This window comes from Narcine bancroftii, chromosome 2 (assembly GCF_036971445.1).
Source record: "Narcine bancroftii isolate sNarBan1 chromosome 2, sNarBan1.hap1, whole genome shotgun sequence".
Lineage (NCBI taxonomy): Eukaryota > Metazoa > Chordata > Chondrichthyes > Torpediniformes > Narcinidae > Narcine > Narcine bancroftii.
The window spans coordinates 101,828,239-101,900,327 of NC_091470.1; the positions used below are offsets into that span (position 1 = coordinate 101,828,239).

Below are 72,089 nucleotides of genomic sequence, written 5' to 3' on the forward strand. Positions count from 1 at the left end.
GTACTCCATCCTCGCTTTCTCTCTGTACCCCCTAATTCCCTTATACTGAAGAAATATATCTAATTCCTTCTTAAATATATTCAATGAACCTGCCTCTACTGCTCTCTGTGGCAATGAATTCCACAGATTCACCACCCTCTGGGTAAAGAAATTCCTCCTCATCTCGGTTCTAAATGGTTTGCCTATTATCCTCGAACCATGGCCCCGGGTTCTGGACTCCCCCACCATTGGAAACATCCCTTCTGCATCCATTCTGTCCAGTCCTGCCAGAATTTTATATATCTCTATGAGATCCCCTCTCAATCTTCTAAACTCCAGCGAGTACAATCACAAATTGCGCAATCTTTCCTCATAAGTCATTCCTGCCATTCCAGGTATCAGCCTGGTGAATCGCCTCTGCACTCCCTCCATTGCAAGAACATCCTTCCTTAGATAAGGTGACTAAAACTGCACACAATACTCCAGGTGTGGTCTCACCAAGGCCCTGTACAGCTGAAGTAAGATATCCTTATTCCTATACTCAAACCCTCTTGGTGTGAAGGCCAACATACCATTTGCCTTTTTAACCACCTGCTGTACCTGCATGCTCACCTTCAGTGACTGGTGTACAAGAACCCCTAAGTCTCTCTGAACTTCCCCATCTCCCAATCTATTGTCATTCAAATAGTAATCTGCCCTCCGGTTTGTATTACCAAAGTGGATAACCTCACATTTATCCACATTGTAGTGCATTTCCATGTATCTGCCCAGTCCCCCAATTTATCCAAATCACACTGGAGCTTCCTGACCCCCTCTTCAGTGCACACAACCCCTCCTAGCTTAGTGTCGTCTGCAAATTTGGAAATATTACATCCAATCCCCTCATCTAGATCATTAAGGTAAATTGTGAACAGCTGGGATCCCAGTACAGATCCCTGTGACACCCCATTGGTCACCGCCTGCCACTCAGAAAATGAGCCGTGTATCCCAACTCTCTGTCTTCTATCTGCCAGCCAGTTCTCAATCCACATCAATACTTTGCCCCCAATCCCATGAGCCTTGATTTTGTAAGCCAGTCGTTTATGTGAGACCTTATCGAAGGCCTTTTGGAAATCCAGGTACACCACATTCACTGGCTCTCCCCCATCTATTTTACCTGTCACCATCTAAAAGAATTCCAATAGATTTGTCAAGCACGATTTACCTTTTTTAAATCCATGTTGACTCTGTCCGATCCCTTCTCTACTAGTCATATGCTCTGCTATAACATCCTTAATAATGGATTCATTCATTTTGCATGCTACTGATGTAAGGCTCATCGGCCTATAATTCCCCGCTTTTTCTCTACCCCCCTTTTTAAATAGTGGGGTAACATTAGCTACGCTAATGGGTACTGATCCTGAGCCTATCGAGTCCTGGAAAATAATTCTTAAAGCATCTGCTATCTGAATGTCCACTTCTTTAAGTACCCTAGGTTGTAGATTATCAGGCCCTTGTGATTTATCGGCCCAATCCCTTCAATTTCCCCAAGACCATGTCCTTAGAGATACTGATTTCTTTCAGCTCCTCCCTTGCATTAGTCTCTATGTTTCCCAACATCCTTGGGAGGTTATTTGTATCCTCTCTTGTGAAAACAGAATTAAAGTAAGAATTTAATTGGTCTGCCATTTCCTTATTCCACATTATTTATTCCCATGATTCTGACTGCAAGGGACCTACTCTGGATTTCACCAATCTTTTACTCTTGACATATCTATAAAAGCTTTTGCAGTTGGTTCTTATATTTGCCGCAAGTTTACTTTCGTAATTTATTTTTGCCCTCTTGATTAATCCCTTTGTCCTCCTTTGCTGCATCTTGAACTGTTCCCAGTCTTTGGATTTGGTATTTTTTTTGGCCAATTGATATGCTCTCTCTTTGGACCTAATGCTGTCTCTAATTTCCCTTGTTATCCATGGTTGAGTCACCTTTTTTGGTTTATTTTTATGTCAAACCGGTATAAACGATTTCTGCAAATCTTCCATTAGATCTTTGAATGCTTTCCATTGTCTATCCACCGTCAATCCCCCCCATAAGCACCACCCAATCAATCTTACTCAACTCCCATCTCATACCATCATAATTCCCTTAATTTAAATTCAGGACCTTAGTCTCGGTTTTAATTTCTTCACTCTCCATGTCGAGTGAGAATTCGATCATATTGTGATCACTCCTACCCAAAGGGCCTGGTACAACAAGATTGCTGATTAGCCCTTTTTCATTACATAATACCCAGTCTAAAATGGGCTGCTCCCGAGTTGGTTCCTCGACATATTGGTCTAGATAACCGTCCCGTAAACATTCAAGGAATTCCTCCTCCTCAGTAGTTTTACTAATTTGGCTAGTCCAATCTATATGTAAATTAAAGTCTCCCATGATGACAGCTGTTCCCTTATTGCACGCTTCTCTAATTTCTCTTTTTATGCCTTCCCTCACCTCTACATTACTATTTGGAGGCCTATATACCAACTCCACTAACGTTTTCTGCCCCTTGCTATTCCTCAGTTCTACCCATATAGATTCTGCATCTTCCAAGATAATATCATTCCTGTCAATCGTGTCGGTCCCTTCTCTCATCATCAAAGCTACCCCACCCCCTTTTCTTTCTTGTCGATCCCCCCTAAATATTGTATACCCCAGAATGTTAAGTTCCCAGGCTTGCCCACCTTGCAGCCATGTTTCTGTAATCCTAATCAAATCGTATTTGTTTGTCTCAATTTCCACAGCCAATTCATCTACCTTGTTCCGAATGCTTCTTGCATTAAGATATAAAGCCTTCAGATTTGCTTTTTTCACCCTCCTTGCTCTTTCTGATTTTTTACTTTCGCTGCCTAACCTAACTTTTCCTGTTTTATCTTTCCTGTCCTTTGCCCTATCATACAGGTTCCCATCCCCCTGCCAAATTAGTTTAAACCGCATCCGACGGCTGCACCAAAACTAGCTGCCAATATATTGACCCCTTTTGGGTTTAGGTGTAACCCATCCTTCTTGTAAAGATCATACCTTCCCCAAAAGAGATCCCAATGGTCCAAGAAGCCAAAACCCTGTACTTTACACCAGCCTCTCAGCCACTCATTCATTTGTCTTAACCTTCCATTTTTGTCCTCAGTTGCACTTGCCACAGGTAGCAATCCAGAGATCACCACCCTGGCGGTCCTGGTTCTTAGCTTCTGTCCTAGCTCACTGTAATCCTTTTTTAGTACCTCCTCCCTCCTTTTATCTATGTCATTGGTACCCACATGTACCAAGACATCAGGCTGCTTACCCTCTCCTTTCAGAATACTCTGGTCCCGATTTGAGATATCCCGTACCCTTGCACCAGGGAGGCAGCACACCATGCGGATATACCTATCTTGCTCACAGAATCTCTTGTCTGTACCTCTGACAATGGAGTCCCCAATGACCACTGCATTCCCTCTTACCTTTTGTACCATCATACCAGGCTCAGTGCCATCGACCTGATCACTACGGCCAGCTTCTGTCAGGTCATCTCCCTCAACAGCATCCAACACAATATACCTGTTACTGAGAGGAGTCGTCACAGGTGTGCTCTCCATTTTCCAGGCATTTTTCTTCCCTCCCCTGACAGTTCCCCACTTACCTGACACATCTGGTCTCGAGGTAACTATCTCCCTGAAAGTTGAATCTATTAACTCCTCACTCTCCTTTACCAGCCACAGGTCCTCAAGCTGCAGCTCCAGATCCCCAACTCGGTCCTTATGGAACTGCATCTCGGTGCACCTGACGCAGATATGGCTATCTGGGAGGGTGGAACTCACACATGGTTCCCACATCTGACACCCAGTACAAAGCACTAAGCCCATAGGTATGACTGAGTTAAAATAATGCCGCTTACCTTTCTCCTGCCTGTTTTCGCCTAAGCCTGTTGAGCCAAAGTCTGGAAGACCCACTCCTTCGCTGCATCGCTCGCTCGCCGGGCCGCTCACTTCACCGTCTCGTCACCATCACCAAGCTCCTCCACCTCCTACTCTCAGCCGAACCAAGTAGCCCCAAGCCCCAGTCAGCCCCTGACTTTTATAGCTTACCTTCTTGTCACTTTCCGCAAGTTCCTCCTCCTCTGACTCACAGCCTAACTCTCTCCGAACTCCTCCTCCGATTCACAGCCGATTCAAGTAGGCCCAAGCCCCGGTAAGCACCCGACTTTTATAGCTTACCTTCTCGTCTCTTTCTCCAAGCTCTTCCTCCTACGACTCACAGCCCGACTCTCTCCGAACTCCTCCTCCGACTCCCAGCCGAACCAAGTAGACAATAATAGATGCTTGTCAATACTGATTTTGCTTTCTATCAGGATCACTGAGCTCCAGATCCAGATGGAGCTGTGGTCCACACGTGGATCATGGAGCAGAACTCCAAAGGTGAAAATGACTTCTTTTGATGTCCACTGCCCACCTGACCAAACGTGAAATCACGGAATCCTTGTAAATCAGGACAAAAGGTTTTTATAATGGGACATTTAGATAAACAAAGATAGTGCGACGGATAATGTTATATTTTATATTGTATACAGCTATGTTTTAAAAGGAGATAAATTGTGGCACTTTTTTAAAATTGAAGGTCACATACAAACACTTCAATACAGATCTCATTTAAAATGCCAGAGCTCTGCTCAACCCAGACAGTTCAGGACCTTTGCAAAACCTTTGAAGAATGGTGATAAGGAGATTCAATAAAGATTGGATCCGGTTCCGCAGTCTGAGTGCAGTTTGCTGTTCTAAGAGGGTCATGTCATTTTCTCTGAGAGAGAGAGAGAGAGAGAGAGAGAGAGAGAGAGAGAGAGATAGAGAGTTCAGTTCTACAGTTCAGCAGCAGTCGGGACTGGAACAGGACAAGCTGGCAAGCATGTGGAAAACCCCACTTTGAAGACAGGTTGTGATTTCTAAGTTCAGCCTGGTCAAACACTTGTGGTTAATACAGCAGGAGATGGCTAGCTGTATAATGTTTCACTTGAAATAACGGAAACAGAAAAAGAAATCCATGGTGACTTGAAAGAAAGGTTATCATCTGGAAAGCCCTGATGGGCTGATTCCCTGATTGGAAGGAATCAGTTTGTGTCCAATGAGAAACAAATCACTCTGTGATAACCATTTAAGCACCAAAGCCTGGTGAAATTTATATTAAATTCTGTGCACAGTATAAGAATTGCCTGCAACCAGGGAACTTGGAAGAGTGAGAAGTGAGATTGGACTGTGAATTAACGAACTTTTATGAACTTACACTCACATTACATACACTTAGAATTAGAAGGGGTTAAGCTAGATTAAGTTAAGTTAATAGTAATAAGTTAAAGTTTGGTCCTGTTTTCATGTTTAAAGATAATTAAAAGCAACTTTTGTATAAGTAATCATCTGTCCTGGTGAATTTCTATTGCTGCTGGGTTTTGGGGTCCTCTGGGTCCATAAAAATAGTATGAGGTTCATTTCCACACAGAACCAATTCCGGGGGCATGAATTTCAGGACCTTACTGTGTGGAGATGTGGAGCTCACCCAGTTTATTTTACTTCACTGAGTTAATATAATGCAGCACCTTAGACCTGCAGAATGCAGATGCTAATAGGATGTGAAGAAAACTTTGTGTTCACATAAGGTGCAAGCAGCAAAAACAAGGTGAATTCACTATTTTGGGTGAAGATTATAAATTCTCTTATGGCTATTCATGATGAAACTGGCAATAGTTATGTGACAAACAAAGCAATTGGTGGATAAAGTGTTTGTGAAATTGTCAACGTTCATCTCACAACTAATGATGCTCAGTTGGTTTCCACAGGATTTACTGATACAAAGGAACTTTGTACATTTGTGGTAAATTCTACAAACTCAGATTCTGAATCGTCTTCCAAAAGTTTATTACATTTCTTCAGATAACCAACAGCTGTGTGGAGCTGGTTGAGGGAAAAATTTGCAAATAGGCATAAAATTCTCATGGTGTTTAATGAGGGAACCTTGTGGGGATTTATTTTGAAAATCTGTATTTTGTGAAGAAAATATGAAACAATTTTAAAAATAGCCATTGAAACACATTCTGGATGTGGTTGATTAAGTTACGCTGTTTAATTGGATATAACAAAGTGCACTCTAGCTGAGTGTCCCCGCGGACCATTCCTTTCTACTTAAAGGGCTGGCATAACTAAACTGGCACATTTCAGACAGTGGCGGTGGACAACTTTCCTTGAAGCATGACATGGACTATCCAGTGATCTTAGTGTTTGAGCGCATCTACTATCCCATTCTTGCAGCCGTTGGCATTACAGGTAAGTTAATGGAACCAGTCAAAGCGCAATGTTTAGTGAATGCCGTATAAACATTGCTTTCTCCCCTTACACTGCAACATGCAAATAATCATTTTTATATATTAGAGGCAGAGACTGTGTGTATCTGGGAGATAGAGCAATGCAAACAGAGATGTTTAACAAGGTTCCACAATGAAGGTTTTCACCCTAAAGTCCTGAAAGAAGAAGCGAGAGAAATTGTGGAGACTCTAGAAATGATCTCTCTGGCTCAGGCCCGGAGGATGAGAAAATTGCATATGTCACCCGACGATTCAAGAAGGATGGGAGGCATCAGAAAGGAAATTATAGGCTGGTTAGCCTGATGTCTGTGTTTGAGAATTTGTTTGACAAATCTATTGGAATTCTTTGAGGAATTGACAAACAGGTTGGATAAGGAGGGTGAAGTGGATGTTGTGCATATGGATTTTCAGAAGCATTTTACAACGTGCAACACATGAGGCGAGTTAACAGGAGCCCATGATATAACAGGAACCATTCAGGCACAGACAGAGCATCAGCTGGTTGACAGGATGCAGAGTCTTGGAGTACAAGGATCAGATTCCGATTGGCTGCCAGTTTTATTACAGGGGTTAGTGTTGGGGCCATTTCTTTTTATATTAATGAATTGGATTATGGAATGAATAGCTTTATGGGCAAATTTGCAGATGATACAAAGGTAAGTGGAGGTGCTGGTAATGTGGAGGAAATATGGAGAAAACAAGGAATTAGACAGATTGGAAGAATACGCAGAGAAGTGGCAAATTAAATTTAATGTAGGAAAGTGTATGGTCATGCATTTTGGTTCAAACTAAAAATACCTAGATGCAAAGAACTTGTTGTTCCTCGTGTAGGATGGCCTGAAGGTATACCTGCAAGTTGAGTCAGTGGTGAAGAAGTCAAATACAATGCTGGAGTTCATTTCAATAGGAATATAATATAAGAGCAGGGATATGATGTTGAGCCTGTTGAGACCTCACTTGGAGCATTTGTGTGCAGTTTTGGGGTTCTCATTTCAGAAATGATGAGCTGACATTGGAGAGGGTTTAAAGGGGATTCACTGGGAAAATTGCGGGAATGAAAGGGCAATCATATGAGGAGCATTTGACAGCTCTTGACCTGAACTTGTTGGAATTTAGGACAATGGAGGGGGATCTCATTGAAAGAGTTTGAATGTTGAAGGGCGTAGACACAGTAGATTTAGAAAGGTTTTCTCCCATGGTAGGAGAGTCCAGGACATGTGGGCACAACCTCAGGATCGAAGGGCATCCACTTAGAACACAGAGGGATAGAAATTTCTTCAGCCAGAAGGTGGGAATCACAGGGATTTGTGGCCCCACGCGGTTCTGGAGGGCAGGTCATTTGATTAGCCAGGGCATCAAATGTTCTGTGGAGAATGCCGGGCAATGATGCTGAGTGGGAAAGTGAATCAAATCAAGATAAAATAGCTGGGAAGACTCGATGGGCTGAATGGCCCATTTATGCTCCTATGTGTTCTGGACTTGTTTCTTTTCGTGAACTATTTTTAAGTCTCAATGATCTGAAATTCTTCATATTGGATAAAACAAATTTAAACTGAATTAAAGAATGGTGCAGTTAGTAGAGTTTCTTCTTCAGTGCTCCATCTACCTGCTTTCATTTAAATAATGGTGTAACAGGTCAACTCAAGCCTGATGGGCCAAAAGGCCTTTTATCACTTCAATATTTTAGATTATACTATTGGGTGATTAATATGCATAATTTACTTTTATGTGGATAAATCAGTGAATCGCCCTTCCTGGGTAGAAATGGAGTTACATTTACTGAAAAACCTCTATGTTCGCCTTTTAAGATCCTTTTTACCAGTTTCCTTTTCCTAAATAATAAATAGTTTGAGAATTTGGACTCAGTTTAGGAAATTCTTTGGAATTAAAGTTTTTTTCACTGGCTAGTCCAATTATAGATAACTATCGTATTAAACCATCTTTGTTGGATGCATGTTTCAAGGAATGGCATAGTAAAGGGATTCAAAGTTTCAAGGATCTTTTTATTCAAAACAACTAATCCACTAAACTAAACTAATCCATCCCCTCCCTCTCATCAAGGTTCCCTTTTTTATAATAGGAGAAAAAAAATCAATAATAATGTGGAATCGCTGGAGAACAGACGAAGAATAATTGGAATATACAGTAATTATTAATTCTTCCAACTATAAAAATATTTGAAGAATTAGCCCCACAATTTCATAAATTGAAACTTTCTATCTTTAATATTATATCCGATTTTCTCTAAACTTAAATAGGACATTGCATCATATAACCATTGTGTACGAGTAGGGGATGAATCTCCACTCCATTTCAATAAAATAGCTCATCTGGCTATCAATGGGATAAAAGCTAAGACTTTTTGCTGAGATGCCAATTGAGGTTCATCTGAGTCACGAGAAAACCCAAACAGAGCAATTAACAAACAGGGTTCCAAGTTAATCTTGAAAGTTGTTGATAGAGTTTGAAAAATCTCTTTCCAGAATCCCTCTAAATTTGGGCATTCCCAGAGAATATGAATCAGACTGTCTTCAAAATTTGACATTTCTCATAAAAGGGATCAATATTTGCATATAAACAGGATAATTTAAGTTTAGACATGAGTTCCGTGCACCACCTTAAATTGTAATAAACAATGTCTTGCACAAAATGATGAATCATTAATCAAACTGAGTGTTGAGTACAATCTACATCTGAAAATGTTATGTTCCAGTCTTGTTCCCAATCTCTTTTGATCCCAGCCATTGGGACTGAATTTAATCCAGTAAATTATTATAAATACCCGATAGTAATCCACCATGAAAATAACATTGTATATTAAAAGGCAGATCTGGAGTCTTAGTGTTAAAAATCTGTAGAAAATCAGATTTGTTGGGCTGAACAAAATGCCTCATTTGTAAATATCTAAAAAAAAACCTATTGGAAAGATTAAATTTGGCTGATATATGCTCGAAAGAGACAAATTTATTTTGATAACAAGATCCTTGAAACTTTGAATCCCTTTACTATGCCATTCCTTGAAACTACACAAAAGAGTCTGGAAAAACAACCACCTGAAGAAACTCACAAAGATCAGTGTGTACAGAGCCGTTGTCATACCTGTTCGGCTCCGAATCATGGGTCCTCTACCGGCATCACCTACGGCTCCTAGAACGCTTCCATCAGTGGTGTCTCCGCTCCATCCTCAACATTCATTGGAGTGACTTCATCACCAACATCGAATTACTTGAGCTGGCAGAGTCCGCAAGCATCGAATCCACGCTGCTGAAGACCCAACTGCGCTGGGTGGGTCACGTCTCCAGAATGGAGGACCATCACCTTCCCAAGATCGCGTTCTATGGCGAGCTCTCCACTGGCTACCAAGACAGAGGTGCACCAAAGAAGAGGTACAAGGACTGTTTAAAGAAATATCTTGGTGCCTGCCACACTGACCACCGCCAGTGGGCTGATATCGCCTCCAACCGTGCATGTTGCGCCTCACAGTTCGGCGGGCAGCAACCTCCTTTGAAGAAGACCGCAGAGCCCACCTCACTGACAAAAGACAAAGGAGGAAAACCCCAACACCCAACCCCAACCCATCAATTTTCCCTTGCAACCACTGCAACCGTGCCTGCCTGTCCCGCATCGGACTTGTCAGTCACCAACGAGCCTGCAGCAGACGTGGACATACCCCTCCATAAATCTTCGTCTGCGAAGCCAAGCTAAAGAAGAAATATAATCTAAAATATGGAAGTGAGAATCCTCCATTTAGTGTGGTCTTTTGAAGATGGGCTTTGTTTATGTGTTTTTTTCCACATTGTCAAATAGTGTTTTCTTTGCCCTTTCCTATGTTGAAATAACCAAATCCAGTGAGCTGAAAAAAGATTTGGAGATAAAAATTTGTAATGCTTGAAAAAGATACAAAAATTTAGGTAAAATATTCATTTTAATCAAATTAATATGACCCATCATTGTAACAGATGAGGAGACCAACCCAATAATGATTGTTTAATCATATCAAACATGACCCAGAAATGCTCTGTCAGTAAGTTTTTATAATTATTCATAATTGTAATTCTTCAATATTGGAAATGTTTTTCGTTATTTTAAATGCAAAATTGGAATAGTCCTTAAAACCACCTTTTGAGAGTAAAAGTTCACTCTTATGTAAATTTAACTTACTATCTGAGAAATGATTGAATTTATCAAAAATGATTAACATGCTTGGTATAGAAATTTCAGGATTTGAAATAAAAATCAAAAAATCATCTGCATAATGTGAAACTTTATGTTCAATCCCTCCTCTAATTATACCATTAAATTCTCTACACTGTTAAAGTGCAACAGAAAATGGTTCCAATACTATATCAAAAAGCAAAGGAATTAAAAGACAACCCTGCCACGTTCCCCTATTGAGATTAAACATAATCGATTGTTGTAAATTAGAATGGACCAAAGCTTTGGGGCTTGAATATAAAAATTTCATCCATTTAATAACATCTGGACTAAAATTAAATTTTAAGAATCAACGATTAATAGATATTTAAAGATCTGGTATTCTCAGGGTAGAGAAGTGATACAGGATTGTTTTGAAGAGGGAAAGTTTCTTTCTTTTAATCAACTGAGGGAGAAATTTGGTATACCAGTAAATTCTTTATTTGTGTATTACCAACTTAGACCTATGATAAGGGATAATTAGGGTAAAGAGATGAGTTTACTTAAGTTAACGAAATTTGAATCTTTGATTCCTTTTATACCAAAGAGAGGATTTATTTCAGATATGGATCGATTGTTACAGGAAACTATGGATAAACCGAATTTGGAGAAATCTAGAAATAAATGGGAAAGTGATTTAACTTATGTTATACCTCAGGAAGATTGGGAGGATATGTGTCATGAAGGGGTAACTAAATTGACTAATGTTAGATATGGTTTGGTTAATTATAATTTTTTGCATCAGTTGTACTTGACTCCTGAGAAATTGAAATAAATTACTCAATGCAGCAAATAAATAATGCCATTCAACTCAATCAAATGCTTTTTCAGCATTTAATGAAAGAACGCATTCAATCAATGGAGTAGAAAGCAGATATAGAATATTCAGCAATTTATGTATATTATAATAGGAGGAGAGATTTTTAATGAAGTCAGTTTGCTCTGAGTCTATAATAGTTGTTTTATTTTCTAAACTATCTGCTAAAACCTTAAATAAAATCTTCATAACAATGTTAAGTGATGATATAGGTCCATAAGAAGTACATTCTGTTGGCTTTTTCCCTTTTTTAAAAAAAAGAGAAATGCAAGCCTCATTAAATGATAAAGGTAATTTCTCTTCCTTAAATAAATCAGCCAATACCAAAGAAAAATGAGGTACAAGTTGTTTAGAGGATTTATAAAATTCTGCAGGAAATCCATCTGGTCCAAGAGATTTACCTGACTGCAGTGAGGAAAAATCTACAGCTACATCCTACTGAAAAATAGGTTTCTCAAAACTAGCCATTTTCTCTTTAGAAAGTACAGGTGAAATTCAATTGATCCAGGAAATACAACACTGAAACATAATCATTCTTAAATTCAGAAGTAAAAAAGTTAGCATAAAATTCTCTAAAAGTCTCAATCCATCCTGACCCATTCGGAGTTTCTGGCATGTTTTGTTTAATTTCAGATTTCCACCACCTGCAGTTTATTCGTTAATGCTGGTCAATCATCTGTATTTACTCTGCATTGGATTAATTCCAGGGTCTGGTGATCATTTCCTTTTCTCCTGTCACAGTGAACTTGGTGGCGATCTTAATCCTTCACCGGGGGAAATGCGGACTCTCCAAATGCATCACTCGCTATTTGGTTGCCATGGCAGTAGCAGATCTCATGGTGGTGATCATTGAGGTGATACTGAAGAGAATTAACAACATATATTTTCCAATAAATTTTTTGTTCATCACGCCAGTCTGTGCCATGATACTTGTAGCAAAACTAGCTGCCCTCGATTGCTCTGTGTGGTTTACAGTTGCTTTCACCTTCGACCGCTTTGTGGCCATTTCATGTCCAAATCTGAGACACAAGTATTGCACCCCAAGGACAGCAAGTTTAGTTACAGCAGTGGTAGGTGCACTAGCCTGTTTGCGGAGTGTCCCTAATTACTTTACATTTGAACCCAAATATCTAATTGACAAAATCCCTTATTTCTGCATTACAACTGCTGCCTACCTTACCTCACCCTGGTGGGCAGCAATGGAGTGGTTCAGCAGCATTTTAAATCCTTTGGTACCAATTATCCTCATCCTTCTGCTCAATGCACTTACCGTCAAACACATCGTAAAGTCCAATAAAGTCCGTAGGACGCTCATGAGTAACGTGGATAATTGCAATGATCCTGAGACAGAGAACCGCAAAAAGTCCATGATTTTGCTTTTTGCTCTGTCTGGCAATTTCATCGTCCTCTGGACACCATATTTTATCCATTCCTTTAAATGGCAAATGCAAAATTACAATTACACAGACAAGTATTACAGTAACCCCATATTCATTCACCAGGAAACGGCGTTCATGTTACAACTACTTAGTTCCACCACCAACACCTGCATCTATGGACTGACACAGAGGAAATTCAGACAGGAGCTGAAAAATGGGGTAAAATATTTGCTTACCCTGAACGGTAAATTCTGTCAATAGGAAAACACTGACATAATGCTGTATCTGGTATTGCAGATTTTCTTCTTGTAGATTGGGGTCTTGTATTTATAACAACAACCTGGGACATAAACAGATCTGAGAGAGAGTTAACCATGTAGATTGGTAGATGAATCCAATGAATTGATTCAGACTGTCTTATTAGTTTTGACAGTAAATTAACAGGGTCAAGAAAAAGATAAAACACCGATTAGACCAAACCAGAAACAGAGAGGGTGTAAACAGTAAACAAGAAAGATTTAATTAAAAAAAAAATCATATTCAAAAGTCTCAGTGGTGTACCTGGATGATTTGGAACACCATACCCTGCAAGGTAAACATTGCAAGGTCACAAAAAGGTTTTAATCTGGATTATAGCCAACGTCACTGGATGTGGATATGATTAGCAAAAGTGGTCTGAAAACAATCAGTTCAATTGAAAGGAATGAGAACTCATCAAAGGGAAGAGAGTGAAGCTTCATTCAGTGGTTGAGGAGGGGGGGGGAACCGACATGACTGGACATCCATAGATGCAAAGAAATGAACAGAGCTCGATGAAGCAAAAACAAGAGATGACTTCAGTACTGAGACCTTCACACAGGAGAAACTCAGATTTCAGATTTACTGCCAGATATGGCTTCACATACAAACTTGAGGTTCTTTTTCCTGCAGGCCAGGCAGAATTACCACTTATTTGTAGGGCAAAAAAAAATGTACACAATATAGACATGTAAAGAAATAAAGAACTGTAAACAGATAACAAAATGTAAACTAAATGAATGCGCAATAAAGAGAGAATAAAAAGAAAATCAATAAAATGCACAATTAAGAGTTCTTACATGAGTATCTGATTGAGTTTAATCTCCAGAGTCTGACAGTGGAGGGGTAGCAGCTGTTTCTGAACCTGGTGGTGCGAGTCTTGTGGCACCGATGCCTGTTTCCTAATGGTGGTAGTGAGAACAGAGCGTGTGCTGGGTGGTTTGGTTCCTTAATGATTTCTGCTGCTCTCCGACATATAGATGTAATCAATGGTAGGAAGGGTTTTGCCTGTGATGTACTGCGCTGTGCCCATTACCTTTGGCATGGCTTTATGCTCAAGGGTATTGGTAACCCCATACCAAACCCTGATGCATCCAGTCAGCACACTTTCCACCACACTTCTGTAGAAATTTACCAGATTTTCTGAAGTCATACCAAACCTCTGCAAATTCCTAAGGATGTAGAGGCGCTGATGTGCTTTCTTCATGATGCCATTAGTTTTTTGTGTCCAGGAAAGTTCCTCTGACATAATGACTCTCAAGAACTTAAATTTGTTCACCCTCTTCACCTCTCATCCCCCAATGATCACTAGATCATTCACCTCTGGTTCTCCCTTCCTAAAGTCAATAATTAGTTCCTTGGTTTTGGTGACATTGAGCGCAAGTTTGTTGTTGGTGCTCCATTCAGCCAAATGTTGAATCTCCCTCCCGCATACTGACTCATCACCTTTCTTTATTCAGCTCACTACAGTGGTATCGTTGGCAAATTTGTAGATGGTGTTTTTGTCATACAGAGCTACACAGTCATAGGTGTAAAGTGAATAGAGAAAGGGGCTAAGAATGCAGCTCTGTTGTGCTCTGGTACTGATGGAGATTATGGAGGAGATGCTCTTTCCAATCATCACGGATTGTGGTCTGTAGCTGAGGAAATCCAGGATCCAATTACTCATTGTAGTGTTGAGTCCCATGTCCTGGAGCTTTTGAGGGTTGATGGTGTTAAGTACCAAAGTTTAGTCAGTAAAGAGCTCCTAATGAATGCATCATTGCTGTTCAGGTGCTCCAGGGCTCTGTGTAGAGCCAGTGAGATGACATCCACCCTACATAGACCTATTGCTATGATAGGTGAACTGGAACTGATCCATGGTGGAACTGATACTGTATGTTTCAACATCAGCCTTCCAAAACACTTCATCATGATTGATGTAAGTGCTACTGATCGATAGTCATTAAGGCCTGTGTAATTGATGCCTGAGAAACAGGTGGGTACATACCCTGTCAGAGTGAGGTGTTGAAGATATTTGTGAATATGTTGGTAAGTTGTTCAGCACGTTTTTAAAACTCCTTCCAACTAGATGTTTTCCTTGGATTCACTCTCCAGGAGCTGTATATTTGCAAAAGTGAGATTAAAAAGGAAATTTTGAAGCCGGTTTCATTCATCGAAATCTATCACACATGCAGCATTTCATCCAATTTCCTGGGAGAAGATTAGAAAGAATAGAATGGTCCTATTTGAAGACCTGAAGAAAACTCCAGTTTGGAGGCAGATGTGGAAATTCTGAATATTTAGATCTATCTTTACAGAATTTATTGACAAAAAGGTGAAATTAAGAAATGATAAAGGTCAAGCATCTTTAAAAGTGAGATGTCAGATGAAAGCAAGGTACAGTAAGGTTTCTCTAGAAATTTACACCATTCATCAAGAAAGAACTGACTGAAAGTAAAGTCACAATTACAGGTCTAAACTCAGAAAAAGCTTGAAACACTCAACAAGTCGGGCAGCATCTGGGAAGGAGAATCAGATGGATCTGATTGCTCCTTTGTTCTGGAGTTTCCTTCCCCCATGAAGGTTTAAGCTGTGTCCAAAGTCACCATGTTCTTTTTGGTAAAACAATTGTGATTAAAATTCATACAAGGATTTCAATAATGGAACTTGCAGACATGCCTTTTACTTTTCTGCTCCACACTCCAGATCAGGACTGCAAACCACTCACCTGTCAACAGTTCTGGAGACCATTCTATACAATCCTTCAAATTCCAACAAAATATTCCAACCAGTGAGCATCACTGAAGTCTCAGATACCTACACCAACAGCTTCATTAAAATACATCCACCTTTTAGATTTAAAACTGCAAAGTACTTTACACTTTCTTGATAATGTGGAACCTGCATTCGCTATCAGATCAGATCTAAGACCAAGGTTTTATATCCCAAAGACAGCCAATGTCGTTATAGCAATTGTCTGGGTGCTGGCCTGTTTGAGGAACATCCCTTTTTATTTTATGTATGAACCCAGAATTACAATTTACAAAATCCCTTTTCCTTATTAAAACCTCTACCTAATACACATCGGCCCTGTGGCCAGTGTTTGAGAGGTTCAGCAGTATCATAACTCATTTGATACCAGTCGTCCTCATCCTTTTGTTCAATATCCTTCCCATCAAACACATCATCAAGTCTAATAAAGTCCGCAAGGTCCTCATGGATAATCACAGTGGCTCTGAGAACAAAAACCACAAGAAGCCCTTTGATTTTGCGTTTTACTCTGTTGGGCCATTTCGTCCTCCTCTGGACAATATATTGTGACAGATTAGAGATATGATTTTGGGAGATAAATTGGGGAAGATTTTTTTAGTGTGGGGTCACATACAAACACTTCAAAACAGATCTCATTTAAAATACTGGAGCTCTGCTCAAGCAAAACAGGCCTGCTCCAAGAGCCTTGGCAAAAGCTTTGGAGAGTGCCCAAAGGAATTCACTAATGGATTGTTGTTTTGAAAAGCAACAGATGAAAGAACCCAGAGGAGTAGGTTCGGAGCTGCAGGCTGTCTGGGAGTGCTGCTTGCTGTTTTAAGAGAGTCATGTGATTTTTTGAAAGCAGAGAGGGCATTAAACAGGATTTTCTCTGTGAGAGATAGAGAGAGAAGGGGGGGGAGGAGAGAGTGAGAGAGATATCAGTTCTGCAGTTTTACAGTCAGAAGCAACAGCTGGGACTAGAACATGGCAAGCTTGATGAAAAACCCCATTTTGAAGACAGGTTGTGAGTGCTTAGTTCAGCCTGATGGTTCATACAAGAGGAGAGGACTGAATGCCTCAGTCCTTATTTCACTTGAAATAAGGGAAACAAAAAGGAACTCTGTGGTGACCTGAAAGAAAGAGGGTATCATCTGGAAAATGCTGATGGGGAAGTTTCTTCAGCAAGACACTGAAGTGGCTGATTGAAAGGAATCACCTGAGGGTGTCCAGCGAACGATAAATCTTTCTCAGAAAACCAACAAGAACGTTCCTGAGAGGTAACCATTTACCTTTCAAGCACCAAAGCCTGGTGAAATTCATAAATATTAAATTCTGTGCACATTATAAGAATTGCCTACAACCAGTAAACTTGGAGGAATGAGAAGTGAGATTGGACTGTGAAGTAAAGAACTTTTCTGGACTTACACACACACATTACATACACGTGTGCTTAGAATTAGAAGGGGGTTAAGTTAGGTTAAGTTAAGTTAATAGTTATGTTAAAGTGTGATTCTGTTCATGCTTAAAGATAATTAAAAGCAACTTTTGTTTAAGTAACTATTTGTCTTGGTGAATATCTTTTGCTGCTGGGTTTTAGATTCATTTGGGCTCGTAACAATATGTTGTATATTTCTTAAAATGGCAGGTAGTAAACTACAATGAAATGGGCAAGTACTGCCTCATTCCCTCAGCCTCCTGCCTTGTCCAGCCTAGAATCCAAGTCACAGTCCCTCGACCTGGTTCCAAAACCCCTAAAGCACTCCAAGTCATTGGTGACTGAGGACCTTCAAAAGCCCTACACGTCATTGGTAACTTCTCATGTTCAGCGTTCATTTTATAGGGTCTAAGGCTGTCCAGGAGAAACATGACATGATGTTTCCAAAGCCCCATCTTGTCAACGGACAAGACTGGATACCCGCCTGGTTCAATGGCACTGTAATAGAGTTGCGCTAACCTTTCCAGATTTTTCACCCAGTCATTCTTTTGACCTGCATCACACTAGGGGGATTACAATGTTCCCATGACAACATGGCCTTCCGCCAATTTTTGATTCTTCAGCTAACTTGGAAACTTTCCCTTTGGTTTCCCACCACCCGCCCCCCCCCCCCCTCCAGGTTACTAAAGTAAAGAGGTTCTCGTTCTGGCGATTGGTGCCATTGAGCCCATTTCCTATCTGGACTCTCCTTCTGTAATGAAATGCCCCCTGTAGGGGAGGCACCCATGAAGTCTGCAGGTTGCCAGTCTGAGACGAGTGGAGAGGATACTCAGCGCCTGGGTTTGGGGCTCAGGACCTCTGCTGTTATCAGGCAGCACAGGCTCCAGGGATTCTTCCAGCAAACAAGCATGGGCCAGTACACAAACATGCTGGAGAAGCTCAGCAGGTCACGGGGCATCTACAGGAAGTAAAGGGTGACCAGCATTTCAAGCCTGAGCCCTTCCTCAGGTGCAAGCAGAAACAGGCAGCCAAATCCATACAGGAATACCAAGGAGAATTGAAATAGATGGCCCTGGGAGTTCTTGCTTATACCCTCAGACAGAGCTCAGATGTTTGACTTCATTGTGATGTCTTAACTATTAATGTGCACCAGGCATTGGGACATTTCTGGGCAAAGCAAGCATTTGATCCCCTTTTCCCTACATGAAACAGACCTAGTTAGAAATGATGACTCCTTCTGTCCCATAATAATGAACTCAATAAACACTGCATTCATTGCCAACCCACATTGATTGTGTGTTGACAGTAAAAATCTTATTACTGGTGAATGCAGAACCATGTCTGATCACTGTGAAGCAAATCTCACCAGAATGTTTTACCATAATGATCATACCAGATCAACAAGAGAGGAGAGAATGAAGACATCATGCCACATGAAGTTGTGATTGTGAAGGTAAAACCTGATCGCTGAGTGCAGGTTAAGCGTCTGATACTTAACAGTATGGAAGAACAGAGGAATCTTGAGGTCTAAACATCTCTCAAGGTCTCCGAACTGGTTGATAGGATAGTTAACATGGCCAACGAGATACTGGGCTTCATTGTTCAGGGGATAAAGATTATCCATGTTTCTTCATGTTTCAACTCAATAAAGCCCTAGTGAGACCAGGCTTAGAATATTGTGTTCATTTCTGCTCATCTCAGTAAGGATGTGAAAGGTATGGAGAGGATGCAGAGGAGATTTCCCAGGATGTTGCCTGGATTACAAAATATGTCTTATGAGGCTAGTTTAGAAGAACTGGGACATTCCTCTTTAGAGCATAGGATGAGAGGTGACTTCATAGATGTCTGCTAGATTGTGAGAGGCCAATCGATAAGGTAGACAGCCAATGTCTTTTTCCCAGGGCTGGAGCAGAAAACACCAGAGGTTGTCTGTAAAAAATGAAGGAGGAATGTTTTGAAGAGAGTTGTGGGTGTGTGGAATGCCTGGCCACAGGTGGTGGGGAAGGCTGAAACATTTGGGGCATATTTGGAGAATCTTTGACAGGCACATGGATGTAAGAAAAATAGAGGGATATGAGGTAGGAAGACTTCAGATTTTATTTTGGTAGGAATATATAGGGTAGCATAACATCGAGGACCAAAGGCAACTGTGCTATCCAACTTAACAAAGGTACAGAAAGTGCCATCAATAGTGTGGCAGTCGCGTCAACTGGTATTCACCAGTCACTCATCAATATCTATTTTGGTTTCTATCAAGATCTCTGAACTGCAGATCCATTGGAGCTGTGGTCCACACAAAGATCATGGAGCAGAATTCCAAAGGTGAAGGTGATTTCTTTTGATGTCAACTGCCCATCTGACCAGATGTGAAATCAGAGAATCCTTGAAAATTTGGGCAATAAGATTTTTTAAAGGAACATTTAGATAATGAAAGGTTGCTTGAGGTTCATTTCCACAGAGAACCAATTCTGGGAACATGAATTTCAGGACCTTGGTGAGTGGAAATGTGGAGCTCACCCAGTTCATTTTACTTTACTGAATTAATATAATCAAGGTGAGCTGGAGCAACTTAGACCAGCAGGATGCAGATGTTAATAGGATGTGAAGAAAACATTTAGTTCATATAAGGTACTCGCAGCAAAAATTAGGTGAATTCAATATTTTGGGTGGAAGATTATAAATTTCTTCATGGCTATTCATGATTATATAATATATTCATCTCATTGGTCAAGTGACATGAAAATGAAACTGACTATAGTTATGTGAGAAACAAGGCAATTGGTGGATAAAGTGTTTGTGAAATTATCAACGTTCATCTCACAACTAATGATGCTCAATAGGTTTCCACCTGATATACTGATACAAAGAAACTTTGAACATTTGTGGTAAATTCTACAAACTCAGATTCTGAATCTTCTTCAAAAAGGTTAGTTCATTTCTTCAGAGAACCCACAGCTGTGTGGAGCTGGTTGAGGGAAGGATCTGCAAATAGGAGTAAAATTCCCCTGGTGTTTAATGAGGCTGCCTTGTGGGGATTTATTTGGTAATTCTGTATTTTGTGAAGAAAATACAAAACTATTTTAAAAATAGCCAGTGAAACAGATTCTGGGTTTGGTTGATTAAGTTACGTTGTTTAATTGAATATAACAAAGTGCTTCATGCTGAGTGTCTCCACAGATCATTCCTTTCTACTTAAAGGGCTGGCATAACTAAACTGGCACATTTCAGACAGTGGTGGTGGACAACTTTCATAACATGGACTATCCAGTGATCTTGTTGTTTGAGTGTATCTACTATCCCATTTTTTGCGGCCATTGGCATTACAGGTAAGTTAATGGAACCTGTCAACGTGCAAAGTTTAGTGAATGCCAAATAAATGTTCCTTTCTCCTCTTACACTGCAACATCCAAATAATCAATTTTATATATTAGAGGCAGATAATGAGTGTGTCTGGGAGATAGAGCCATGCAAACAGAAATGTACAACAAGGATATTACAGTTCCAACACATGCAATATGTTGCCACCACATGACAAACTTTCCTTAATTTCAGCAAGCAAACGCCCCATTTTCCCCTGACTCCCTGATCCACTATTCCATTTCTGACAGCAACCATTCTGCTCTGCTCAGAACTCTCTCATGTAACCACATCACCTGCCCTTTTGTCATTGCTATTCCCACTATTCAGATCCCAAATACAACTTCTGGATAAAAACAACAAACTTGTACTTTATATGATTGAATTTACTTTGAATTTTAACAAGCAGAAGATACAGTCAGATATGTTGGTAGTTCAATGGATTAAAGGAAATTACAGTGGCATGAGAGAGGAACTGGGACATTAGTTGGGAAGACAGCAGAGCAGCAATGGATGGAGTTTCTGTAAGGAATGGGGAAGGTTCAAGATAAATACATACCAAAAAAAGAGGAAATATTCAAATGGTAAAATATTCGAACTGTGGCTGATTCAGGATGTCAAGGCCAACGTGAAAGCAAGAGAGAGGGTATAGAAGGAAGCCAACATTCATAGGAAGAAAGAGGATGGGAAGATTTTAACAACTTGTAGAAGGTAACTGAAAAACTCATAATGGAAAAGATGAAGTGGGTAACTAGGCCAGTAAATAATATCAAAGAGGAATCAAAAAGCTTCTTCAAGTAGATAAAGAGTAAAGAGAGGAGAGAGTAGATAGAGGACCACGAGAAAAGGTCACTGCAGAAATAATGGGAGACAAGGAGATTTGGAGTATTTTGCAACATTCTTCACTGTGGGAGATTCCAGCAGTTTGCCAGTGTCAAAGGGTGTCAGGGAAGGGAAGTGAGTGAGTTATTATTTCAAATCAGAAGGTGCTCAGAAAACTGAAAGATCAAGACAGAGATTGACTTGTTGTTGATTAGCCAAAGCATCAGAGGTTATGAGATGAAGTCGGGCAGTGGTGCTGAGTGGGGAAGTGGATTATCTCATGATTAAATGGCTGGGAAGACTTGATGGGCTGAATGGCCTACTTATGTTCCTTTGTTTTCTTGTTTCTTTTCATGTGTTATTTTTCCTTTTGGAATTCTTCACATTGGACATAGCAAATTTAAACTGATTTGCTCAATGGTGCAGTTAGTAGGGCTTCTTCCTCAGAGGTCCATACACCTGCTTTCATTTCCGTCTTCCAGTACTGTCTGTATGGAGTTTGCACTTTCACCTTTTGGTGTCCTCTGTTGTCATCAGTTTTTTTGACATCCGAAAGATGCATCAAGTGCTGTTTTGTGAGTGGTTGAACATTGGTCAAATTGAGAAGAACGAATGAGCTTTGTGTAATAGGTTAACAGAACCCTAATAGGCCAAAGGGCCTATTTATATTCTGTATGACTCTATTTATAGAGATCAATTGCTAAAAATTGTTATTTTTATTTCAAAGTTCCAGTATTTGCTGTTATCATGTCTTTTTTATTGTAATTCAGGGTTTCATGGTGTTGTTTGCATCGTGCAGCCCTGTATGACCAGTTCTCCTTCTGTCTTATCCATTCTTATTCTCCACTCTGTACAACTTAAAACCAACATGATTACGTTTACTCCCACTTTGGGGGTAAAATTAAATCTGTCTCTCTCTCACCACAAATACCTCCTGACCCATTTGGAGTTTCTGGCAAGTTTGTTTAATTTCAGTTTTCCACCACCTGCAGTTTACTCTTTAATTCTGATCAATCATCTGTATTTACTCTGCATTGGCTTAATTGCAGGGTCTGGTGATCATTTCCTTTTCTCCTGTTGCAGTGAACTTGGTGGCGATCTTCATCCTGCGCCGGGGGAAATGCGGACTCTCCAAATGCATCGCTTGCTATTTGGTTGCCATAGCAGTAGCAGATCTCATGGTGGTGATTTTTGAGGTGATACTGAAGAGAATTAACATTTATTTGCCAATAAATTTTTTGTACATCACGCCAGTCACAGCTATGAAAATTTAGCAAAACTGGCTGCCCTCGATTGCTCTGTGTGGTTTACAGTCGCTTTTACCTTTGATCGCTTTGTGGCCATTTCATGTCAAAATCTGAGAGCAGGTATTGAACCCAGAGGACAGCAAGTGTGGTTACAGCAGTGGTGGTCGCTCTAGCCTGTTCGTGGAATGTCCCTTATTACTTTCATTATGAACCCAAATATCTAATTGACAACATCCCTTATTTCTGCATTGAGATTGCTGCCTATTTTACGTCTCCCTGGTAGGCAGCAATGGAGTGGTTCAGCAGCATTTTAAATCCTTTGGTACCAATCACCCTCATCCTTCTGCTCAATGCACTTACCGTCAAACACATCATAAAGTCCAATAAAGTCCGTAGGGCACTCATGAGTAACGTGGATAATTGCTATGATCCCGAGAGAGAGAACCGAAAAAAGTCCATGATTTTGCTTTTTGCTCTGTCTGGCAATTTCATCATCCTCTGGACACCATATTTTATCCATTCCTTTAAATGGCAAATGCAAAATTACAATTACACAGACAAGTATTACGGTAACCCCATATACATTCTCCAGGAAACGGGGTTCATGTTACAACTACTTAGTTCCACCACCAGCACCTGCATCTATGGACTGACACAGATGAAATTCAGACAGAAGCTGAAAAATGGGGTAAAATATTTGGTTACCCTGAATGGTAAACTCTGTCAATAGGAAAATACTGACATAATGCTGTACCTGCTTGTTATAGTCAGGATCATGTCAACTATTTTGTTACTGCCTAAGAATACACCCTTCTCACTGTGGTGCACTACTGTGGGGCGTATGTATATGTAAATGTGAGTGTGTGAACAGTCTGTGATGATGGAAGATATCAGTAAGTAAAATCTCTTCTTTTAATTGAATGTCGAATCTTTAGGTTATTTAAGATGCTTCCCAAGTAACACAGAGACATAACATTGGTATTGCAGATTTTCTTCTTGTAAATTGGTGTCTTGTATTTGTAAGAGGAATCTGGGTCAGAATCACTTTGATTTTGACAATAAATTACCACAGGTCAAGAAAATATACACCTATTGGACCTAACCAGAAACAGAGAGGGTTTAAACTGTTTTGTTTCCAGTAAACAAGAAATATTTCATATAAATCATATTGAAAAAACATGGATGATTTGGAACACTATAACCATGAATACTGCAGGGTCACTAAACACATTTGAACCTGGACCAAAGCCAATGTCATTGGGTGTGGATACGATTACCAAAAGTGGAGTGAAAACAGTCAATTCAATGGTAAGGATTGAGAACGCATCAAAGAGAGTGAAGTTTCATTCAGTGGTCAGGGGTGTGGGGAACAGCACGACTGGACATTCATAAATGCAGAAAAATGAACGGAGCTCAATAAAGCAGTGCTGAGAACTTCACACAGGAGAAGCTGGAGGTGTATAGATGCAAATGTGAGATTAAAAGGGAAATTGAGAAGCCAGTTGCATTCACAAATAATCTTTCTCACATGAAGCATTTGACCCCACTTGCTAGGAGAAGATTAGAAAGAATAGAACGGTTCCAACTGAAGACCTGAAGACAGATGTGGAGACAGATGTGGAAAGTTCTGAATCTATCTTTACAGATGAAATTGATAGAAGGAGAATTTTAGAAATGTTAAGTGTCAAGCACTTTAAAAATAAGTTACCATATGAAGTTCACTTTATTTTTGGCTTTTATGAAGGCATGAAATGGCCCATATCCTCACTATAACTTTTGAGTTCTCTGTTACCACAGGCCTCGTACTGGAAGATTTCTGATGTACGACTATTGCGTGAAAATGGTGAATGGTGATTAAACATCTATGGACCAGTAAGGCACCACCATCACAGGTGTACAAATTACGTGGAATAATTTTGAGGAATATTATGTCAAGGTGTGGAGAGGCACTGACCCAACAGTTGAATTCCTGGATCAACAGGGTGATTATCTGAGTTGCAAGACTGGGTAAAAGTTGTAAACAGACATTGAATAAATTATATGTGGACAACATACCATTGCATCTACAGGTGAATCTGTGTCTCTCGATCAAGGAATAATAAGAAATATTGCCTCAAACTTTTTCAAAATTCAAGACAGTAAGTGGCAACTCACCCAAAACGATAAAGAATCCAAAATTATCAATCTACCTGTAAAAGGCAGTGTGTTGAAGCAATGTGTCTGCTAGCAGTGACAGATCAATAAATGAGAGAATTAAGGTGGCTCCTTGGTGGACTGTGGGAACGGGGGGCAGAAAAAATTCATTAAATGTTCTATAATCCAGTAACAATTTTTTAAAAATCAAGGCTGAGTAATATATCCCTCAAAATTTACACCGTATCTAAACATCTCCTCAGAGAAAGATCTGACTGAAAGTAAAGACACAATTACAGAAGTCTAAACTCAGAAGATGCTGGAAACATTCACAAGTCGGGCAGCATCTGATTGCTCCTTTGTTCTGGAGTTTCCTTTCCCCCAAAGGTTTAAGCTGTGTCAAAAGTCACCATTTTCTTTTTGGTAAAAAAGATTTTGATTAAAATTCATACAAGACTCTCAGTAACAGAACTTGGAGACATGCTTTTTGCTCCCAACTCCAGAGCAGGACTTCAACCCCCTCACCCGTCAACACTCCTGGAGACCATTCCACACAATCCTTCAGATTCCAAAGAAATATTCCATCCAGTGAGCGTCACTGAAGTCTCGGATACCCACCAACAGCTTTGTTAAAATACAACCACCTTTTAGATTTAAAACTGCGAAGTACTTTACATTTTCTTGATACTGTGGAATTGACATTCTCTATCACATCTGAGACCAAGGTCTTATATTCCAAGAATAGCCAGTGTAGTGATAGCAATTATGTGGGTGTTGGCCTGTTTGAGGAGCATCCCTTTCTATTTTATGAAGGAGTCCAGAATTATAATTAACAGCATCCCGTATTTCTGTGTCGAAACCCCTGCCTATTATACTTTGCCCCTTTTGGCGGCATATGAATGTTTTTACCGTATCTTAATGCCTTTTATACCAATTGTACTCATCCTCTTGTTGAAAGCTCATACCATCAATCAATAAGGTCCACAAGGCCATCATGAATAACATAGATAATCGAAATGATCCCAAGAGCGAGAACAGCAAGAAGTCCCTGATTTTGCTTTTCACTCTGTCTGCCATTTTCATCCTCCTCTGGACAACATATGTTGTGCATTCCTTAAATTGGCAGGTTAAAAAACTACAATTATACAGACAAGTACTACAATCGCCCCAAATACATCACCCAGCAAACAGGCTACATGCTGCAACTACTCAACTCCTTAACTCCAGCAGTGATGGACAGTCTGCAGTCATTAATCGTGCTCCAAACAGTTGTGGAAATCAGCATTTAGCAATTCTCCCTTAGATACAGAAGTGTCAACCTGAGCTAGTTTTGTCGCAATGACCACTGACACTTACTAAGCTCCATTATTAGGTGGACATGAAGATTGACCTGCTGAATTTGGATTGTGGACGAGAAAAAGATCTAAGACTGAAAACTTCAGACTTCTTGCCTCTACAGACTGACACAGAGGAACTTCAGAGAGAAACGAGAATCAGGATTTATTGTCATGAACAAGTCATGAAATTCGGTGTTTTCCGGCAGCAACATCGTGCAAACATACCTATTATAATCATTTTACGGCATTACTATAAAAAATAAATAGTAGTTGGGCACGAAGAGTAAGGCAGCCTCTTTGGTTCATTCATTATTCAGGAATCTGATGGCAGAGGGGAAGAAGCTGCTCTTGTGTTCCGATCTGTTTATGTCAGGAAGGATGTGGAAGGTATGGAGACGGTGCAGAGGAGATTTCCCAGGGTGTTGTCTGGATTGTAAAATAAGTTTTAAGAGGCAGGTTTAGCAGAGCTTGGGATTTTCTCTTTGGAGCGTAGAAACATGAGAGGTGACTACATAGATGTACTACTAATCGCAACCACAATCAGATAGAGAGTCGTGATTAATAGGCTTTAATCACCTTAAAATGTCAGCACAGCTTGCATGTTATTGGCCCGGTTCCAAGGCAGGTACTGAGGGAGGAGCTTGGGCGTGACAGGATTTATGTGGATATCTGGGAGAGAGGAGTGATAGGTTCAGGGGGTGGGCCAGCTCATCCAGCACATACATACATGTATACACATAGTGTTGCACTACAATAGATGTCTGCAAGATTCTGAGAGGCATCGATAAGGTGGACAGCCAGTGCCTTTCTCCAAGGGCAGGAGCATAAAACCCCAGAGGTTATCTGTACAAAATGAAGGAGGAATATTTAGGGGAGACATCAGGGGTATTTTTTTTTTACACAGTGAGTTGTGGATGAGTGGAATGACTGGCCACAGGTGGTGGTGGAGGCTGAAACATTTTGGCATATGGAAGAAAGACATATAAAGGGATATGAGGTAGGAAGACTTTTAATTTTATTTTGGTAGGAATATATAGGGCAGCACAACATTGAGGACCAAAGGGCCTGTCCTATGCTGCAGTGAACTATGTTCTCTGTTCTCAAGTTGAAATAATCCATTCAGCTGTGCTATCCAACTTAAAAAAAAAATACAGAAGGTGCCACCAACAGTGTGGCAGTACCGTCAACTGGCATTCACCACTCATCAATACTGATTTTGGTTTCTATCAGGATCTCTGAGCTCCAGATCCCATTGGAGCTGTGGTCCACATCTGGATCATGGAACTGAATTCCAAAGGTGAAAATGACTTCTTTTGACGTCAACTCCCCACATGACCAAATGTGAAATCACAGAGTCCTTGTAAATCGGGTGTGATGGTACAGATTCTATCACCAATGTGTATATGTACAGATTGTATTGTAGGATAACTGTGATTGGCTGAGAGCATAGCCACACTTACTGGCAGATCTTAAAGGATTGCTCCTAGCCAGACCAGGTCATTCTGAACTGGTCAACCTACATGTGATTAATAAAAGCCTTGGTCTGGATCAACAAGTCTTTGGTCCTTTCGACGTGCATTACATTGGGGCAATAGGTTTTTTTTAATGGAATATTTATAAAATAAATATGGTATGAGGTACATTTCAACAGAGATCCAATTCCAAAGGGCATGACTTTCAGGGCCTTGGTGAGTGGAGATGTGGAGCTCACCCAGTTTATTTAAATATAATCGAAGTGAGCTGGAGCACCTTAGACCAGCAGAATGCAGATGCTGACAGGATGTGAAGAAAACATTGTGTTCACATAAGGTGCAAGCAGTGAAAAATAAGGTCACTGTCACCAAAAAAGGGAGCTAATGGTTAAAATGTGAAGACAGCAAATTCAATATCCTGGGCGAAAAATGGTAAATTTCCTCATGGCTATTCATAATCAGTATCAGGATTTTTTTGTCATGAACAAGTCATGAAATTCGGTGTTTTGCTGCAGCATCGCAGAGCAGACATTAATATTAACACTATAAATGAGATAAGAGGGGGAGGACGTGGAGGGGGAGGACGTCCTCCCCCTCAAAAGATGATCACAAACTCAAGCTAGCATGCTGGAACATCAGAACCATGCTAGACAAGGCTGACAGCCACCGACCTGAACGTCGGTCTACCCTCATTGCACATGAACTCCTCAGACTTGACATCGACATAGCCGCTCTCAGTGAAGTCCGCCTGGCAGATGTAGGCAGCCTCCAAGAACGCGGCGCGGGCTACACACTTTACTGGTCTGGCAAGCCTTCGGATGAACGACGCCTATCTGGTGTAGGCTTCATGGTCAAGAGCTTCATTGCCTCCAAACTCGAAAACCTTCCGACAGGCCTCTCGGACCGAATCATGTCCATGCGACTCCCACTTCAAAACAAGCGTCACATCACCCTCATCAGTGTCTATGCTCCAACCCTCCAGGCGGAACCAGCAGAAAAGAACAAGTTCTACACCGACCTGCGCAACCTCATCCAACGTACCCCTACAGCCGACAAGGTTGTCATCCTGGGCGACTTCAACGCTCGTGTCGGCAAAGACTCAGAAACCTGGCCAGGAATCCTGGGCAAGCATGGCGTTGGCAAGTGCAACGACAATGGGCGCCTCCTGTTGGAGCTCTGCGCAGAACAGCGACTTGTCATTACAAACACCCTTTTTCAGCAGAGGGACAGCCTTAAGACCACCTGGATGCATCCCCGATCCAAACACTGGCACCTCCTGGACTACATCCTGGTGCGAGAAAGTGACAAACAAGATGTGCTCCACACCAGGGTCATGCCTAGCGCGGAATGCCACACTGACCACCGGCTGGTTCGCTGCAAGCTCAACCTTCACTTCAAGCCAAAGCCCAGGAACAATAAAGCCCCCAGAAAGAGGTTCAATGTTGGAAACCTGCAGTCAGACGAAGCGAGAGGAAACTTCCAGGCAAACCTCAAAGCAAAGCTCGACGTTGCAACCCGCCTCACGGACCCGTCCCCTGAAACCCTCTGGGATCAGTTGAAGACTACCATACTGCAATCCACTGAAGAGGTACTGGGCTTCTCCTCCAGGAAAAACAAGGACTGGTTTGACGAAAACAGCCAGGAAATCCAGGAGCTGCTGGCAAAGAAGCGAGCTGCCCACCAGGCTCACCTTACAAAGCCGTCCTGTCCAGAGAAGAAACAAGCCTTCCGTCGCGCATGCAGCCATCTTCAGCGCAAACTCCGGGAGATCCAAAATGAGTGGTGGACTAGCCTCGCCAAACGAACCCAGCTCAGCGCGGACGTTGGCGACTTCAGGGGTTTCTACGAGGCTCTAAAGGCTGTGTACGGCCCCTCACCCCAAGTCCAAAGCCCGCTGCGCAGCTCAGACGGCAAAGTCCTCCTCAGCGACAAGATCTCCATCCTCAACCGATGGTCAGAACACTTCCAATCTCTTTTCAGTGCCAACCGCTCAGTCCAAGATTCCGCCCTGCTCCAGCTCCCTCAACAGCCCCTAAGGCTAGAGCTGGATGAGGTTCCCACCCTGGATGAGACATATAAGGCAATCGAACAACTGAAAAGTGGCAAAGCAGCAGGTATGGATGGAATCCCCCCAGAAGTCTGGAAGGCTGGCGGCAAAACTCTGCATGCCAAACTGCATGAGTTTTTCAAGCTTTGTTGGGACCAAGGTAAACTGCCTCAGGATCTTCGTGATGCCACCATCATCACCCTGTACAAAAACAAAGGCGAGAAATCAGACTGCTCAAACTACAGGGGAATCACGTTGCTCTCCATTGCAGGCAAAATCTTCGCTAGGATTCTACTAAATAGAATAATACCTAGTGTCGCCGAGAATATTCTCCCAGAATCACAGTGCGGCTTTCGCGCAAACAGAGGAACCACTGACATGGTCTTTGCCCTCAGACAGCTCCAAGAAAAGTGCAGAGAACAAAACAAAGGACTCTACATCACCTTTGTTGACCTCACCAAAGCCTTCGACACCGTGAGCAGGAAAGGGCTTTGGCAAATACTAGAGCGCATCGGATGTCCCCCAAAGTTCCTCAACATGATTATCCAACTGCACGAAAACCAACAAGGTCGGGTCAGATACAGCAATGAGCTCTCTGAACCCTTCTCCATTAACAATGGCGTGAAGCAAGGCTGTGTTCTCGCACCAACCCTCTTTTCAATCTTCTTCAGCATGATGCTGAACCAAGCCATGAAAGACCCCAATAATGAAGACGCTGTTTACATCCGGTACCGCACGGATGGCAGTCTCTTCAATCTGAGGCGCCTGCAAGCTCACACCAAGACACAAGAGAAACTTGTCCGTGAACTACTCTTTGCAGATGATGCCGCTTTAGTTGCCCATTCAGAGCCAGCTCTTCAGCCCTTGACGTCCTGCTTTGCGGAAACTGCCAAAATGTTTGGCCTGGAAGTCAGCCTGAAGAAAACTGAGGTCCTCCATCAGCCAGCTCCCCACTATGACTACCAGCCCCCCACATCTCCATCGGGCACTCAAAACTCAAAACGGTCAACCAGTTTACCTATCTCGGCTGCACCATTTCATCAGATGCAAGGATCGACAATGAGATAGACAACAGACTCGCCAAGGCAAATAGCGCCTTTGGAAGACTACACAAAAGAGTCTGGAAAAACAACCAACTGAAAAACCTCACAAAGATAAGCGTATACAGAGCCGTTGTCATACCCACACTCCTGTTCGGCTCCGAATCATGGGTCCTCTACCGGCACCACCTACGGCTCCTAGAACGCTTCCACCAGCGTTGTCTCCGCTCCATCCTCAACATCCATTGGAGCGCTTACACCCCTAACGTCGAAGTACTCGAGATGGCAGAGGTCGACAGCATCGAGTCCACGCTGCTGAAGATCCAGCTGCGCTGGATGGGTCACGTCTCCAGAATGGAGGACCATCGCCTTCCCAAGATCGTGTTATATGGCGAGCTCTCCACTGGCCACCGTGACAGAGGTGCACCAAAGAAAAGGTACAAGGACTGCCTAAAGAAATCTCTTGGTGCCTGCCACATTGACCACCGCCAGTGGGCTGATAACGCCTCAAACCGTGCATCTTGGCGCCTCACAGTTTGGCGGACAGCAACCTCCTTTGAAGAAGACCGCAGAGCCCACCTCACTGACAAAAGGCAAAGGAGGAAAAACCCAACACCCAACCCCAACCAACCAATTTTCCCTTGCAACCGCTGCAATCGTGTCTGCCTGTCCTGCATCGGACTTGTCAGCCACAAATGAGCCTGCAGCTGACGTGGACTTTTTACCCCCTCCATAAATCTTCGTCCGCGAAGCCAAGCCAAAGAAGAGAGATAAATGAGATAAATAACAATAATTGTGCATGAAAAGTCAGGCCCTGTCTTTGGTTCATTGATCATTCAGGAATCTGATGGCAGCGGGGAAGAAGCTGTCCTTGTGCCACTGAATGCTCATCTTTAGGCTCCTGTACCTTTTTCCCGATAGTAGCAGCATGAAGAGGGGATGACCTGGGTAGTGGGGGGGGGTGGGGTCTTTGAGGATAGAGGCCACTTTTTTAAGACACAGTCGCATGTACATGTCCTTGATGGAGTGAAGTCTGGTACCTGTGATTTTGTCGGAAGAGTTAACAACCCTCTGGAGTTTATTCTTGTCCTGAGAATTAGTGCCTCCGTACCAGACAGTGATGCAACCAGCCAGAAGGCTCTCCACAGGACACCTATAGAAGCTTCAAGAGTTTTTCGTGACAATCCAAATCTCCTCAGACACTTCACAAACTGGGGGGTGTGGCAAGATGGCGTAGAGTCTAGATGTGTAATTTCGACCTCTCTGGCCAGACTTTTAAGAACCCATTTTTGACTCTTTGTTTTTAAGTTTAAACTTTTTTAAAAACTTAGTTTAAAGTATCAAGGAACTGTTATGGCCATTAATGGTAAAAAGATTAAACCTCAAGTGCAGAAGAAACTACATTTTCGGAGTGTTGAAGATTTAGGGCCTAAAAAGCCTGCTACAGCTTCAGGTTTATTTTTTTCCATGTCTAAGCCACAAAGATTGTCTGTGGGTGCTGGAAAAAAAATGACTACTACCCACCAGGAGAAGGATATCGCTGGAATTACTCATTCTCAGGAGGAAGGTGCGTGTTCCCAAGAAGTGGATCCTGATTCTAGTCTACTTTTCGCTATCCGGCAGTGTTGAAGGTGTTTTGTGGAGACTTTCAATCTCGGTTTTTTGAGAATGAGCGTGAAGCAATGATTTTTGCTGATTCGTTGCCAGATATACAAGGACAAAGACGTAGTCCACCATTGTCTCCTAAAGTAAAATCTGATTGTTCTGGAAATGGAAGAAATGGTAGAAATGGGAGAAATGGGAATGGAAAGAGTCCAACTTCTCCTGAAATGGAGTCACTGAGTTTAGAATCTCTTGGATGAATAGAAGAACTTTCTTATTCTTACTTTATTTTTATGTCATTATGATATCTTGTTGTTATTCTTTGTTTGGCTGGGGATGGAGAGATTTTCTCTATGTTCTATTAGTCATCAGGCACTGGTGGGTGATCCACCAGTTTGGTTTAGGGATTACTATCTTTTGGTAGTTTTTTTGGGGGGTATTTTTTTTTACTTTTTTTCTATTTCTTTCATTTTTATTTTATTTAGTCTTTATTTAGTCTTTTTCTCCTATTGGAGGGCCTATTTACATTGTTTTGAGTTTTTATATATAGATACTATTAGTTCTTAGTAATATTAGTAGATATGTCAAAGTTGAGATTTGCTACTTTTAATGTTCAAGGTTTAAACAGTCAAATTAAGCGTAAACGTATTTTGGTGTATATTAAGAAAATGAAAATTGATGTCGCTCTTTTACAAGAAACACATCTGAATGTCAAGGAAAGTATGAAATTGAAGAGGGATTGGGTAGGGCATGTATATTCTTCTTCATTTAACTCTAGGGCTAAAGGTGTAGCAATTTTGATACATAAGAATTTATCTTTTGAATTACAATCAATGGAGGAAAAGGCAGGATGTATTCTTAAATTGAATTGTAAGATTTTTAGTGAATTGTGGACTTTACTTAATATTTATGCCCCAAATGAAGATGATGAAACATTTATCTCTGATGCATTTTTATATCTGGGTCAGGCTAATGAGAATGTTTTAGTTGGTGGTGATTTTAATTGTGTTTTGGAACCTTTATTAGATAAGTCCCCAAAGAAAGTTAAGAAATCTAAAATGGCAGTTCAGGTTCAAGCGTTGATGAAAGATCTCAACTTAGTGGATATTTGGAGACGTCTTAATCTGACAGAGAAGGATTTCTCCTTTTATTCAGCTAGACATGAATCATTTTCAAGGATTTACTTTTTTTAGTATCAGCACATTTACAGGGGAAAATACAACAAGCGGAATATAAAAGCAGGGTGATTTCGGATCATTCTTTGTTATACTTTACATATATAACTTCTGAGAAAGTTCAAGTGGCTTATCGTTGGAGGTTTAATATATGTTAAAAAATACAGAATTTATTGATTTTTTGAAAGAACAAATTAATTTCTTTTTGAAAGAAAATTCTAATTCTGTTCACAGTAAATTTGTAGTATGGGACGCTATGAAAGCTTATTTGAGAGGACAAATAATTAGTTATACTTTTAAAATAAAAAAGAATCGATTAAATCAGTCGAGTTAGAAAAATGGATTAGTGAGTTAGAAAAGGAGTTTCAGAGAGACGCTACAGAAGATTAGAAAATAGAATTGTCTAGGTTGAAACTGGAATATAATACTTTGCAATCTTATCAATTTGAGTGTATGATTAACAGAACTAAACAATGATATTATGAATGGGGAGAGAAAGCACATAAGGTATTGGCATGACAATTAAAGAAGGAACAGATTTCGAGGAATATTAATGCTGTTAGACGGAATTCGCTTATTATGTATAAACCTTGTGAAATTAATGATGAATTTTGTTCATTTTATTAAAAGTTATTTACATCTTATGGAAAATATGAAAATGGATCAATTGATATTTTTTTAATCACAGTTGAACTTACCGATGTTAGAGGAGTTGGAACACCATTTACTGACTCAGAAATTAAAATGGCTATGATGGAAATGCCGAACGGTAAATCGTCTGGTGATGATGGATTTTCGGTTGAATTTTATAAATTTTTTTTACAATGACCTCTCTACAGTGTTTGGAGATGGACTACATCAGGTTGGAGAACATTATGAATTGCCTGAGTCTTGTTCTAGTGCTTTAATTACAGTAATTCCAAAGAAAGATAGAAATCCTTTGAAAGTATCTTCATATCGACTGATTTCGTTGTTGAATGTAGATTATAAAATTAAAATTATCCCTCTTCAAATTGAGATGGCTAAAATTTTAGCGAATAGATTAGCTAAGTTGTTACCTAAGCTGATTCATATGGATCAAACAGGTTTCATAAAGAATAGATATGCCTCAGATAATATTTTACGTGTGATTAGTTTGATTAATAGATTTCGACAATCTTCAGACCATCTGATGGTGATATCTTTAGATGCTGAAAAAGCATTTGATAGAGTTGAGTGGAATTTTCTGTTCAAAGTTTTGGAGAAATTTAAGTTTTTATTGGTTTTTTTATTGGTTGGATTAAGGCTTTATATAGTAAACCAGTAGCTAGAGTACTGACGAATGGTTTGATTTCAGAACCATTTAAACTGACCTGATCTACTCGTCAAATTGTCCTTTATCACCAGCTTTGTTTGCATTAGTGATCAAACCATTGGCACAGTTGATAAGACAGAATACACAGATACAGGGTATGAAAGTTTTAGATGAGGAATATAAAATTAATTTATTTCCTGATGATGTATTGGTGTACCTAACAAATCCAGCTCAATCATTTTTGCATTTGAAGGAGTGTTTGATGCAATATGGACGTCTTTCTGGATATAAAGTTAATTGGGAAAAAAGCAAAATATTACCAGTGAGTGAAGGAGATTATTCAGCTTATAAAAACATTCTTAATTTGAAATGGATGGATCAAATTAAGTATTTGGGTATAATCATGGATGTCAATTATCAATCTTTATATAAATTAAATTATGTTCCGTTAATAAAAAAAAATTAAAACTGATTTGATTAAATGGAAAGATTTACCTATTAATCTATTGGGTATAATAAATACAATTAAGATGAATATTTTTCCACGTATACAATATTTATTTCAATCTATTCTGTATTTACTTGATAATATTTTTTTTTGCGATTTGAATAAAATGGTTAGGGAGTTTTTATGGAGTGGTAAATGTTCAAGAGTAGCCTTGAATAAATTAACTTGGAAATATGACCTAGGGGGACTACATTTACCACATTTTCAAAATTATTATGAAGCAGCCCAACTTAAATTTATTAGTTCATTGATGGATTTGGAACAGCCCCTTAGTTGGGCCAAAATTGAGATGGCAAATATTTTTGAATTTGAAATACATTCATTTTTGTTTAGATGGAATGTAAATTTGTTACAGCAACATAATGTGGCCATATTAAAACATTTATTGAAGTTATGGACAAAGAAAAAGAAAATGATAGGTTCTAGTGGTGAATTGTCGGCCTTGACTCCGTTGTATAATAATCAACTTCTTTCTTTCTCAATACATAATCCAAGTTTATTACATTGGAGATTTAAAGGTGTGGAAAATTTGGGAGATTGTCTTAAAGAAGGTAAATTTTTATCTTTTGATCAGATGAGGGACAGTTATGGTATTGATAAGAATTCTTTGTTTCTTTATTATCAAATTTGATCTTTGGTAAAGCATGTGTTTGGTAGAGATATGATTTTACCTGAAATGACTAAATTTGAGACTTTTCTTATGAAGGTACCAGAGAAGGGTTATATTTCATTTATGTATCAAATATTACAGGATGGTATGGATAAAAAGGGTTGGGATAGATCTAAAATTAAATGGGAAACGGATATTGGTTTTATTTGAGGTGAAATATTGTTTAATAATGGAAAAAATCACATTTCGCGTGATAACTATAGATTTTTTATTAATGTGGCTGTTATATTCAGAATATTTACATTTTGATTTACGTTGATTAGATCTTAATATGTATGTTTAATTTTTCTTTTTTTTTCTCTTTATGACTCTCCTTAGGAGAGTTGGCTGAAAGGGGGGGGCTTCTCTTTTTTTCTCTTTTTCTTTCTTTTTTCTTTTATATATAAAATATATCGTTCATGTTTAGTTTATATGTTACTTATTATCTGTATTTTGAACTAATGAATAAAGTTTTTTAAAAAACGACACTTCACAAACTATCGCCAAACACAATCCTTCTTTGTGATTGCATCAACTTGGGCAGACAGGACAGATCCTGGGAGATGTTGACATTCAGTCATTTGAAGACCCTCTCCACTACAGAGCCCTCGATGAGGACTGGGTCATGTTCCAATGACTTCCTCCTGAAGTCCACCATCACCTCCTTGGTTTTGCTGACCTTGAGCGCAAGGTTGTTGCCATTACACCACTCAACAATCTGATTCCTCCTGTACACTTCCTCATTGCTATTTGTGATTCGTCCGACAACTGTGATGTCATCGGCAAACTTGTAGATAGCATTGGAATTGAGCCTGAGTGAATGAGTGAATAATGAGTAGGGGAGTGAGATGAGCACACATCCTTGGGGTAAGCCTGTGGTGATAATCAGCGAAGAGGAGACACTGTTTCCATTTCATACTGACGTTGTCTTCCAATGAGAAAGTAAAGGATCCAGTTGCAGGGTGGGGTATAGATGCCCAGAGTTTGTAGCTTCTTGACCAGCACAGAGGGAAATAATGGTATTGAAAGCCAAGCTGTAGTCTATGAAGAGCAGCTGTATATAACAATTGCTGTTTTCGAGGTGATCCAGAGCTGAGTGGAGAGCCAGCGATATTGCATCTGCTGTGGAGTGATTGTAATGATAGGTGAATTGCAGTGGGTCCAGATATTTGTTTAGGTACGTGTTAATTCTGGCCACAAACAGCCTCTCAAAACATTTCATACACAGTCTTAGTTAGTGCTACTGGGTGGTAGTCATTGAGCAGGTCACACTTCTTGGGTACGAGTATGATTGATGTCTTTTGAAGCAGGTTGGAACCTCTAACTGCAGCAAAGAGAGGTGAAAATGTCCGTGAACACTCTGGCTAGTTTGTTGGCACAGATTTTCAGTACCCTGCCAGGTATGCCATCAGGGCCTGGCACCTTGCGAGGGTTCACCCCCTTGAATAATGTTCTGACGTCACCCTCAGAGACAAATTTCATAGAGTCGTCAACTTTTTCAGGCTTTGCTTGGTCCTTGTTCTCAAATCGGGATTAGAAGGAATTCAGCTAATCAGGTAGAGAAGCATCACAGTCATCTGTAGTGTTTGCCCTCACTTTGTAGGCTGTATGGCCTGCACTCCCTGCCATAGCCGGCGTGTATCTGTCTCTGTCTCTAACTTCCTCTGGAATTGCCACTTTGCTTCAGAGATGGCATTCTGCAGGTCATATACGAAATTCTTCTAAAGATCACATTCCCCGGCCTTAAATGACCTTGTTCTCAAACTCAGGAGGTAGCAGATTTTCTCATTCATCCAGGACTCCTGATTGGGGAACACCCAATATGTGTGCAAGGGCACACACTCAATCACACAGGTCTTGATGAAGTTGATGACACCTGTTGCATATTCATTCGTCTATGGATGAGTTCTTGAATATGGTCCAGTCCACTGATTCAAAGGAGTTCTGCAGACGCTCCTCGGCCTCCCTCAACCATACTTTCACTGTCTTCACTGCTGGTGCTGTGGTCTTCAGTCTCTGCTCGTATGCCGGGAGTGGACGTACACCCAGGTGATCAGACTTGCCGAAATGCAGTAGTGGTGTGTGTTCTTCATGGTGGTGTTGTGGTTGAGTGTTGATTTTCCTGGTCTCGCATGTTGGTAGTGGTTAGTTAGTGATTTCTTCAGGTTGGCCTGATTGAAGTCTCCCACAATGATCAGGAAGGCATCCAGAGGTGCAGTCTCATGGCTGCTCATCAGTGCTTAGTCCCTCCAGGGCCAACCTGACATTACACTGTGACCAGGATGATGGCAGCAAACTCTCTCAGCAGCTAGAAGGGGTGACACTTGATCACCAGATGGTCCAGGTGGTGGGAGCAGGACTGGGACATGATTGACACGTCTGCGCACCATGATGAATTGATGACACAATTGCTGCCTCCCCTGGTTTTTACCGAAACCATGCAATCAGAATATGATTCCATAATATATTCGTCTCATTGCTCAAGTGGCCTGAAAATGAAACTGACAATAGTTATGTGGCAAACAAGGCAATTGGTGGATAAAGTGTTTGTTAAATTGTCAATGTTCATCTCACAACTAATGTTCCTCAGTAGGTTTCCACCGGATTTACTGATACTAAGAAACTTAGTATATTTGTGGTAAATTCTACAAACTCTGATTCTGAATCATCTTCAAAGAAACCACAGCTGTCTAGAGCTGGTTGAGGGAAAGATCTGCAAATAGGAGTAAAATTCCCCTGGTGTTTAATGAGGCAGCCTTATGGGGATTTATTTGGAAATTCTGTATTTTGTGAAGAAAATACAAAACAATTTTTAAAATAGCCAGTGAAACAGATTCTGGATTTGTTTGATAAAGTTACGTTGTGTAATTGAATTTAGCAAAATGCACTCCAGCTGACAGTCCCAGAGGACCATTCATTTCTACTTAAAGAGCTGGCATAACTAAACTGGTACATTTCAGACTGTGGCAGTCGACAACTTTCGTTGAAGCACAAGATGGACTATCCAGTGATCTTGGTGTTTGAGCGCATCTACTATCCCATTCTTGCAGCCGTTGGCATTACAGGTAAGTTAATGGAACCAGTCAAACTGCAATGTTTAGTGAATGTCATGTAAATGTTTCTTTCTCCTCTTACACTGCAACATGCAAATAATCAATTTTATATAATAGAGGTAGAGAATGAGTGTGTCTGGGAAATAGAGAAATGCAAAAGGAGATGTGTAACAAGGATATTACAGTTCCACCACCTGCAATAAGTTGCCACCACAGGACTAACATTCCTTTCTTTCAGCAGGCAAATGCCCCATTTTCTCCGTTTCCCTGATCAACTCGTCCATTTCTGACAACGACGATTCTGCTCTGCTCAGCACTCCCTCATGTAACCACATCACCTGCCCTTTTGTCTTTCAATTCCAACAATTTAGATCCCAAATACAACTTCAGAATACAACAACAAGTACTTGATATGATTGAATTTAATTTGTGTTTAAACAAGCAGAAGATACAGTCAGATGTGTTGGTAGTTCAATGGAGTAAAAGAAATTACTGTGGCATGAGAGAGGAACTGGGTTATTGATAAGGAAGACGGCAGAGCAGCAATGGATGGAGTTTCTGGATGAAATGCGGAAGGTGCAAGATAAATACATACCAAAAAAAGAGGAAATATTCAAATGGTAAAATATCCAAACTGTGGCTGCTCTAGATGTCAAAGCCAACGTGAAGCAAAAATAGAGGGCATAGAAGGAAGCCAACATTCGTGGGAAGATAGAGGATGGGAAGATTTTAACAACTTGCAGAAGGTAACTGAAAAACTCATAATGGAAAAGATGAAGTAGGAAACTCAGCCAGCAAATAATATCAAAGAGGATACAAAAAAGCTTCTTCAAGTATATAAAGAGTAAAGAGAGGAGAGAGTAGATAGAGGACCACAAGAAAACGTCACTGGCAAAATAATGGGAGACAGGAAATTTGGAATATTTTGTAACATTCTTCACTGTGGGACCCTCTAGCAGTTTGCCAGTGTCGAAGGGTGTCAGAGAAGGGAAGTGAGTGAGTTACTATTTCAAGTCAGAAGGTGCTCAGAAAACTGAAAGATCAAGACAGAGATTGACTAGTTGTTGATTAGCCAGGGCATCAGAGATTATGGGGTGAAGGCCAGGCAGTGGTGCTGATTGGGAAAATTGATCAGCTCATGATTAAATGGCTGGGAAGACTTGATGGGCTGAATGGCCTACTTATGCTCCTTTGTTTTCTTGTCTTGTTTATTTTCATCTGCTGTTTTTCACTTTTGGAATTCTTCACATTGGACAAAGCAAATTTAAACTGAATTGCTCAATGTTGCAGTTGGTAGGGCTTCTTCCTCAGAGCTTCATCCACTTGCTTTCATTTCTGGCTTCCAGTACTGTCTGGGTGGAGTTTGCACATTCACCTTTTGGTGTCCTCTGGTGTCATCAGTTTTTAAGTTGCCACCACAGGACAAACTTTCCTTCCCTTCAGTAAGCAGGTGCCCCATTTTTTCTCTGACTCCCTGGTCCACTTGTCCATTTCTGACAAGGACCATTCTGCTCTGCTCAACACTCTCTCATGTAACCACATCACCCACCCTTTTGTCTTTTCTATTCCCATCATTCAGATCCTGTATACAACTTCTGGATACAACAACAAACTTTTATTTGATATGATCACAGTTAATTTGAGTTTTAACAAGGAGAAACTAATGACAGATGTTCCAGTGTTTTTAAACACTGCATTGCTCGATGGTGCAGTAAGTAGGGCTTCTTCCTCAGAGCTCCATCACCTGCTTTCATAGCTGGCCTCCAATACTGTCTGTCTGGAGTCTGCATGTTTCCCTTTTGTTTCCTCTGGTATCTCCAGTATTCTTTGACATCTGAAAGATACATCAAGTGGTGTTAGGTGAGTTGTCAAACATCGGTCAAGTTGAGGAAAACTTGGGTCAAGAATAATGATCTTGGTGTAATAGGCCAACACAAATCTGATGGGCCAAAGGGCCTTTTTACATTCTGAATGACTCCTATTTTGTACGGACCATCTGCAAAAGATTACGGTTTTTATTTCAAAATTTCAGTCGCTGCTGTTATCATATCTTTGACTTTTTCCTTTGTAGTATCAGGGTATCATGGTGTGAAGTACAACCAAACACAGTGGAATCCCGATGGAACATGAACCCGGATTTAACGCGAGTAGCCAGTGGAACCTTTTATTTCCTCTTTTTCAAATTGAAATTGTAGAACGCATGGTTAGAAGATGGAAATCATTTTTCAGTGAAAGATAAGCTTCACACACACATGATACAATCAAGAATAAGAGAGAAACCCAAGTTGCATGAGACCTCGGCGAACCTGAATCAATACTCCATGGCTGGAAATCTCAGGTAGATAAGTTACGCGCGTCACTTTGGAAAGTTGAGGAAGAGACGGGACTAAAGGCCAAATGCATGAAGACAGCCAAAGATGTCAGCCTCAATGACTCCCTGTATGAGTGGGTCATTCAAGCACGCTCAGAAAGCCTTCCAGTTTTTGGGCCTATTCTCAAAGGTCAAGCCGAGAAGTTTGACCAGCTGATCATCAGAGAAAGCTCACAGTACAAAGCTAGTAATGGATGGCTGGACCAGTTTAAACGCTGTCATGGGATTTCTCAAGTGTTAGTGTCTGGAGAAATCCACTCAGATGACAAGTGCCACCACCAGCGAACACCCAGCAGCACTAAAAACTTTCTCAGAAGAAGGTGGCTGCATCAAAGAACAAGTGAACAACTGTGATGCAACAGCCCACTGCTACAAAGTGATCCCAGAGCACACACTGTCCAGCAAAGATGACGCCCATCAATGTGAGGGGTTCAATCAATCCAAAGATCGCATGACATTGTTGTATTCTGCTAACAAGACTGGACCACAAGTTAAACTGATCATGATTGGCAAATTTCGCTCCCCCTGTTTTTTCCACCAGGTTAACATGAAGTCGTTACTGTTTGAGTACACATAGAGCAGCAATGCTTGGTTGACCAATGCCATCTCTGAGGATTGGTCTTACAAAACTTTTGTCCCTGCTGTCTGCACCCATTTGCATTAGCAAATGCTAGAATCCAAAGCTCTTCTTTTGCTTGACAACTGTTCCGCCCACTTGCCAGCTGCCAAACTATTAAGTCGTGACAGAAAGATCCAAGTTTCTTACATCCCAAAAAACTCTACATTGAAGATCCAGCCCCTAGATCAGAGGAGCATCTCCATTTTAAGCAGAATTACAGACAAATTGTTGACGAATCAATAACGCTGAAGACTATCCGAAAAGCATGAACATTAATGAAGTTTGCCATTAATGAAGTGGGAAGGGCTGGGCAGCAGTCAGCTCCTCGTGAGTGGGAAAATGTTGGGAGAAGGGTCTGGGTCCAGTCTTTCCATGATGAAAATCCACCAAGGAAGAATAAGATGATAATGAGCAAGGATTCGATATCTTCACAGATAGAAACATAGAAACATAGAAGATAGGAGCAAGAGTAGGTCATTCGACCCTTCGAGCCTGCTCCGCCATTCAACGAGATCATGGCTGATCTTAAAGTTGAATACCCCGTCCCCGCCTTCTCTCCATAACCTTTAATACCCTTATCTTGAAGAAATATATCTAATTCACTCTTAAATATATTTAATGAACCTGCCTCTACTGCCCTCTGTGGCAATGAATTCCACAGATTCACCACCCTCTGGGTAAAGAAATTCCTCCTCATCTCGGTTCTAAATTGTTTGCCTATTATCCTCAAACCATGGCCCCGGGTTCTGGATTTTCCCATTATTGGAAACATCCCATCTGCATCCATTCTGTCCAGTCCTGCCAGAATTTTAAATGTCTCTATGAGATCCCCTCTCAATCTTCTAAACTCCAGCGAGTACAATCCCAATTTGCGCAATCTTTCCTCATAAGTCATTCCTGCCATTCCAGGTATCAGCCTGGTGAATTGCCTCTGCACTCCCTCCATTGCAAGAACATCCTTCCTTAGATAAGGTGACCAAAACTGCACACAATACTCCAGGTGGGGTCTCACCAAGGCCCTGTACAGCTGCAGTAAGGTATCCTTGTTCTTATACTCATACCCTCTTGATATGAAGGCCAACATACCATTTGCCTTTTTAACCGCCTCCTGTACCTGCATGCTTGCCTTCAGAGACTAGTGTCCAAGTACCCCTAGGTCTCTCTGCACTTCCCCATCTCTTAATCTATTGCCATTCAAATAGTAATCTGCCCTCCGGTTTGTATTACCAAAGTGGATAACCTCACATTTATCCATATTCTGGTGCATTTGCCATGTATCTGCCCAGTCCTTCAATTTATCCAAATCACACTGGAACTTCCTGACCCCCTCTTCCGTGCACATAACCCCTCCTAGCTTAGTGTTATCTGCAAATTTGGAGATATTACATCCTATCCCCTCATCCAGATCGTTAATGTAAATTGTGAACAGCTGGGGTCCCAGTACAGATCCCTGTGGTACCCCACTGGTCACCGCCTGCCACTCAGAAAATGAGCCATTTATCCCAACTCTCTGTCTTCTACCTGCCAGCCAGTTCTCAATCCACATCAATACCTTGCCCCCAATCCCATGAGCCTTGATTTTGCATGCCAGTCGTTTATGTGAGACCTTATCGAAGGCCTTTTGGAAGTCCAGGTACACCACATCCACTGGCTCTCCCCCATCTATTTTACCTGTCACCATCTCAAAGAATTCCAATAGATTTGTCAAGCACGATTTACCTTTTGTAAATCCATGTTGACTCCGTCCGATCCCTTCTCTTCTAGTCATATGCTCCGCTATTACATCCTTAATAATGGATTCCATCATTTTGCCCACTACTGATGTAAGGCTCACCGGCCTATAATTCCCCGCTTTTTCTCTACCCCCCTTTTTAAATAGTGGGGTAACATTAGCTACCCTCCAATCCATGGGTAATGATCCTGAGTCTATCGAGTTCTGGAAAATAATTCTTTAAGCATCTGCTATTTGAATGGCCACTTCTTTAAGTACCCTAGGATGTAGATTATCAGGCACTTGGGATTTATCTGCCTTCGATCCTTTCAATTTCCCCAAGACCATGTCCTTGGAGATACTGATTTCTTTCAGCTCCTCCCTTGCATTAGTCTCTATGTTTCCCAACATCCTTGGGATGTATCCTCTCTTGTAAAAACAGAACTAAAGTAAGAATTTAATTCATCTGCCAATTCCTTATTCCCCATTATATATTCCCCTGATTCCGACTGCAAAGGACCTACTCTGGATTTCACCAATCTTTTCCTCTTGACATATTTATAAAAGCTTTTGCAGTCGGTTTTTATATTTGCCGCAAGCTTACTTTCGTAATTTATTTTTACTCTCTTGATTAATCCCTTTGTCCTCTTTTGGTGCATCTTGAATTGCTCCCAGTCTTCAGTTGTGGTACCTTTTTTGGCCAATTGATATGCTCTCTCTTTGGACCTAATGCTGTCTCTAATTTCCCTTGTTATCCATGGTTGAGTCACCTTTTTTGGTTTATTTTTATGCCAAACCGGTATAAATGATTTTTGCAATTTCTCCATTAGATCTGTGAATGCTTTCCATTGTCTATCCACAGTCAACTCCCCCATAAACACCACCCAATCAATCTTACTCAACTCCCGTCTCATACCATCATAATTCCCTTTATTTAAATTCAGGACCTTAGTCTCGGTTTTAATTTCATCACTCTCCATGTCAAGTGAGAATTCAATCATATTGTGATCGCTCCTACCCAAAGGGCCTTGTACAACAAGATTGTTGATTAGCCCCTTATCATTGCATAATACCCAGTCTAAAATGGCCTGCTCCCGAGTTGGTTCCTCGACATATTGGTCTAGATAACCGTCCCGTAAACATTCAAGGAATTCCTCCTCCTCAGTATTTTTACTAATTTGGCTAGTCCAATCTATATGCAAATTAAAGTCTCCCATGATGACAGCTGTTCCCTTATTGCACCCTTTTCTAATTTCTTTTTTAATGCCTTCCCTCACCTCTATACTACTACTTGGAGGCCCATATACCACCCCCACTAAAGTTTTCCTCCCCTTGCTATTCCTCAGTTCTACCCATATAGATTCCGCATCTTCCGAGTTGATATCCTTTCTGTCAATCGTGTCGGTCCCTTCTCTCACCATCAATACCACCCCACCCCCTTTTCTTTCTTGCCGATCCCTCCTAAATATCGTATACCCCGGGATGTTAAGTTCCCAGGCTTGCCCACCCTGCAGCCATGTTTCTGTAATCCCAATCAAATATATTTGTTTATCTCAATTTCCACAGCCAATTTATCTACCTTGTTCCGAATGCTTCTTGCATTAAGATATAAAGCCTTCAGATTTGCTTTTTTCACCCTCCTTGCTCTTTCTGATTTTTTACTTTTGCTGCCTAACCTAACTTTTCCTGTTTTATCCCACCCCCCTGCCAAATTAGTTTAAATCGCACCCGATGGCTGTACCAAACCTAGCTGCCAATATATTGACCCCTTTTGGGTTTAGGTGTAACCCATCCTTCTTGTAAAGGTCATGCCTTCCCCAAAAGAGATCCCAATGATCCAAGAAGCCAAAACCCTGTCCTTTACACCAGCCCCTCAGCCACACATTCATTTTTCTTAACCTTCCATTTTTGTCCTCAGTTGTACTTGGCACAGGTAGCAAACCAGAGATCATCACCCTGGCTGTTCTATTTCTTAGTTTCTGTCCTAGCTCTCTGTAATCCTTTTTCAGTACTTCCTCCTTCTTTTTATCTATGTCATTGGTACCCACATGTACCAAGACTTCAGGCTGTTCGCCTTCCCCTTTTAGAATACCCTGGACCCGATTTGAGATATCCCGCACCCTTGCACCAGGGAGGCAGCATACCATGCGGGCATACCTATCTGGCTCACAGAATGTCCTGTCTGTATTTCTGACAATGGAGTCCCCAATGACCACTGCATTCCTCTTTACCCTTTGGTCCACCATGCTAGGCTCAGTGCCATCGACCTGGTCACTGCTGCCAGATTCTGTCAGGTCATCTCCCTCAACAGCATCCAACAAAATATACCTGTTACTGAGAGGGATATTCACAGGTGTGCTCTCCATTTTCCTGGTATTTTTCTTCCCTCCCCTGACAGTTACCCACTTACCTGACACGTCTGGTCTTGGGGTAACTATGTCCTTGAAAGTTGAATCTATCAACTCCTCACTCTCCCTTACCAGCCGTAGATCCTCAAGTTGCAGCTCCAGTTCCCCAACTCGGTCCTTAAGGAACAGCATCTCGGTGCACCTGACGCAGATGTGGCTATTTGGGAGGGTGGGACTCACCCATGGTTCCCACATCTGACATCCAGTTTAAAGCACTAACCCCATAGGCATGACTGAGCTAAAATAATGCCACTTACCTTTCTCGTCACCTGCTTTTGCCTAAGCCTGTTGAGCCAAAGGCTGCAAGTCCCACTCCTTCAGTGCCCCACTCACTCAGTGTGCCACTCCTCGCTGGCCGCTCCCTCCCCTTTTACTCCTTTTACTGGCCCCTTGACCAATTAACCTTGACCAATTAACCTTTGACCAATTAACCCAGTCACTCTCTCCAAGCTCCTGCTCCTCTGACTCACAGCTCAAACTCCAGCTGTTGCCTCCTCAGACTCCCAGCCCGATTTGAGTAGGCCCAAGCCGCAGTAAGCCCTTGTATTTAACTGCTTACCTCAACGTCACTCTTTCCGAGCTTCTCCTCCTTCGACTCCCAGCTCAAATTTACATATAGATTGGACTAGCCAAACTAGTAAGTCCAGCAAATTATTCTACTCACCCTCTGATACTGTCTCTTGGCTCCTCCTCCTCTCACCCAACACCAGGCACTGACTCACTGTCTCCTCTGACCCCCGAGTCTGACCTTTCTGAGGAGGAGGGTGAGGCTCAGTGGCTGTTTCAAATGAGCAGAGAGGATTTTTATCACTGGTTCTCTTCTGTTGACGAATGCCTGTCATGTGAGCACCTGACGGAGCTCATCCGTAACGTTACTATAGCACTGGTTCCCGAAACATAGGAGGACGCAAATGAGGAGCCTCCACTCTCAACCCCGAAGGTGTCCGAAGCCACTGAGTACCTCAAAATTAACCTCCATTGCCTGGAGACCCAGGAAGTGGACCACATAAAAATCCTCCAGCTCAGAGACATTTGGGATCTCGCTCACCACCTGCGACCTGCTGTGTTCAGGCAACGAACAGGCAATTACTTTTTTAAGAAATAAAATGATGATTGTAAGAAATAACAAAAAAGATGATTGTGAATACAGGTATTGCACAGGTGGTCTTTATTTTTTTTGAAAATGCTGTTTTTGTGACTGATTATGCACGGTCCCATTTTCTTCGTTAACAGATTTTCTGGACCCGAACCATTGCGTTACAACGGGGTTCTACTGTGTCCACTTTGGGACAAACATTAAATCTCTCTCTCTCTCTCTCTCTCTCTCTCTCTCTTCCCCCCCACCCCCCCCCCCACTCTCTCTCCCTCCCTCTCTCTCTCTTTCTCCACAAATGCCTCTTGACCCATTTGGAGTTTCGGGAATGTTTTGTTTCATTTCAGATTTCCACCTCCTGCAGTTTATTCTTTAATGCTGATCAATCATCTGTATTTACTCTGCATTGGATTAATTGCAGGGTCTGTTGATCATTTCCTTTTCTACTGTTACAGTGAACTTGGTGGCGATCTTCATCCTGCGCCGGGGGAAATGCGGACTCTCCAAATGCATCATTCGCTATTTGGTCGCCATGGCAGTAGCGGATCTCATGGTGGTGATTTTTGAGGAGATACTGAAGAGAATTAACAACATTTATTTGCCAATAAATTTTTTGTTCATCACGCCAATCTGTGCCATGACACTAGTAGCAAAAGTAGCTGCCCTCGATTGCTCTGTGTGGTTTACAGTCGCTTTCACCTTCGATCGCTTTGTGGCCATTTCATGTCCAAATATGAGAGCCAGGTATTGTACCCCAAGGACAACAAGTGTGGTTATAGCACTGGTGGTTGCTCTAGCCTGTTTGCGGAGTGCCCCTTTTTACTTTGTGTTTGAATCCAAATACCTAATTGACCACATCCCTTATTTATGCATTTTGACTGCTGCCTACCTTACCTCACCCTGGTGGGCAGCAATGGAGTGGTTCAGCAGCATTTTAAATCCTTTGGTACCAATCGTCCTCATCCTTCTGCTCAATGCACTTACCGTCAAACACATCATAAAGTCCAATAAAGTCCGTAGGGCACTCATGAGTAACGTGGATAATCCCAATGATCCTGAGAGAGAGAACCGCAAAAAGTCCATGATTTTGCTTTTTGCTCTGTCTGGCAATTTCATCGTCCTCTGGACACCATATTTTATCCATTCCTTAAAATGGCAAACCACAAACTACAGTTACACAGACAAGTATTACAGTAACCCCATATTCATTTACCAGGAAACAGGGTTCATGTTACAACTACTTAGTTCCTCCACCAACACATGCATCTATGGACTGACACAGAGGAAATTCAGACAGGAGCTGAAAAATGGGGTAAAATATTTGGTTACCCTGAATGGTAAACTCTGTCAATAGGAAAATACTGACATAATGCTGTACCTGGTATTGCAGATTTTCTTCTTGTACATTGGGGTCTTGTATTTATAACAGATCTGAGAGAGGGTTAACCATATAAGATTGGTAGATGAATCCAATGACTTGATTCTGTCTCTCACATTAGATCTGACACGAAATTAAAAGGGTAAAGAAAATATATACCACCTATTGCACTGAACCTGAAAAAGAGCGGGTGTAAACTGTTCTGGTAAAGTAGAAATATTTCATATAAATCATATTAAAAAACAGTGTGGTTCACTTGGATATTCTGGAACACCATATCCATTAACACAGCTAAGCCACCATAATCGTTTTTAATCTGGGCTGTTACGGTGTCCACAGGACCCAAAAGATAAGCAGGAATAGATATGAACCACAACACAAAGGAGTACTTAAACAAAAGTAGTTTTAAAATATATTTGAACAAGAAAACTGATTCAAACTTAACTTATTACTATTGACTTACTTAACCTACTTAATCCCCCTCTAATACTAAACGCAGGTGTGTATAATGTGTATATAAGCTTTAAAAAGTTCTTTGGATCACAGTCCAATCTCACTAGTTGTGGGCAATTCTTGTACTGTGCACAGAAGTTAGCATTAACAAAGTTCACCAGGCTTTGGTGCTTAACAGACAAATGGTTTCCACTCAAGTGGGTTCTTGTTGGTCTTCAGAGAGAGATTCCTTTTATTCCAGGACATCCACACCTGAATCCTGTTTAATCAGTCTTTCTGACTGTAATGGAGGATTAAAACCATGTGCCCAGATGCTTTTTGCTTATGTGGAACTGACGACACTGGGTCCACACTCAGGTCACCTTACTTTCAGAACTAGCAGATGTAATTAAATTCAGCCATGGGGATTTATCTGAAGATACACTTTGAAATGGAATTCCACTGTGAGGCCCAGGGAAAGCAGTTGTCAAATGCGACACTCTGAAATTGACGAATTGGTCACAACCTGTCTTGCTCGAGAAGTTTTAATAAGTTTTTGTATCTATGAGATAAACCAGGAAATCATAACATCCTGGTTCCATAATAATTAATCTTCTAAATTGTAGAATAGTATGTTCAGTTTTGATTTTGACTGACAAATGTTAGAAGGAGTAGGTGCATGATTAATTGTTAACCACCCCTTGTCAAGAAGGAAGAACAGCCAGAGTCCGAGCAACGTCCCGGTCAGGGGAGGTGAAGAAGCTGCTACCGGCGCCCTGACAACCTAATACAAGTGTGCAGCCATTGCCTCGCTTCGGCAGTTGGGACCAGTCCAAGCATTGATAAGTATAGTTGGGAAGGGCTTGCATATTGTAGTGTGAAATCAGCTTTTGAATTTGTAATAAACATTTGTATAAACTGAACTGCTCTCGGTGTGTGTGTCTATTTTCTTTTGGTAGCTCAAACACTGTGACCAATCTAAAATGAACAAAATGAGAAGTATAAGTTTACCCAAGACACTGACGAAACCATTTTTTACCCCTTCAGGGTTCTCCAGATGATCCTCCTTCTTTCAGGTCACCTTTCAGACAACAAGTCTTCTTTTTTTAGCAGGCAGTCTTCCAAATGTTTGCCAGCTTTGTCCTTCTGGAACTGATTTCTCTCTCCCTTCTCTCTGTTTCATACCTCCCTCTCTGAGAGCAAAACTGTTCTCTCTCCCCGCAAAAATCACATGCTATCCCAGGCAAGCTGTATGCTGCAACTTTGTTGCTCTTTTTGCAAAAAGTTCTCTGCAAAAGTCCTGAAAATATTCTGTTTTAAAATATTTGTGTGCAACCTGCTCTAATAATCTTTCCCAAAACACCTCTAAATACTCAGTTACAGGGTAAAAGTCAACATCACTGGGTGTGGATATGATAAGCAAAAGTGGACTGAAATTGAATGTAAAAAAATGAGAAGTTGTAGTGGTCCATTAACAAAGACATGACCTGGTACACAAAATGGCTGATGAATGCAGATGAACACCTACATTGCGGGAAACAACGAGCAATGGTGAGATTGCCAGCCAATCAGAGATCTGTAATGCTGTGATGTCACTACTGTTGTCAGCAGCAGGGAGAGAATATAAGCAGAGCTGCCAGTGCATTGACTCCTCGACTGCGGTCTTCATTACACACTTTGCGGCAGTATGCACACTACAGTCATCAAAGAAAAGAAAGTGCAGATTCATTCATTGGTGGAGGAGGGTGGGGAGGAGAATAGCCATGACAGGACATCTATAGATGCAGAGAAATGAACAGAGCTTGCTGATCAAAAAAGAGATTACTTCATTACTGAGAACTTCTCCAAAGGAGAAGCTGGAGGTGCATAGATACAAAAGTGAGATTAAAAAGGAAATTGAGAAGCCAGTTGTATTCACAGAAAATCTTTCCCACATGCAGCATTCGACCCCACTTGCTGGGAGAAGATTAGAAAGAATAGAACGGTCCCAAATTGAAGACCTGAAGACAACTCCAGTTTGGAGGCAGATGCAGAAAGTTCTGAATATTTAGATCTATTTTTTGCAGAAGATATTGATGGAAAGGAGAATTTTAGAAATGATTAAGGACAAGCATCTTTCAAAGTAAGTTACCAGATGAAGTTCACTTTATTTTTGGCTTTTAAGGAAAGTATGAAATGACTTAAATTCTCACTCTAACTTTTGAGCTCTCTGTAACCACAGGTCTCGTACTGGAAGATTTCTGATGTGCCACTATTGCTTCAAAATGATGAATAAACATCTATGGACCAGTAAGTCACCACTATCACAGGTGTACAAATTACATGGAATAATTCTGAGGAATATTATGTCAAGGTGTGGAGAGGCACTGACCCAGCAGTTGATTTCCTTGATCAATAGGGTGATTATCTGAGTTGAAAGACTGAGTAAAAGTTGTAAAGAGCCATTGAATAAATTACATGTGGACAACAGGCGAATCTGTGTCTCTTAAACAAGAAACAATGAGAAACACTGGTTGAAATATATTGCCAAATTCAAGACAGAATAAATGTCAACTGGAACAAAATTCAAAAGTAACCAATACTATTTATCGACCTTGTAAAATAATCCAAAAACAATTTTTTTTTTTTTTTTAAAAAGCAAGGCTGAGTAAGGTGTCTCTAGAAATTTACACCTTATCTGAACATTCCTCAGTGAAAGATCTGACAGAAAGAAAAGTCGCAATTACAGAAAATTCTGGAAATACTCAAGCAAGTCAGACAGCATCTGGGAAAGAGAATCAGATGGATCTGTTTGCTACTTTGTTCATGAGTTTCCTTCCCCCATGAATATTTAAACTATGTCCAAAGTTGCCATTGTAGCTAACTGAAATAACACACAACCAGAAGGATTGAGCTCAGTGAGCAGAACTGATTTATTGCACACTGCCTGGCTGGCCTTATTCTCCCTGCCTGGAATTTGCTGAGAACCGCGCTTGGGGTGCTGACGTCACCAGGTGTAAAGTGGGTACCCAAGCGCGGGCTTCTGAGCCCTTTGCCAAGGTCGAAGGGGAAACACCCAACGGCGCCATTTTGGCCAGCTGCCCCACCGCGTGTGTTACAATACAAGCGGGGCCTGTTCATCTGCCTAAAAGCATGCTGCTGCACAGTGCACCCCCCCCACAAAACCAACGCCAATGTCCTTTTTAGTCGGGCGGCCTCGCTTCTTAGGCTGGGCCACAACTACTGGTTCAGTGGGGTCAAGGTGTGCTGGCTTCAGCCTGTCCACCATAAACAGTTCCCTCCTACCGCCGATGTCCAGTGTGAATATGGACCCTGAATGCTGGATGATTTGTTTGGCCCTTCGTAAGGCCTCTGCAGAAGTGCCGTGGATGGGCCTTGCTGAATAAAAACATACTTCGCGGAGTGCTGCTCTCACTGTGGACGTAAGAGGCCCGTGTGCCAAGTCTGGGTGGTGGTGGGAGTGTGAAGGGCCCAACTGGGCCTGGAGGTGGGGGATTAGCTCATGCAGTGACTGCTGGGGGTTGTGAGATGCGTTGACAAACTCACAGGGTAGTGCTAGAGGTGTGCCGTAGACCAGCTCAGCTGATGATGCCTGTTGATCTTCTTTGGGCGTTGAGTGGATGCCCAGGAGCACTCAAGGCAGTTTGTCCACCCAGTCGGGGCCATTGAGGCGGGCCATAAGTGTTGACGTAAGGTGGTGGTGTAGTCGCTTGACCAGCCCATTGGCCTGAAGGTGATACGCCGTGGTGCAGTGTAGCTCAATCCCCAACCTGTTGGCGAGCTGTGCCTAGAGCGCAGGGGTGAACTGGGCACCCCAATCACTGGTGAGGTGATTCAGTATGCCGAACCACACGACCCAACCATACAACAGCGCTTGGGAGCAGGAGTCCATGGAGGCATCGGGATCGCCTTGGGCCAACAAGTAGTGCGGTCCACCACCGTGAAAAGGTAAGGGCCCAATGATGTCCACGTGAATGTGGCTGAACCATTCCCAGACGTGCTCAAACTCCTGTACGGGTGCTCTGGTGTGCCTGTGCACCTTGGAAAGCTGGCAATGGGTGCAGATTCTGGCCCAGCCCGCGATCTGCTTCCACAGCCCATGCCAGATGAAATGCTCTGCCACCATATGGACCGCGGACCTGATGGAAGGGTACGAAAGGTCATGGATATGGTGGAAGACTTGCCTGCACCATTGCTGGGGAATCACTGGTCACAGGGTGCCCATGGAGACATCACACAGGATGGTGCCCTCACTGCTAAGAGCCGGGAGATCCTGGAACCACAGGCCCATGTTGGCAGTCCTGAAGGCTCACATCTCCTCGTCGGACTTCTGGTCCCGGGCGAGCTGGTCGCAGTCGAGGCCATGTGTCAGCGTGCAGATGGCTGGTCATGAGAGTGCATCAATGACTATGTTGTACTTCCATGCCTTGTGCCAAATGTCGGTGGTAAACTCTGGCATGAAGGAGAGGTGATGCTGCTGGTGGGCCAACCAGGGATCCTTTGCCATGGCGAGTGCCTGAATGAGGGGTTTGTGGTCAGTAAAGATGGTAAAAGTTCTTCCCTCCACAAAATGGTGGAAATGCCACACCGCCAGTTACATGCCCAGTAACTCACGGTCGAAGGTGCTATACTTCCGTTCTGGTGGGTGAAGAAGCTGGCAGAAAAATGCCAGTGGCTTCCATTGTCCGTTCACTTGCTGCTCCAGGATGGCGCCGACGGCTGTGACAGAGGCATCGACAGAGAGTGTCATATGCAGGTCAGTGTATGGGTGGGCATGCATGGTAGCCTTCGCAAAGGCATCCTTCGTGGCCTCAAATGCCCTGCAGGCCTCTGGAGTCCAGGCAAGCGTTTTGTGTTTGGCCGCAATGAGGGCGAAGAGTGGCTGCATGATGCATGCAGTGCCTGGGATGAAAGAGTTATAGAAGTTGACCATACCCATGAACTCCTGCAGCCCCTTGAGGTTGTCCAGGCATGGGAACTCCTTGATTGTGGTGACCTTTGTAGCAGCGGGCGTGGCTCCTTCGGCCATGATGGTATGGCCCAGGAACCGCATGGACTCTTTACCAAACTGGCACTTGGCTGGGTTGATTGTGAGGCTGAAGTTGGCCAGTTGAGAGAAGAGGGTGCACAGGTGGGCCTTGTGTTGTGCCCGATCCCTGCTGGCAACAAGGATGTCATTCAAGAAAACGAAGATGAAATCTAAGTCCCGGCCCACTGAGTCCATAAGGCGCTAGAAGGTCTGGGCGGCGTTCTGAACCAGAATGGCATGCAAACAAATTCAAACAAGCCAAAGGTGGTGATGATGGCCATCTTGGGTATGTCCTCGGTGTGCACTGGAATTTGGTAATACCCGCGCACCAGGTCGACCTTGGAGAATACCCTTGCGCCATGCAGGTTGGCTGTAAAGTCCTGTATGTGAGGGATCGGGTAATGGTCGCCTTGTTGAGCCGCCAGTATTCTCCACAGGGGCGCCAGCCACTGAAGACTTTCAGGATCAGGTGGAGTGGTGAGGCCCAAGGGCTGTCGGAGCACCAAATGTTCCCCAGCTCCAGCAGATACAAAAACTCTTCCTTCGCCACCTGGAGCTTATTCAACGGGAGCCGGCATGGACTGGTGGGACGTAGGTGGGGATGTGATGGAACATCCCATGGTACGGTGAGGCAGCAGAGAACTGTGGCTTGAGCAGGGCCAAAAACTCGTCCAGGATACACTGGAACTCATCCTTGGGCGTGCTGATCATGGCCATCTGTGGCTGCTCTGTGCGGGAGTAATTGAGGCAAACAACCTGGAAGGTACAGACATCTACCAGGCGCCTACCTCGAATATCAACCAGGAGCCAGATGTCCTAGGCAGATGGTCGAGAAAGGTGCGCTCAAAAAGTGGGCAGTTGGTGTGTTCGTCCATGAATGCGGGCATCTCGTCCATTAGCTCAATCGGGGACATGTCCCCCAAGCGTTGACATGCAGCATCCAAGCGGCAGGCTGGCAACTGGATAGTCTGAGGGAGCCGGTGAGTACCCACTTGATGGTCCGATATTTATCTTCCATGGGTGGGTGTTGAACGAGGTGCAGCACACGTTTGGCAGTGGCCTGGTCCAGGGCGGCGACGACATGGTAGAACCTGGTCGTGTCTGATGAAATCTGGCGGTGGTGAATCTGAGCCTCTGCGTGGCTGAACCAGATCTCTGGCTCCTGAACCCAGAAGTCAGGGAGCTTGATGGCTATAGCACTGATCAAAGGGTCGCTCACGCTGGGTTCAAAGGCGTTTCAACTTGTCGGCGTCACCCATTGTAACAGCAGCTACACTGCTAACTGAAATAACACAACCAGACAGGTTGAACTCAGTGAGCAGAACTGATTTATTGCAGGCGGCCTGGCTGGCCTTATACTCCCAGCCCGAACCTGGCTGAGAACCACGCTGGGGGCGCTAATGTCACCAGGGCGTCACATGGGTCCCCAAGCGCGGGCATCTGAGCCCGGTGCCGAGATCAAAGGGGAAACCTCCAATGGCGCCGTTTTGTCCGGCTGCTCTGCCACGTGTGTTACAAGCGGGGCCAGTTCGCCTGCCTAATGGCGTGCCGCCACACCATGTTCCTTTTGGTAAAAAAAACAATTGTGATTAAAAGTCAGACAAGACTCCAATAACAGAACTCACAGACATGCCTTTTACTTTTTGCTCCCCACTCCAGACCAGGACTGCAAACCCCTCACCTGCCTACAGTCCTGGAGACCATTCCACACAATCCTTCAAATTCCAACAAAATATTCTAACCAGTGAGCATCACTGAAGTCTCTGATACCCACGCGGACAGCTTCGTTAAAATACAACCACCTTTTAGATTTAAAACTGCAAAGTACTTTACACTTTCTTGATACTGTGGGAAAAGCATTTGCTATCAGATCCAAGACCAAGATCCCAAGCGTGGTTATAACAACTGTATGGGTGCTGGCCTGTTTGAGGAGCATCCCTTTCTATTTTATGGATGAACCCAGAATTATAATCAACAACGTCTTGGATTTCTGTATTGAAACCACTGCCCATTACATTTCAGAGTCAGAATTTATTGTCAAGAACAAGTCATGAAATTTAGTGGTTTACGCCAGCATCAAAGTGCAAACATTTATATTATAACCATCTTACAACATTACTACAAAAAGAGTAAAATTAATAGTGCATGAAAAGTAAGTTCATTGATTATTCAGGAATCTGATGGGAGCAGGAAAGAAGCTGTCCGTCTGCCATTGAGTTCTCGTCTTTAGGCTCCTGTACCTTTTCCTCAATGAGAGCAGAGTGACGAGGCCATGGCCTGGGTGCTGAGAGTCTTTGAGGATAGAGGCTACCTTTTCCTTTTAAAGACACCGCCTCATGTAGATGACCTTGATAGAGTTACGTCTGGTGTCTATGATGTCACAGGCCAAATTAACAACCCTCTGGAGTTTATTCTTGTCCTGAGAGTTGGCGCCTCCATACCAGGCAATGGTGCAGCCAGCCACAATGCTCTCAACGATACACCTGTAGAAGTTATGAGAGTCTTTGGTGACATACCAAATCTCCTCAGACATCTCACAAAGTATGGCTGCTGGTGAGCCTTCCTTATAGCTGCATCAACATGGAGGCTCCAGGACAGATCCTCGGAGATGTTGACTTCCAGGAAGTTGCAGTTTTTGATCCTCTCCACTACTGCGCCCTCAAGGAGGATGGGTCATGTTCCTCTGATTTCCCCTGAAGTCCACAATCATCTCCTTCATTTTGCTAACATTGAGTGCTAGGTCATTGTCATTACACAATTCAATGAGCTGATCTATCTCCCTCCTGTACACTTCCTCATTGCAATCTGTGATTCTGCCAACAACTGTGGTGTCATGGGCAAACTTGTAGACAGCATTAGAATTGTGTCTGGCCACACAGTCATGGGTGAGTAATGAGTAGGGCAGTGGGCTAAGCACACATCCTTGAGGCATTCCTATGTTGATAATCAGTGAGTAGGAGTCGTTGTTTTCAATTCATACTATTGTCTTCCGACGGGAAAGTCGAGGGTCCCGTTGCAGTGTCAGGTACAAAAGCCTAGAGATTGTAGCTTCTTGACCAGAACTGAGGGAATAATGGTATTGAAGGTCGAGCTGTAGGTGATGAAGAGCTGCCGTATGCATGAATTGCTGTTTCTGAGGTGATCCAGGCCTGAGTGAAGAGACAGTGATCGCTGTGGAGCGATTGTGACGATGGGCGAATTGCACTGATTCCCATAAATGTTTAGGTTGGTATTAATTCTGGCCATGACCAGCCTCTCAAAGCATTTCATTACAGTAGAAGTTAGTGCTTCTGGGCGGTAGTTATTGAGGCAGTTCATGTCAAGCTTCTGAGGTACAGGGATGATTGATGCTCTTTTGAGGCAAATGGGAACCTCTGACTGCAGCTAAGTGAGATTAAAAATGTCAGTGAATGTTCCAGATAGTTGGCTGGCGAGGATTTTCAGTATCCTGATGCCTCGCGAGGGTTCACCCTCTTGAATTATGTTCAGAAATAAAATATTACAGAGCCTTCAGCCCTTTCAGGGATACTAGTTTGCACTGTTTGGTTCTACATCTCAAAATGAGCACAGAAGGTCTTTGGCCCCTGGTGATGATGTACGAGTGGTTTGACGATATCATAACTTGGGTATCATAACTCAGGTGCTTGTGATGGCTCTGCTGGTCCACTACTGTCCACCACTGGTGGGGTCTCCTCGGTTGATCAGCATTAACCTGATTGGCCTGTTTCTTCAGTATCTCTGGTGTTTTCTGCAGAATCTTTCAATCCCACCTCAGTATTTGACCTCCTCTGTTCTGATTGTAGGATTCTGGATTTACTTCTCCCAGAACAGTAGCCTTTTTATCCCAAGTGTTGGAACCTCTGAGTCTCACTGTGTCCTGTTGTGCCAGTGCCCCTAAGCTCCTTGCTAACTTGTCATAGTTTGCTTTTTGTCTCCCTTGCAGAAGCGTTTGGGTTACGAGCCCAAAGGGCCCCAAAACTCAGCAGGAATAGATATTCATTATAACAAGTTGTTTTTAATTATCTTTAAACATGAAAACAGAATTAAACTTTAACATCACTATTAACTTAACTAACTGAAATTCTCCCCCTTCTAATTCCAAGTGCACATGCATGTAACGTGTGTGTAAATTTAAGAAAAGTTCTTTGGTTCACAGTTCAATTTCATTCCTCTGGTTGCAGGCAATTCTTATACTGTGCACAGATTTTAACGCGTATAAAGTTCACCAAGCTTTGGTGCTTGAAAGGTAAATGTTTACCACTCAGGAAGGAGCTTGTCAGGTTTGCAGAGAGAGATTTGTTGTTCCAAGGTTTCCACAACTGAAGTACCACCATTAGTCACCTCAATGTCTTGCTGATGAAACTTCCCCCATCAGGGTTCTCCAGACGATAACCTCTTTCTTTCAAGCTACCACAGAGTTCCTTTCAGTTCTCTTATTCCAATAGAAACATCAAACAGAAAGGACATCCAGCCATCCTTTACTCTGGAGCTTTCTGTTTCAGTTCCAACAAGCTTTTCCTGCTTGCTTCAGCTGTGACTGTTCAGTCTCTCTCTCTCTCTCTCTCTCTCTCTCTCTCTCTCTCTCTCTCTCTCTCTCTCTCTCCCCCTTCATCTTTCCACTGCTAGAAAGCCCATGTGACTCTCACTTGCAAAACCCCCACCTTCTCCATCAAACAACAGGAGTTCCTTGTGCTTCCATCTGTTGTTTAGGAAAATAAACTTCTCAGGAGTGACCGTTCTGTGCACTTTGCAGAAAAGTCAGAAGCCTTGTAAAAATGTTCAATACAGATGACCTGCCTCCAGATTTTACATTTGATGAGATCATTTCAATTTTCAGCTACATGTGAAATGTGCATAGCATTCTCCATAGTTTCTGTAAAGTCCACTGAATATGAATTCTTCAGTATTTCAAAGAAGATCAGAGTAGGGAAGTATGGTGCATAGTCTACATCCCATCAGAAGCTCAGTGAGTGACGTGTCACGTACAAGCAGTGAAGCTCTGTAACTCAATAGAGCTAGATAGGAATCTGAACCACTGTCTTGTGCATTCTTGAGCAGCTGTTTAACTATGTGAACTCCTTTCTCTGCTTTGCCATTTGACCGTGGATGCAGAGGACTTGAAGTCACATGTGGAAATAGTACTCTTCTGAAAAGTTCTGGAATTCTCTACAACTGTAGCATAGTCCATTGTTACTGCAGACAATTTGAGGAATTCTATGTATTACAAAGTTCAGTCTCATATATTGGATCACACAAGAAGCAGACATGCTAGGAAGCAGCGCAATCTCCAGATAGTTCAATAGATAATCAATAACCAGCAAGTAATTCTTTCCATCCATGTGGAATAGATCAGTCACAACTTTCTGCCATTGTTCTGCTGGTAAGTCAGTTGTTATCATGGGTTCCTTTGACCGTTTACAGGGTGTCACATCTTGAAATCATCTGTCAAATGTCAGCATTTATCCCTGGCCAATAAACAGCAGTTCTGGCCCTCCTCTTGCATTTTTCCATTCCAAGGTGACCCTCATACACCTTTTTCAGCATCTCTTGTTGCAGAGATTGAGGAATGACTATTCCATTCTGAGTAGAAGCCCATTGACAAAACTCAGCTCAGCTCTGATGTTGTAATGTGGGTATCATTCACCTCTTGGCCATCTTTCATTCAGATTCTTAATGCCTTTCTCTAGAACTGTGTCCTTTTCTGTTTCAGCTGCAATCTACTTGGATTTCATGCCAGATTATGGGAAGAGATTCGGTGACTGGATTACATGAAGATTCACATCTTTCTCTGTGGAACTCTCATTGTGTGCTTCACTCTACATTGTAGCCCAGGATAACGCATCAGCTAACACAATAAGTTTCCCTGGTTTTTACACCAATTCAAAGTTATAACATTGTAGTCTTTGGTTTCTCAGCATAATTTCACTGATAATTTTCTTGATTATTGCTATTAATGGCTTGTCATCTGTCTCTGCCAAGAATGTTGGTAGACCACTCACAAAACTGTGGATTTTCTCAAGTCCATAGACCAGACCTAGACCCTCAGTCTGTGCGCTTCAACATTCAAATGTTGTCATGGTCCTTGATGCGATGCTACTGGCCCCCAATCTTCTCCCACTGCCTGAAGTAGTGCGGCTAATATTCCATCTTTTGAAGCATCTGTAGATATTTTTGTCTTTCCGGATGCGTCAAAGAGCATCAAAAGCATAGGTTCTGTAGTTAGAATGGTCTTCAGTCGTCCCCATTCTCCCTCGTGGTTGTCTGTCCACTTGAATTCATATTTGTCCTGTAACAATCTCCTGAAGTACATGGTATTGAGGACAGATTTGGTTCAAATTTACCAATGAAATGGATCATTCCCAGCACTCTCAATACATTTTTTTGTCAGTGGGTCTGGGCATCTCTAAAATTGCTTTCACTTTGCTCTTGTTTGGCTCCACACCTGCCTCTTACAGTTTATCTCCCGGAAGGGTGAATGTCTGCACACCAAACAGACATTTTTCTCTGTTTAACTTTAATCCATTTCTGGATGCATTGTAGCACTTCAATGAGCCTCTCGCTGTGTTATTCTTGGTTGGATTCCTACAGGATCATGTCATCCCTGTACATACCTACCCCATTTATCCCATCTACGATGTGCTCCATAGTCCTGTGGAACTTTTCTAGAGCTGAGGGAATTCCGAAAGGCATCCTCAGAAGGAGCACCTTCGACCAGCAGATGGCAGATGCTAATAGGATGTGAAGAAAACAGTTCACACAAGTTACAAGCAAGAAAGATAACCAAGGTCACTGTCAACTTGAAAGGGAGTGATGGCTACATTATAATAATATTGAATGAAATTTTTTGGCAAAAAATTCTACATTTTCTCATGTTTACATAATAAATGTATTTGCTTGGTCAAGTGAACTGAAAATCAAACTGGCAATAGTCATGTGGCAAACAAGGCAATTGGTGGATAAAGTGTTTGTGAAATTGTCAACGTTCATCTCACAACTAATGTTGCTCAGTTGGTTTCCACCTGATTAACTGATACAAAGAAACTTTGTACCATTCTACAAACTCAGATTCTGGACAGTCTTCAAAAAGGTTATACACTTCTTTGGATAACCAACAGCTCTGTGTGGAGAAGGTTGAGGGAAGGATCTGCAATTGGGTGTACAAATCCCTTGCTGATGACGAAGGCAATCATGTAGGGATTTATTTGGAAATTCTGTATTTTGCGAAGAAATACAAAACAATTTTATAAATACCCAGTAAAACAGATTCTGGGTATGGTTGAGCAAGTTACGTAATTTAATTGAATATAACAAAGTGCACTCTAGCTGACTGTCCCAGTGGACCATTTCTTTATACTTAAAGGGCTGGCATAACTAAACTGGCACATTTCAGACAGTGGCAGTGGACAACATTCTTCTAAGTACAAATGGACTATCCAGTGATCTTTATGCTTGAGCGTATCTACTATCCCATTCTTGCAGTCGTTGGCATTACAGGTAAGTTAATGGAACCAGTCAAAGCATAATGTTTTGTGCATACCATGTAAACGTTCCTTTCTCCTCTTGCAATGCATTTTTATATATTAGAGGCAGAGAATGTGTGTGTCTGGGAGATAGACCAAGGCAAACAGAGATGTGTAACAAAGATATTACAGTTCCACCACCTGCAGTAAGTTGCAATCACAGGACAAACTTTCCTTCCTTTCAACATGCAAATGCCCCATTTTTTCCCCTGACTCCCTGATCCACTTGTTCATTTCAGAGAACGACCATTCTGCTCTGGTCAGGACTCTCTTATGAAACCGTATCACTCGCCCTTTTGTCTTCTCAATTCCCACCATTCAGATCACAAATACAACTTCTGGATACCACAACAAACTTGTACTTGATATGATCAAGTTCAACTTGAGTTTTAACAAAGAGAAACTAACACCTGATGTGCCAGTGTTTTAGTGGAGTAAATTACAGTGGCATCAGCTGGCCAAAGTAGATTGGAAGGGGGCTCTAGTTAGGAAATCGGGAGAGCAGCAATAGATGGAGTTTCTGCAAAAAATGAGGAACGTGCAGGATAAATACATAGTGAAATGGAAAAATGTCACAACTGTGACCTATGAGGGAAGTCAAAGACAACGTGGAAGCAAAAAAAATATTGGAAGACAGAGGTCTGAAATTTTTTTTTTAATTTACAGAAGCTAACGAAAAATCTCATAATAAGGGAAAGGATGAAATATGAACGTAGTTTTAAATAATATCAGGGAGGATACAAGCAGTTTCTTCAAGTATTTAAAGAATAAACAAAAGCTGAGAGTAGATGTAGGACCAGGAGAAAATGACACTGGAGAAATAATGATGGGAGACAAGGAGATAGCAGAGGTACTAAATGAGGTCTTTGTAACATTCTTCATGGTGGAAGACACTAGCAGTGTACCAGATGTCGAAGGGCATCGTGGAAGGGAAATCAGCGAGTTGCTATCTCAAGGAAGAAAATGCTCAGAATGCTGAAAGTTTAAGGGTGGATAAATCTGCAGGACCAGATGGATTGGGCCCCTGGGTCCTAAAAGAGGTAGCTGTAGAGATTGTTGAGGCATTGGTAATGATCCTTTAGGAATCAATAGTTTCTGGCATGTTGCCAGAGGAATGTAAAATCACAAATGTCATCCAACGATTCAAGAAGGGTGGGAGGCACCAGAAAGGAAATTATAGGCTGGTTTTGTTGACGTCAGTAGTTGGAAAGATATTGGGAGTCAATTGTAAAGGATGAGATTACAGAGTATTTTGGTGGATAGTCCAAAGCCAGCATTGTTTCCTTGAGGAAAAATCTTTCTTTACACACCTATTGGAATTCCTTGAGTAAGTGACAAACAGGCTGGATAAGGGAAATGTAGTGAATGTTGTGCATTTGGAATTACAGAAGGCATTTGACAAGTAAAACATACACGATATACTTTAACTTTTGTCTGCTGTGAGGCAAACAAAGAGTCACCATTCGTATTACCCAAAACCCCTACCAATAGGGAAAAGAGAAGTGAAGCAAGAGTCACTTCAGACACAACGAGTTTCCATTGATTCGCCTCCAGTGTTTCCATGCCTATACAGCCACATAGATTCGTGGATGATCCATTGGCAACCCAAACTCCCAACCTCTGATATAAACAGGAAGCCTTCAGTACCTGTTGCCCTTCTCCTCCTCAGCACCTGCTCGAATCCCATCTCTGATAATGTGGTTCCCATAAGCTAGTATCCAGCAGCCCACAGCCCATATGTGTCCCTTAGCCACCGAGTCGCTCGCTGGTCTGGTCCATGATCATCTTCCCTGTCAGGCCATTCAGTCACTGAGCCCATTGCTGCTCCAATGCTGGGGACTCCATCCTTCTTTCTGCATTTCTACTATCCTTCTTACAGCCTCAAAATAGTCCAGATCCACTCTTTTTTTTATTCTCTTCCAGATGGGTCACAGGCTTTCCAAGTGAAGTAGCAATTCACCCTCTTCTTCCAATTTAGTGTACTGCTGAGTTCCCACCATGCTCTCTTCCACACTGGAGAAAGCAAACACAGATGGGTGTCCACTTTGTAGAGCACAATGTTGAGTTTCCTTGCCACTTTAATTCTTCATCATCCCTCTGACCAATCCATCTATAACCTTGGCAGTTGGAACAAATTCTAATATAAATTAGAGGAAGAACTGTTCCATTATTGCTCATTGCAGCCTTCCAACTAAATATCAAACCTTTTAGATAACTTACTCATTTCCTGGAATCAAAACCAGGAAATCTACCTGCGATGCAGCTCAGTTCATCTCTTTCCATGAACACAACCTGCCCTTCGAGGCAGGTTGCATTCCTTCGGATTTAGCAACTTTTATCTTAGTTTGTCGACTTGTTCTCCATCAAATAACGTTGTTTACGTCGTGCAGCCCTCTATCAAAGGTTATCCTTCTATCTTATGCATTCTTATTTTACCCTCTGTGCTACTTAAAACTAGCTTGTTTATTTCTTCTTCCACTTTGAAGGTAATGTTAAATCACTCTCTCTGTCTCTCTCAATTCTGGCACCCCACCACACCCTCACAAATACATCCTGACCCATTTTGAGATTCAGGAATGTTTAGCTTCATTTCAGATTTCCACCACCTGCAGTTTATTCTTTAATTCTGATCAATCATCTGTATTTACTCTGCATTGGATTAATTGCAGGGTCTGGTGATCATTTCCTTTTCTCCTGTCGTAGTGAACTTGGTGGCGATCTTCATTCTGCGCCGGGGGAAATGCGGACTCTCCAAATGCATCACTCGCTATTTGGTTGCCATGGCAGCAGTGGATTTCATGGTGGTGATCATCGAGGTAATACTGAAGAGAATTAACAACATTTTTCTGCCCATAAATATTTTGTTCATCACGCCAGTCTGCACCATGATAAATGTAGCAAAATTGGCTGCCCTCGATTGCTCTGTGTGGTTTACAGTCGCTTTCACCTTCGATCGCTTTGTGGCCATTTCATGTCCAAATCTGAGAATAAAGTATTGTACCACAAGGACAGCAAATGTGGTTATTGCAGTGGTGGTCACTCTAGCCTGTTTGTGGAATGTCCCTTATTACTTTGTGTTTGATTCCAAAATTCTAATTGACAACATCCCTTATCACTGCATTGTGACTGATGCCTATTCTATCTCACCCTGGTGGGCAGCAATGGAGTGGTTCAGCAGCATTTTAAATCCTTTGGTACCAATCACCCTCATCCTTCTGCTCAATGCACTTACTGTCAAACACATCGTAAAGTCCAATAAAGTCCGTAGGGCGCTCCTGAGTAACGTGGATAATCCCAATGATCCCGAGAGAGAGAACCGCAAAAAGTCCATGATTTTGCTTTTTGCTCTGTCTGGCAATTTCATCGTCCTCTGGACACCATATTTTATCCATTCCTTAAAATGGAAAATGCAAAACTACAATTACACAGACAAGTATTACAGTAATCCCATATTCATTTACCAGCAAACAGCATTCATGTTACAACTACTTAGTTCCTCCACCAACAGCTGCATTTATGGACTGGCACAGAGGAAATTCAGACTGGAGCTGAAAAATGGGGTAAAATATTTGGTTACCCTGAACGGTAAACTCTGTCAATAGGAAAATACTAACATAATGCTGTACCTGCTAGAGCAGATTTTCTTCTTGTAGATTGGGGTCTTGTATCTATAACAGGAACCTGGGACATAACAGATCTGAGAGAGGGTTAACCATGCAGATTGGTGCATAATCCAATAAGTTAGTTCAGATGCTCTCATTGGTTTTTACAGTTAATTCGTGTGACAAGAAAATATACACATCCTATTGGACCAAACAAGAAAAAGAGATGGTGTAAACCATTTTATTTCCAGAAAAGTTGAAATATTTTGTATAAATCATAGCCATGAACACAGCAAGGTCAACATAAAAGTTTTTAATCTGGGTGAAAGTCAGCATCACTGTGTGGATACGATTAGCAAAAGTAGACTGAAAACAGTCAATTGAATGTAAAGAAATGAGAAGTTGTAGTGGCCCGCTAACACAAAATGGCCGATGAACGCAGCAACAGTGCAGACCCCACGAAGGCCAATCACCTTTGACCCAGATGAACACCTGCTTGGCAGGAAATAATGAGCGATAGCTGCAACGCTGTTAAATCGGAGATTGGCACTGTGCGATGTCACTCCAGTTGTCAGCAGTGGAGAGAGAATACAAACATAGCTTCCAGTGCAATAAATCAGTCTTTGACATTGACTCCTCGACTGTGTATCTTCATTCCAAACTTCACAGCAGCACGCACACTACAAAGTCATCAAAGAAAAGAAGTGGATCTTCATTCAGTGGTGGAGGAGTGGGGAGGTGAGGAACAGGATGACTGGACATATTTGGATGCAGAGAAATTATCATATCTTGCTGATGCAAAAAAAAAGTTAATTACTGAGACCTTCACACAGGAGAACTGGAGGTGCATAGATGCAAGAGTGAGATGAAAAAGGAAATTGAGAAGCCAGTTGCTTTCATAGAAAATCTATCCCACATGCAGCACTTGACCCCACTTGCTGGGAGAAGATTAGAAAGAATAGAATGGTCCCAATTGAAGACTGAAGACAATTCCAGTTTGGAGGTAGATGTTGTGACAGAGTATATAGATATATATAGGTATGTTTTTGGGAGATAAATTGGGAAACGTTTGTTAGAGTAGGTCACATACAAACACTTTAAAACAGATCTTATTTAAATTACTGGAGCTCTGCCCCATGGTAGATGTATTGGCTCCAGAGTTTTGAAGAGTTCTCAAGTGAATTCACTCATGCATTGTTGTGTGCAAAAGGGCAACAAATGAAAGAGCATGTCAGAGCCAATGCTTCCTGGAAGAGAACTTGCTGTTCTGATAGGGTCATGTGGTTTTGCAAGCAGGGAGGGTCAAACAGGCTTTCTCTAAGAGAGAGAGGGAGAGACACAGAGATCACTTGTACAGTGTTACAGAAAGCAGACAACAGCTGGGACTGGAACAGGACAAGCTGGCAAGCTTATGGGAAGCCCAGTTGTAAGATACCCTGATCAAAACCCTTGTGGTTCATGAAAGAGGAGAGGACTGGCTATCTAATGTTTCACTTGGAATAAGCAAAACCAAAAGGAACTCTGTGGTGACCTGAAAGAAAGAGGTTATCATCTGGAGAACCCTGAAGGGGCAAATCCATCAGCAAGACACTGAAGTGGCTGATTAAAAAGGAACAACATATTTCTCTTTGAAAACCGACAAGACTGGGGGAAGTCACATGATGGAGCAGTGACCGGTAAGAAAATTCCAGCCCTCTCCAGAAAAGTAAAAAGGTAGAGAAAAAAACAAAGTCACTAACACAGAAACCATAACAAATTGAAAGTGAAAGTGTGGAGAAAATGGCAGCAAAGAAAGAAAAACCAAAAACAACGGAAAGAAAAGAAAAAGGAAGGACATCAGAAGAGGAAGGTGAAGGCCTTGCCAGTACGAGGAAGCCCGCCATAGAGAGAGAAGCCCGCTCCGAGTGGAAACCCCGAACTCAGGACTACAAAGATGGCTCACGGAGCCAAACAAAAGTGCGCAACTGCGCATGCGCGAATCCTCGCACATGCGCGATGCACAAGACAAAAACAACACCGACGGGAGGGGGAACCAGCTGAGGAGTAAATCTCCACAGCCGAAACAGACAAGTATAACATGACAGCAAGACTCTCAACAGGAAAACATAGAAAATAACAGGAACAAGAAGGAAGGGAATAAAAATAGAAAATCAAAGAAACAACAGATGACCAACTCAGAGGAAGAAGACAAACACCAAGACACTCAATAAAAATAAGAAGAACAAAAATACCCAACAAAATAAAATAAACAACCCAACAAGAAAACCAGAAGAGACAGAGGTAAAGGACTCAGATCCTGGAGTGGACTCAGAAGAAGAGGAGGAAGAACACAGAGAAATGGAAGATGAAGGGAAGGGCAAGTACATGGATATATTTTTTTAAAGAATATATGGAAACAGTAAAAGAATGGCAGACACAAGAATTCAGTGAAATAAAAAGAATAAAAAGTACAGAAGAAAAAGTGAATAGATTAGAGATGATCATGACCGAAATAGGAAAGAGAGTAGACAAGGTGGAAGAACGAGAAACAACCATAGAAATGGAGGTAGATGACTTAAAATAGAAATTAGAAGAATCTGATAAAAAAAAGTTAAAGAAACACAGGAGCTGTTAGCTCAGAAGATAGATAGAATGGAAAATTATAATAGAAGAAGCAATATAAAGATAGTGGGCCTTAAGGAAGATGAAGAAGGCAAAAATATGAAAGAATTTATAAAAGAATGGATACCCAGGGTCCTAGGAAGGCCAGAATTACAGGAAGAAATGGAAATAGAAAGGGCACACAGAACATTAGCCCCTAAACCACAACCACAACAAAAACCAAGATCCATTCTAGTAAAATTCCTAAGATATACAACAAGAGAAAATAAATTGGAGAAGGCAATGAAAAAAATAAGAGAAGACAAAAAAACCACTGGAATTTTTTTTCTATCCAGATATAAGTTTTGAACTCCTGAAGAAGAGGAAAGAGTTTAATGCAGCAAAACGACCCTATGGAAAAAAGGTTATAAATTTATGTTAAAATACCCAGCGGTACTTAAAATAGTTATCCCGGGGCAGCAAAGCAAACTATTCTCAGATCCGGAAGAAGAACGAAAATTTGCAGAACAACTACAAAACAGACAGAGAGATGAAGAGATGTAACAAGAACAAAAATGACAACAAACTACATAGTATAAGTAAGAACTAAGAAGGGAAAGAAAGGAAGTAAGGAGGGAATTAAGAGAGTGACCTTTGTTATATATGAAGATTAAAATCTTTTCTGGGGGGGCTGGGTGGAGAAGAATAACAGTCACTGCGAAATCAGTTGACGCTTGCGAGCGGATTCGCAAATCCAAATGGAGAGGGGAAATGTGGTTGCCCGACAAGGGACAAGGGGCAACTCAGAAAGGGGAGGGACTATTGGGGTTAAAGGAATTTTAGATATGAGAATAGTGGAAATATTTTGTTTTAGAAATGTTGTCTTATAATGTGTTCAAAAAAAAGCAGAAATGGATAAGAAGGGAAGGTGGTGATGATGAAACAGAAAGGAAAGATAAACAAAGTATGAAATGACTATGTTGAACTATATGACTTTAAATATTAATGGAATACATAACCAAATCAAAAGGAAGAAACTGTTAAATATACTAAATAAAGAAATTGATATACCATTCGTACAAAAAACACATCTAACTGATGTGGAACACAAGAAATTAAAGAGAGATTGGATAGGACATGTAACAGCAGCATCATATAATTCAAAAGCCAGAGGAGTAGCTATATTAATCAATAAAAATGTACCAATCAAAATAGAAGAGGAAATAATAGATCCAGCAGGGAGATATGTAATGATAAAATGTCAGATATATTCAGAATTTTGGAATTTACTCCATGTATACTCACCTAATGAAGAAGATCAAAAATTTATGCAAGATATCTTTTTGAAGATAGCAGATACGCAAGGGAACATACTAATAGGAGGAGATTTTAACCTTAATTTGGACTCAAACATGGATAAAACTGGGAAAAAAAACTAACAGAAAGAACAAAGTAACCAAATTTATAATTAAATCGATGCAAGAAATGCAACTTTTGGATATATGGAGGAAACAACACCCAAAGGAAAAGGAATATTCATATTATTCAGGTAGACACAAAACATACTCAAGGATAGACCTATTCCTGTTATCAGCCCACATTCAAGGGAGAGTTAGGAAAACGGAATATAAAGCTAGACTATTATCGGATCACTCACCCCTGTTATTGGCAATAGAGCTAGAGGACATCCCACCAAGAATGAATAGATGGATATTAAACTCCATGCTACTTAAAAGACAGGATTTTGGAGAATTCATTGAACGACAAATTAAAATGAACTTTGAAATAAATACGGAATCAGTGAAAGGTAAATTTATACTATGGGACACAATGAAAGCGTACATCAGAGGGCAAATAATAAGTTATGTAACTAAGATGAAGAAGGACTACAATCGAGAAACAGAACAGTTGGAAAGGGAAATAACAAATACAGAAAAAGAATTAGCAATAAAGGAAGATAAAACTAAAAGACAATTGGCAGACAAAAAAAAATATGAAACACTACAAACATATAAGGTGGAGAAGAACATAATGAAGACAAAACAGAAATATTATGAGCTAGGAGAAATAAAACGCACAAAATTCTAGCGTGGCAGCTTAAGACAGAACAAACTAAAAGAATGGTATTGGCATTAAGGAAAAAGGACAAACAAATTACATATAATCCAACGGAGATCAATGAAAACTTCAGGGAATTCTACAAACAACTATATCAAACTGAAAACCAAGGGAAAGAAGACAAAATAGATAAATTTCTAACTAAAATTGAACTACCGAAATTACAAACAGAAGAGCAAAATAAATTAATAAAACCATTTGAAATAGAAGAATTACAGGAGATTTAAAAAAAACTACCAAACAATAAAACACCAGGAGAGGATGGACTCCTAATAGAGTTCTATAAAACATTTAAAGACTTATTAAATCCTCCCCTCCTGGAAGTAATCAACCAGATTGATAAAACACAAAACATACCTGATTCATGCAAAACAGCAATAATTACAGTAATACCAAAGACAGTGAAAGATCCACTAGCACCAGCATCATATAGACCAATATCTCTACTTAACACAGACTATAAGATAACAGCTAAACTATTAGCAAACAGATTGGCCAACTATGTACGAAAAATAGTAAATCTAGACCAAACTGGATTTATTAAAAAAGACGAACAACGGACAATATCTGTAAATTTATTAACTTAATTCATGCAGTAGAAGGAAATAAAACTCCAAGAGTAGCGGTTACTTCAGACGCAGAGAAGGCCTTTGACAGAGTAGAATGGAATTATTTATTCAAAGTACTACAAAAATTCAGCCTACCAGAGAAATATATTAATTGGATTAAAGCATTATATAAGGGGCCATTGGCGAAAGTGACAGTAAATGGATATATATCAAAACAATTTAACTTAAGCAGATCAACAAGGCAGGGATGTCCACTATCTCCCTCACTGTTCACGTTAGCTATAGAACCACTAGCAGAACTGATAAGAACAGAAAATAAAATAAGAGGGAAAAAATAAAAGAGAAGGAATATAAAATCAGTCTATTTGCAGATGACGTTATAATATACTTAACAGAACCAGAAATATCAATAAAAGAATTACATAGGAAATTGAAGGAATATGGAGAAGTATCGGGGTACAAGACCAACGCAAATAAAAGTGAAGCAATGCCAATGAATAATGCGGATTTCACAAAGTTTAAGAAAGATGGCAAACACAAGCAATGCGATACCTAGGTACACAACTAAATAAAAATCTCGGCCATCTATATAAATGAAATTATCATCCATTAATGAAAAAATTACAAGACGACTTAGAGCATTGGAAAGACTTACCACTAACACTGATAGGAAGGATAAACTGTATTAAAATGAACATTTTCCCAAGGATACAATACCTATTTCAGTCATTGCCAATTCACCTAACAGAGAAATTCTTCAAGGAGCTAAAGAAAATAATAAGGAAATTCTTATGGAAAGGGGGGAAACCGAGGATAACACTAGATAAATTAACAGAATGGTACAAACTACCAAACTTTAAGAATTATTATAGAGCCGCACAATTAAGATACCTATCAGATTTTTATCAAACAAGGGAAAAACCAGATTGGACCAGATTGGAACTAGATAAAATAAGGGAGAAGATACCTGAACATATATTATATAAATGGGATGAAAAATTGGTGCAACGTAGGAATTTGGAAGAAGATTCACGTAGCAAGGAATAAAACAAATTACCAACTACCAAAACTAATATTGACGCAAAATCAACTAATCCCTTTCACAATAGATAACCTTTCCTTCAGAGAATGGGAGAGAAAAGGGATCAAAAGAATAGAAAATTCTTTTTCGGGAAATAAATTATTATCCTTTGAACAAATGAAGGATAAATATAATATAACTCACGATACAATGTTTGCATACCACCAACTGAAAACCTACTTGAAGGACAAATTGGGAAACAGTCTGAGGTTACCAGAAGGAAAAAATTTTGAATATGTGATTACATATGATAATTTAAAAATTTATAACAAACATGTACATCAAACTACAAGAAAAGGAGAATGAGGAAACAAACGGTAAACCTAAACAAAAATGGGAACAAGATCTAAACATAAAGATAAAGAATGAAACATTGGAAAAGCTATGCTCCGGAACTATGAGAAATACAATAAACACGAGGTTACACATGATACAATATAACTGGATACGCAAGCTATACATCACACCTCAAAAGTTAAATAAATGGGACCCAACAGTATCAGACAGATGTTTTCACTGTAAAAAGGAAACGGGAACAACAATTCATGCAATTTGGACATGTGAGAAAGTGAAAAAATTTTGGGAAGATCTAAACCAGATATTAAATAAAAATCACAAAAAGCAATATACCAAAAAACCCAGAGATCTTCCTCCTAAGTAATAT

The 72,089-nt window shown here is 41.4% G+C and overlaps 2 protein-coding genes across 2 annotated transcripts; both read left to right on the forward strand.

The window, feature by feature from the left end:
- The first annotated feature begins 23,807 nt into the window (after positions 1-23,807).
- LOC138752911 (probable G-protein coupled receptor 139) lies at positions 23,808-51,752 on the forward strand. The gene is made up of 5 exons (XM_069915523.1): positions 23,808-23,912; positions 34,041-34,179; positions 38,822-38,926; positions 47,572-48,453; positions 51,565-51,752. Exons 1-5 carry the CDS (start codon positions 23,808-23,810, stop codon positions 51,750-51,752), a joined length of 1,419 nt encoding a protein of 472 aa, XP_069771624.1.
- A 10,631-nt stretch (positions 51,753-62,383) lies between these two features.
- On the forward strand, positions 62,384-65,597 carry LOC138752912 (probable G-protein coupled receptor 139). The gene is made up of 3 exons (XM_069915524.1): positions 62,384-62,542; positions 64,145-65,035; positions 65,520-65,597. Exons 1-3 carry the CDS (start codon positions 62,384-62,386, stop codon positions 65,595-65,597), a joined length of 1,128 nt encoding a protein of 375 aa, XP_069771625.1.
- The last annotated feature ends 6,492 nt before the right edge of the window (positions 65,598-72,089 follow it).

Excerpts from the sequence above, each read along its gene's own strand:
- LOC138752911 (XM_069915523.1), top strand. The coding sequence starts at position 23,808 with ATGAATACTGCAGGGTCACTAAACACATTTGAACCTGGACCAAAGCCA. Across the intron at positions 34,180-38,821 it reads TATGATGGAAATGCCGAACG|ACTGTGGCAGTCGACAACTT; the intron begins GTAAATCGTCTG and ends GGTACATTTCAG. Across the intron at positions 38,927-47,571 it reads TGCAGCCGTTGGCATTACAG|TGAACTTGGTGGCGATCTTC; the intron begins GTAAGTTAATGG and ends CTACTGTTACAG.
- LOC138752912 (XM_069915524.1), top strand. The coding sequence starts at position 62,384 with ATGTCGAAGGGCATCGTGGAAGGGAAATCAGCGAGTTGCTATCTCAAG. Across the intron at positions 62,543-64,144 it reads TAGAGATTGTTGAGGCATTG|GGTCTGGTGATCATTTCCTT; the intron begins GTAATGATCCTT and ends GATTAATTGCAG. Across the intron at positions 65,036-65,519 it reads GACTGGAGCTGAAAAATGGG|CAACAGTGCAGACCCCACGA; the intron begins GTAAAATATTTG and ends CGATGAACGCAG.